At 40.1% G+C, this 72,089-nt stretch overlaps 1 protein-coding gene across 1 annotated transcript; it reads left to right on the top strand.

Annotated features, from left to right (window-relative positions):
• The first annotated feature begins 22,537 nt into the window (after positions 1 to 22,537).
• Positions 22,538 to 53,024, top strand: SLC5A7 (solute carrier family 5 member 7). Its single transcript, XM_074930468.1, has 9 exons — positions 22,538 to 22,716; positions 23,639 to 23,862; positions 30,541 to 30,654; positions 35,485 to 35,640; positions 40,200 to 40,348; positions 44,299 to 44,442; positions 46,327 to 46,480; positions 47,472 to 47,689; positions 48,440 to 53,024. The coding sequence occupies exons 2-9, from the start codon at positions 23,685 to 23,687 to the stop codon at positions 49,061 to 49,063; spliced, it is 1,737 nt and encodes a 578-aa protein (XP_074786569.1). The 5' UTR covers positions 22,538 to 22,716; positions 23,639 to 23,684; the 3' UTR covers positions 49,064 to 53,024.
• The last annotated feature ends 19,065 nt before the right edge of the window (positions 53,025 to 72,089 follow it).

Consider the following 72,089-nt stretch of genomic DNA (forward strand, 5'->3'; position numbering starts at 1 on the left):
ATAATAGTTATTGCAGGAGAGCAGCATGTCTAAAAACATGTAACAAATACCACAACATAGGAATTCTTGGACCAAAATTTGGCTCTTTGGCATGAATACAAGACAAAATAGACTGGACAATGGGGTATTTGTTCAGAAACAAATTTTTCTAAGAAACATGAACAAGTGAAACATTTTGCAAGGCTAGATACCATTGTCTTATTAGATAAGATTTCTGCTGGGGTGGGGGTGGGGGGAGAAAAATAAACATTCTAAACTAGGTTTGTCTTTCTGTGCCAAATAAAAGCTGAAAAATTCACCAGATGGTTACAAAAAAACTTAATTTTCCAGAAATTTTCAGAATTGTCAAAGCAGCTGAATTCTCCCTGTGAAGTTTGGAGAAGGTACCTACATTTAGCTGGCTGGGAACTAATCACAGCTCTTTTAGCAGCTTCCCACTGCCATCACCATAAAGCAGATACACAATCAGATCTGGCGTCACACACTAACCACTTAGGCTTCTCACCACCTCCAAGGTCTGAACCTCCATTAGAAAATAATTTTACGATACCGAGGCACTCATTCTCACCTGTGTTGAGCATTGCATGTCCCTAACAGAAAAGCAGTAAGGATTTTCAAGGGTACACTGCCGATGAGATCACACTTATTAACAGGCGCACAGCTCTCTAATGGGGTGTCAGTAAATAAAGTAACTTTGCAGCCTACTCAGGGAAGCAAGTGGTAGGAAAGGGATGGGAAGCTCTTGGGCTTGAGGTGAAGATGAGTGAAATGAGGCAAAGGCATCTCTGCCTGGGGAGGTGGGAGCCATGCCAAGGGCAGGGGGAAGCTGTCCCACTTGAGGCAGGAAAATAAAATAGGGAGCATATGGTCATAGAGACACAGGGAAGGAGTAACAGTGCCTGGAGCCGCAGGCGGACAGGGAAACAGCTCTCCCACCGAGCTCTCCTCTGCTCCTCCATCCCTCTGCTGCTGCACAGAGGTTTCCCAGACAATTCCTATTACCGCCTGGTGATTTATAGTCATCTCTCTCTCAGATGAACCAAAACACATGTCTCTTCTGATGGACTGTGTTCTGCAAAGCATGAGGTTTTACAACACAGCTGCTATGTGTTCTCCCACAAAGCAAATGTGGGAATATTTATATGTTTTTTTAATACAACAAATATATTTCCCCAGATGTTCTTGACTGAACATGTTGCTAATGGGAGTGTGTTCAGCCTTCCAGAATAAAATGCCTATAGAAAGACAGAAAATACTAAAAAGCTCAAGAATCAAAGGTGATTTTTAAAAAGTAAAACAAGCTTTCAACTGCATCTGTGACTATTTCTTCTCACAACTGCTCTAAAATCTACATTACAATATTGCTCATTAGCTTTTTCTTCTTAAACATAGCATTACCCAGAGGAGACGGGTCATATTAGCTGGGTAGGTTCAGCACAGCAAAGGAAAGCAAGCAATGACAGACCATGTGAGCAGGCATCTTGTATGCTAACGCCTGAATATAAGCCCCCCTCATGGGCTGGAAGCTGAGTCAAGTTCTAACATGCAGGTGTTGGATGAAAACTTTGCTCTATTTATTTCAAAGGTTATATAAGCATCCTCCTTAAATATCTGTAAGGCTGTTTCCTGTTGTACAGGTTGTTTACTGAGAAGTGTTAATAGATGCCAGAATTAATAATAGAAGTTAGTAGAAGTCAGACCATTTGCTGTGAAATGCATGTCCTTATAACGCTTTCTTTAAATTGGAATTAAACAGATTACCACTATCAGTTCCTGGACATATAGCTTGATGTATGTTCCTATTGATTCTCAGTCTCACTGAAATAAAGGAAGCATATTTCATTGTGAAGAATAAGATATCTCAAAGAATTTGAGAATCACCAAGTATATCTTAACCACTTCAGAGCAAATGCTTTCTTGACAGTTTGTTTTAGAAATTGGCTGCTTTCACATTTCTATGTGATAGAACAATTATAAGTTGTCAATTATTTTGCAATCCACAGTCACTTGAGCCTTCCTGCCACAATCACCAGGGTAGTTTTCATGACTGAGAAATGCTTATGATATTATGTTCTAAAGAGCTATTTTCAACACAGTTGGCAACTGCTATTATTAACATACCTTTACTGACCATCTTCAATAAGCTTATCTTTACCAGATGCCTTCTTTGTGTTTTGTCATATGTGTTATCAACATGCAGACTGCTTCTCTTCTGCTTCACACATCTGCTTTTATCACAGAATTTAATCTAAAAGACGCACATCCCTGCTCTTGCTCTCAGCCCACTAAATCCCCCTTCCACATTTTTTCTTCTAGAGAAGTGAGGCTACTCCTACTTCTTTTGAGATCTGTAATTTATTCAAGACTTAGAATGTATATCTAAAATAAAAATATCTAGCTACTAAATATAAATTAGTAGTTTTCTTTGGAATGTATATATATGCTACTAAAAACTGTCATTCTCAAGCGTTTAGTAGAAAGTGCAGTAAATATATATGTATGGTATTTTATGGCTGCTAACAAAGAATTTTAATTAGAAAAGAGCTTAAAAAAAGTTTCAGGGTAATGTTCCTATGATTAACTTCTCTGTTGAGCTATCTTGCAATAAATTCTAGGCTCCACTGAAAAGCATGGCAAAATTGACACTGAATTCAGTAGAGAAAATATATCAATCTTTTATTTTTAGCTGTATACACTGAGATACACAAAATACAAACAAAAAAAGGGAGAGAAAAAGAATGAACAACTGCAAGTCATATATTCAATACAGCTGCAAAAGGAAAAACATCATTCTGACAAATATTAAAACAAGATTACAGACACTGAGATACTGAAATAATCCACCCGATAAGACTCAGCTCTGATAACACTAACCTTACTAGAGTACTGCATTTTGCTTTAGGCACAAAATTTTAAGGAAAATAAGAACTCATTCAAGAGACAAAAGCAGAGAATGGCTGAAGACCATATGACTTTATTTATCAGGAAAACAAGCATCAATTAAAATAATTATAAAAGAAGAATGAGATGACCACATTACAGTACATAAAAAGTTATCTTAGGAAGAAAGAACCTCCTCTTCACCAGTGGGCAGCAATGTGCTTAAATAACAAAAATTAAGATTATGGTTAGACATTAGATAATAGATTCTAATAGTAAAGACAAGTCCTGATATAGATTGCCTGGAGACATTGTCAAATCATTGGCAGATCTTGGGCAGACATTGCCCAAATATTTTTCAGAGGAGATCTAGGTATAATTAATCCTACCTAGAAGAAAGTCATGGAGGTTTTTTTTTAATTTTGGCCACATTTTTTCTACGATTCTACATTCTTAATTTTAAACACAGTCTTAACATTTGCTAGCTTCAGAAGGTCTTCAGTTTTTACTAAAATGGTTTCCTAAACTGAGACAAACCTTGAAAGAGTGAATTCATTTTTAAATTTATGGATGACAGGCATTCAATATCAAAGAGCATTTTTGAAGATGTCCTAATCAACAGTTGTCAGATGGTACTAAAACAATTAGGTGACCGGCTGCTACTAATCTCAACAAAATCTGTGTATTGAACATTCTCTGAACAAACCAGATCTAAGAGATACTTAAACACATCTGAAGATTTTTTTGTTAAGAGAAATTCCTGCCAATTCTGAAGCTAAAGACTAAACCAGAATGGAAAACAGATTAACTGGCCTCTTGGAGTGCCTTCTTGTATAACCTTTACAAATAAGAATACACTATAATCTTTATATGCTTGCTTCTACTGCTGGCTGCTTGCTCCTGATATCTCCAAGTGCTGCAGGAAAGTTTGCATTTCCCAGGCTGTGTTCATATCTTGAAAATAGATAAGACTTTGTCTCCAATCTTTATTTTGGTATCTTCACCATCACTAAACTGTGTACAAAGAACACAAACTTCAGGTGATGTACGTCAACAAAGTACCGCGAATGCCATGGAAACATGGCAATTCAGAGAAGTAGAAGATCCAGTCTGAAACTGTAGCTGAATGGGGAAAAAGGGCTCTGCTCAGATTTACAAATCTTGCACAGAGGAATAGGATTACTATTTTTTTAGTATTTTAGTGTTTTATTGGCACAGATAGAAGTCCTTCTATGATAAAACTTATTTGATAAGAATAATCTTTTGATTAATATCTCCCCTACAAATTGATTTGCATCTCAGATTTTGAGAATGGTGTGTACACAGTCATTTGTGTTACTGCCACAGCCTCTGTTTGCTCAATTGATTCCCTTGTTATTGTTTTTCTGTCTGCTCATCTATACAAGTGAAATTATCTTGCCCTTTTCTCTTTTCTGTCTGTTTTCTCAGACCATTTAACAATGAGCTACACGTTCCATGTAGCCCTTTCAAAAGAAATGAAAAAGGGGAGAAGTATGGGGGGAGGGGCAGAAAACTGAAAAGTCACTGTCAGATCCATATGAAGTAATTTCCTTGCTGACTGATTTTGCTCAGTCTTTCAAAAAATCATTCTGTTTATTGTTACATGAATTTCATTGTCTCTATGGGGTCATACTTCAATGATTCATTACCGCAATTTAGTTTTATTTCAATCTAGAAATGCTGAGATAGTATTTCTCTCTGGAAAAAAAAAAATAAGATAAAGCAAAAAGATATTTTTATTGTAGCTACCATTAAAATGCACTGCAAATTACAAAAAGAGATTAAATCATTCAACTCCCACTTCTTTGACTTTTTTGGTTTTAATATGATTTGCAATAACATTGCCACCTTATTCCTGAATAACCACAACTGTGTGCAATAGACTGCAGAGAGAGCCTTCTTGAATTCTGCTGCTGGGTCTGTGCTGGATTGTATCCTAGACCACATGCCTGCCCAGGGGACAGTCACACTTTGGTATTCCCTCCATATGTCACAGGTTTGGATGCTGAGGACAGTGGTTGCTGATTGCCCCTCATACTGACCAAGAGAATGGTTAAGGGATTGGCATGTACCTGACACCAGCTATCCAGGAATGTTATTTTTGCTTTTTGTTGAGCTTGATAGCATATGGGAACAAAGCCAGAGCCAAAGTGGAAGGATGCCAGTCTGAGGAGGGATTCCTGTGCACCTGCCCTGACCCAAGGCAGCTTACATGCTCAGTCTGACACATGTGAGGCATGAGTTCCACAGACTTAAACAAATAATTAGTATTCAGTTCCCTGAGTGGTAACATTAGTCTAGTTTATCTATGACACAGAACTGTAAATGGTAACTGAACAGTACATTGTTCTGTGGGTAGTATTTAGAAAAATATAAACAGTTGATTTTTTTTAATACATGTCACCTACATAGTACACTGCTATAGGGTAGTATAATATCGCTTGATTCCTTTAAATCAGCTTCCAGTATTGCAGGGCCTTACACATAAAATAAGAATATTTCTGTGGTCTGTGACTCTTCCCTCTGAGCAAGTGAACTAGGAAAGAATAGAGTGAGGAACAAAGCAGGAGGGGGAATGGCCCCTCAGCACAGTCTGGTTATTAAAGAGTGGGATGCAGTCTAGACATGAAATAAGATTGTCACAATTCCCCCTGAAGCAGCATAGAACCAGGGCACCAAAATGTGGCCATTGCTTTTTCTTGATCAGCCGTTATTACAGCACAGCTATGCCCTACTCTGCAATGAGAGGAAATAATGTTGTTAGGAGGAGAATCACATAAAGGGGAGGGGAGGGGAGGGGAGGGGAGGGGAGGGGAGGGGAGGGGAAGGGAGGGGAGGCGAGGAGAGGAGAGGAGAGGCGAGGAGAGGAGAGGAGAGGAGAGGAGAGGAGAGGAGAGGAGAGGAGAGGAGAGGAGAGGAGAGGAGAGGAGAGGAGAGGAGAGGAGAGGAGAGGAGAGGAGAGGAGGGGAGGGGAGGGGAGGGGAGGGTACTGTATTTTCAGCCTTCACCTCTAGCCTTTATCATTCATCCACTTCATTGGGTGAGTTTAGATCATTCTCCCTATTTCCTGAAGCAGAACTGTTGCTTCAGGTTGTCTGCAGACTCAAGAGGGCAATCATTTTTTCTGCATTTGATTTTCATTGGACTAACAGGAAAAAAGGTTTTATTCAAAGCAAACCCAAAAGAGGGAGTTTTAAATGCTTTTTCTTTAATTACCTCTATCCTATAATGTAAATTTTATCTCTAACTTTTCACTTTTTTTTTTTGTCAACAGTACATACCTAAAAAAAAAAAAAAAGGTAGTTGTATTGAGACATATTTCTCAGCTTTCACTGTCTCTTGATTCATTTCATTTGTTTTGACTGAAATTTTTAGTGGGAGGGATGTTGAAAAATCAAATAAACTAGTGACATATAGCCGGCATCCAAGATAGTGAGGAGAATGTGAAGCTATATTAGTTATGGCCTCATATATAATACTTGTCAGAGACTTATATTTGATGTATAAAATGCATACAGAGGAGGTTTAATGTGTGGACTTTTGGTCGTATTTCAATATGAGTGGAAGTATTTGAACAAGTCAGATACTATCTGTCATCTGATGTCATATCCTCCAGGCAAGTGTGGGGTTCTGTGGGGCTTCCCAGCAGCCTCCCCACCCCTATATCCTCAATCCTCCCAGAAACACTGGCACTTCTAGATGCTTGCCCAGTTTCTTACATACTGCTTAATGTCGGTGTTCAAGGGGTCTGTCTGTATAAAAACAGGCATCTGCAGTGGATGTGTCTACTTCTGAAGCTGTTACCCCAGAGTCACATTTTAGCCAATGGAAAGAAGCAGAGTGCAGTTTGTCTTGTTCTTAGCAGATATCTTCAACAATTCAGGTGACCGGCAGCCTTCACTTCAGGTGAGCATACACTTCACTGACCTTGAAGGAAGTCTGGAGTGTCTAGCTCACAGGAAGATGTCTATGATGTTGGTGTCTGAAGTTAGATAAGAAGGCTTCTTTTTTTGTTAGGATTGTCCCTGATGAACCACAGACACTATCTACTGCCACCACAGTAACTGGTTTTGATACAGGCTTTCAACACACTTAATGGAAAATTTAATAATTTCCTAAGTCATTCTTGGATGGGAATCATGAGAAATTAATGTCATTGACAGGATTCTGGTATTGGTTTTGGTTTCGTTTTTCTTTAAATCGATGCAGTGTCACATGCCACATATGCATTGACATTCTGTTGAGTGGGAGTCTAGTCCACCTCCCAGTGAGACTGTCCAGTGTTGTTGTCCTCCACAGGAAGGGAGGAAGAGAACAAAATAGTCTGTTAATTTGACTAATGTTGTTGTCTGATGTTGCTCAGGAAATTTTGCAGTTCAGTCACCTAGTAGATATATAGTTCTTAATAATTTAATGGTTGTTACCTAACATTAGGGGGGTCATGACTAATATTACTTGCTCAGTCCATTATATTCAGAGGTGACTCCCTATCATATTTCAAGAGTATCTGCAATGTGCCACACATTGTCTAACAACCAAAGGAAAATACAGTCCTTGCTTCAAAGAGTTAGCAGTGTCAACGTAGTTTATTTAGCTGGTAAAGCATGATTTACTTCATTTTTTCATTGCAATATATATTCTGACATCTTGGAATTCATGAGAGCTTCATACGCTTGCTCCAACGCATGGGTTATTTGGGTGACTGAAACTGATCTACGATGCCAGTGATAGGCTCTGCTACAGGCTAAGATTTGTGCCAGGCAATTAGTCCTTTGGGGGACTTCAGGGAGGGGCAGGGCAGGTGCCCCCGGTGCCGGCCGAGCGCCGCCCGTCCCCGCGGTCTCTGTCCATGGTGCTGATCACCTCGGCCGCCTGCCGGCTTCCCCCTGCCGTCAGCTGCAACAGGAGGGAAAAAAAGTAAAAAGTATCGTTTCATTGGAAAGTCAATAAAAATATGGGGTTTAAAATGTATACATTAATTTAAATAATATATATTGATTATTAAATTAGAAATATAAGGACTAATAACTACCATGATGCTTAATAATAAAGATGGTAGTATAAATATTCACAATATTCCTTGTGTTCCAAGTTTACGTCTTGGAATTACATCATAAAACCAACCTACAAATTACAAAAAGAAGTTAAAAAATCAAGAAAGTTCATAAACAAAGGTGAATATGTGGCTTTCGGTTTTCATCCATATGCTGATATTTTTGAGAGGGAGAGATTGCATTTTGAATACTTACTTGCAAATGCATTTTAAACCAGTATATAACCATAAAGCACATATATTGAAGCACTTGGTCAGAGTCAGGAGGCAAGTGGGAAGGACTACTGAGGTTCAAAAGAGCCTTTCATTTCTTGAGATAAGTTTCATGAGTTTTGTATGTAAAAGCCTTCTTTTTATATTGTTTGAAAGTTACTTCAGGTTTGCTATCTTCTGCTAAAGCACACAAGGTCTTTTTCTTGTTCTCATTATGTCTAACAGCTGTAGGATGGATAGCCTGTATACCACAGAACATGTAATAGATAATGAATCACTTTGAAACATTGCTTTCATGGAAAGTCACATACAAATATGATGTTTACTTGCAATTTGTTTAAGTTATAAAAACACTAGCTGAAAGAGTGACTTCTCAATAAATCTGCTAGAGTACTGGGTAATGGAGCCTAGCTTCTTTTCTTTCCTTATTTTTTTTAATTTTTCACCTCAGCTAATTTATGAGCCCTTTCCAAAATTATGTTCCAAAGCACATTTTTAGCAAATTCCCCAAGTGAAATGCATCTATGAAATTGTCACCAAGTTCACTTAAATTTTTAATATCAGTTTTTCCCAGCTTCAACTTCAATGAACAACAAATCGTAGAAAAATACCAGCTTTCACGCTGTTTGCATTTGCTTCCCAAATGTATCAAGGCACTAATACCTCAAGGATTAGTTCACAAATGTGAGCTCAGTTATTTATATTTTTTCATAAATAAAGCAATAGAAGTAATTATTCTAATAAAAAACAGAATTAATCACAACAACTTTGTTCTGACAGTGTCAGTTGCACCACTGCTTTATTAACAATTGCATACTTTAAACTAGATACTTAAGCTTCTTACAGATCCACAAACAAGTTTAGCAAGGACATGCAAGCTTCCTTCTTTCTTGGTCTGCTATGGCCCAGGTCTGCAGGAACCACAGATCTTAAAAGGCCACCTGCTCCTTTCCTTGAGTACATCAAGATTAGCAACTGACAGAAATTATGACTATGAAATGTTATTTTTTTCACACACAGAGAACCCAGAATGCCTTGCAACATCATCAAGAGCCCAAGAAGATAAGTAGTTGTAGGTACAACATTGTCTGGCTAGCACTGGCCATTCCAGTCCCAAAGTCTTCTTTAAAAGTCCTTCCTGCTGTGATCAGATGCTCTTTTAGCACGTTTCTCTGTCTCATGACCTGGAATATTTTTTGTCATTTACACTCTGCTTTGCAGACCAAGACTCCTGTAATAAATCTATGGCATTTTGGGACTAAACTTTATTTCTCTAATTGAGCTATTTTTACATCCTGATCCAAATTTCACTTAAGTCAGTTACAGTAATTCTGCCAAGCACTGGAGCAGTCCCCTTAAACTGGGATTATGCACTTATTGATACATATAGGCTACAAGAGACATCGTTCAAAATTTTATCAAAACACATTTGTGTGCCAAATGGTTTCTGACTGCATTTAAAATACAGAAACAAATGTACTTTTTGGATGAAAGCTTTCTTACATGAAGGGAGCTAAAACATTTTAGTCCACAGCCAAGAACAGAATTACAGAATCATCTAGGCTGGAAAAGACCCTGAAGATCATCTAGTCCAACCACTAACCTAGCACTGACAGTTCCCAACTACACAATATCCGTCAGCACTATGTCAACACAGCTCTTAAACACCTACAGGAATGGGGACTCCACCACCTCCCTGGGCAGCCCATTCCAACGCCTCACAACCCATTCTGTAAAGAAATACTTCCTAATATCTAGTCTAAACCTTCCCTGGTGCAACTTGAGGCCATTACTTCTTGTCCTATTGCTTCTTACTTAGTTAAAGAGACTCATCCCCAGCTCTCTGCAACCTCCTTTCAGGTAGCTGTAGAGGGCGAAGTGGTCTCCCCTCAGCCTCCTCTTCTCCAGACTAAACACACCCAGTTCCCTCAGCCGCTCCCCGTACGACCTGTGCTCCAGACCCTGCACCAGCTTCGTTGCCCTTCTCTGGACACGCTCGAGTCATTCAATGTCCTTTTTGTAGTGAGGGGCCCAAAACCGAACACGGGAATCGAGGTGCGGCCTCACCAGTGCCGAGTACAGGGGTAAGATCCCTTCCCTGTCCCTGCTGGCCACGCTATTGCTGACACAAGCCAGGATGCCATTGGCCTTCTTGGCCACCTGGGCACACTGCTGGCTCCTGTTCAGCCGGCTGTCAATCAACACCCCCATGTCCCTCTCTGACTGGCAGCTCTCCAGCCACTCCTCCCCAAGCCTGTAGCGCTGCTGGGGGTTGTTGTGGCCCAAGGGAAGCCCCCGGCATTTGGCCTTATTGAAACTCCTCCAGTTGGCCTCAGCCCATGGCTCCAGCCTGTCCAGGTCTCTCTGCAGAGCCTCCCTACCCTCGAGCAGATCAACATTCCCACCCATCTGGGTGTCATCTGCAAAATGACTGAGGGTGCACTCGATCCCCTCATCCAGATCATCAATAAAGATGTTAAACAGGAGTGGCCCCAAAACCGAGCCCTGGGGGACACCACTCATGACCAGCCACCAACTGAATTTAACTCCATTCACCACAACCATTTGGGCCCGGCCATCCAGACAGTTTTTAACCCAGCAAAGAGTGTGCCCATCCAAGCCTTGAGCAGCCACTTTCGCCAGGAGAATGCTGGGGGAAATGAAGTCAAAGGCCTTGCTAAAGTCAAGGTAAACAACATCCACAGCCTTTCCCTCATCCAATAAGGTGACCTCACCCTGTTGTAGAGGAGATCAGGTTTGTCAGGCAGGACCTGCTTTTCATAAACCCATGCTGACCGGGCCAGAGCATCTGGTTGTCCCTCATGTGTTGTGTGATGGTGCTCAGGATAAGCTGTTCCATCAGCTTCCCGGGCACCAAAGTCAAGCTGACAGGCCTGGAATTTCCCGGATCATCCTTCTGACCCTTCTTATAGATGGGCGTCACATTGTCCAATTTCCAATCTGTCGTGACCTCTCCGGTCAGCCAGGACTGCTCGTAAATGATGGAAAGTGTCTTGGCGAGCACCCTAACCAGCTCCTTCAGCACCCTCGGGTGTTCCCATCTGGTCCCATAGACTTGTGGGTGTCTGTGTGATGCAGTAGGTCACTGACTGTCTATGACTGGATTGCAGGGGGGTCGTTCTCCCAGTCTTTGTCTTCTGGCTGAGGAGGCTGGATTTCCTCAGTACAACTAATCTTGTTATTAAAGACTGAGGCAAAGAAGGCATTAAGTACCTCAGCATTTTCCTCATCACTTGTTGCCATGTTTTCTTTTGTGTCTAGCAGGAGATGGAGGCTCTCCCTGGTCTTTCTTTAGCTACTGACATACTTACAGAAACATTTCTTGTTGTCCTTGATTGCTGAAGCCAGATTAATTTCCAGCTGGGCTTTAGACCTCCTGATTTCTGCCCTGCATAGCCTCACAGCCTCTTTATAATCACTATGAGTGGCTAGCCCTTTATTCCAAAGGATGTAAACTCTCTTTTTCTCCGAGTTGCAGCTAAAGCTCCCTGTTCAGCCAGGGTGGTCTTCTCCGGCGCCGGCTTCTCTTACAGCACGTGAGGACTTCCTGCTCCTGTGCCATTAAGACTTTCTTCTTAAAGAGCACCCATCCTTCCTGGACCCCTATACCCTTCAGGACCATCTCCCAAGGGATCCTGTCAAGCAGGTGCCTAAACAAGACAAAGTCAGCTCTTTGGAAGACCAGGATGTGAGTTCTGTTGCCCTCTCTCCTGGCCTCTCTAAGAATAGAGAACTCTATTATTTCACGATCGCTGTGCCCTAGTTGGCCTCCAACCACCACATCATCCATCAGTCCTTCTCTGTTCACAAAGAGGAGATCCAGCAGGACACCTTCTCTGGTCGGTTCACTCACCAGCTGTGTCAGGAAGTTGTCTCCCACTCATTCCAGGAATCTCCAGCACTGGTCCTGCTCTGCTGTGTTGTATTTCCAGCAGACAACTGGGAGTTAAAGTCTCCCACAAGAACAAGGGCAAGCAATTGTGAGATTTCTCCTAAGTGCCTCTAGAATATCTCATCCACCTCTCTGTTCTGGTTGGGTGGCCTGTAGTAGACTCCTACTACAACATCTGCCCTGTTGGGCTTCCACCTGATTCTAACACAAAGACACTTCACGCTGTCTTCACTATACTTGTGCTCAAAGCAATCATAACAGTCTCTAACAAACAGCACCACCCCACCACCTCTCCTCCCTTGTCTGTCCCTCCTAAAGAGCTTGTAGCCATCAGCTGGGGCACTCCAGTCATGGGAGACATCCCACCAAGTTTCTGTAACAGCCACTACATCACAGTTTTCCTGTTTCATCATGGCTTCAAGCTCCTCCTGCATTGGTATATATGCACTTCAGCTGGACTGATGCCCTCAGCACCTTTTTGCATTTAGAGGTCCTAAATCTGGCCTGACCTTTCACAGGTCTTACCACAGTTACTGATCCATCAATATCTCTTGCATCTTTGTTGTGCTGCATGTCTCCATCCCTTGCCTCCACTGGGATGGCAGGATGAGGATCATCGCTGGCACAACAGCCCACAAACTCTGATAATCTACCCTGGGGCTTATGTCTGGGAGTTCCAGTTTTGTCCTCTTCCCCCTGCAAATCTAGTTTAAAGCTCCCTCAATGAGTCCAGCTAACTCCTGCCCCAAGATCCTTTCCCCCCACTGCGGGACAGGTGCATCCCATCTGATGCCAAAAGGTCTTGCATCCTGAACATTTCACTGAAAGTACTTTTTAGCTTTGATTTATCAGTTTCAAGATCCTGTAAGTACTGATGTTCTAATTTAAAGAAGTTTGTAAACCTCTTAATGGAAGCACTGAAATCCACAGGATTAGACTGATTAGCAATTAGTTATCCGTGGAAGAACCTGAATTACTGAAAGCAGATCCCAGTCACTAAATATTGGCAATGGACATCAAAACACAGAAATAATATCTATTTTAAATAGATTTCATTACAGATATGGTAAACAAGATATTTGCATGTATACCTCAATGACTGAAACAAATCTGAAAGTGATAAACACAAAAGAAAGAACTATGTCTTGTGTCAAATACATCTGTGTACAAGGGCCTACAATAGCCAGATAGTGTCTAAGTTTTACTGAAGCCCTTGAACTGAGTTAAATATTTTTATAATGTATCTTTAAAAATGCCAAGGTTGTCATGTTAATCCAGTAGTCTTCCCATTCTGTTCCAAATCTTTTGAAATTACTGTGTGATTTCAAAAGGAAGACATTTTTCTTGCAGTTAGAGGTGCTTTTTTAATCCCATCAATTTCAACAAACTTGTTCTAAAACAAGCAGAAATACTCCAGTCAGCTTTGATCAAGTGTTATGGTATCATGTTAGTCAACATTTATGAATCTGTATTAGTAAATGAAAAAATACAAATAATGTACTTCTGTGAAGTGTAAGGTCACTCAGCAGTCATAAAATAATAACTTGTGACTGAAAATTACTGTCCTGGTGTAACTGGACAGTATTTCAGGCCAGAGGTGTTGTCTTTGTGAACCTTGTAATTAAATGTGCAGGTTTTCCAATTTTACATATTTAATTAAATTTAACTACTGTAGAGCTTGCAGTTAAACAGCATCTTTATAAACTCCTACTAAACTCTGTCTAAGATTATTAATAACTTCCCCCAAATCCCCACATTTCCTTCACATTCCTCCAAGGATATATCTACTGTGAAGTTGATGAGAAGAATTACTTCAAAGGGGATAAAATCAGAATCGTTTTACTGTTTCTTTTCATTTTGGCTGAAAATATTATTTTAAATTCTCTGTCTTAACAACAGTGAAATGATACATTTTCCATTTCTCAATTTCTCAATTTAGACAGATTATTTAATTTGAAAAGACCAAATTTCATTTCTCACAGATCTCTTACAAATTAGATCATAGAATTCAGAAAACAGCTCTGAATTGTGCCCTGATGGCTGTATGCAGCTTGTTGGCTGCTGAGAAGCTGACACTTTTTTTTAGTATAAGTGGCTTTTACAGTAAGGATTACTATTTTGCTTCTCCTCTGTTTGTACATGTACTTTGTCTTGTGTGTGCTTTTTAAGACATTAGTAAGTATATTCTTTAATTTTGCTGAAGGAATGGGGCAGTAGAATGAGTGAACCAATACGGATGTTTGAAGAGATACTGGGTTACTTTAAAGACAGAATAATTTTCAAACCTCTACAGAAGGCAGGTTTCATGTTTACTCTGAAAGTTTTAGAGGTGTGAACAAGCATGAAGACATCATGGTTTTAATGGGTTACTGCCTGTCAATGACTGACTATCTACATATGCCCCACTTTCATTGCCTCACTTTCATTGTGAAACAAAACATGATAGCTTAAATCACGTTTTGTGTGACTTTCACAACAGGGTAAGCAGGTACAGACTTCTTTAGATTTCTGTAACTACTACACGGGAGATCCATAAATTGTTCTGGTGAGGGTTCCATTAAAAACTAATTTAAAGCTGATACAAGTTTTTTCTCTCTCAATATTTTGAAACTGTCTGACACGAGTTTCAGCTCTGTCATTATTACAGACTATGCACATAGCAACAGATGAAATCATTGTCTAGATAGGGTCATCTGACGCTGTGTGGATATTGCAGCTATACTACTCAAAAACTACTGGTATTAGGAAAAAAAAAAAAAGATAAAAGAAAAAAAAAAGTTTGATTTATCTAATCCTAAAATCCTCACTCAATCCTATCAATATTTTCAGGTTTTCCTTCAAGAAATCATTAATTCATTAGCCAAGATATATGGACATGAGTGAAGAGAAATTCCAAACAACACCAGGTTTTGCTATATCAGTCTACCCAGTGCCACAGAAAAATTATTTTATATTGTTTAGGATTAGTTACTGGTAGTGATGCATGGAAGGCCAGTTTTTCACATTGCCCTCACTAGATGTTTCCAAGGAAATTCCCATGGTTAAATCTGAATGGCATTTTCTTCAACATTTTTGGCAATTTCTACTTGGTCAAAATTATGCACTGAAAACGATCAGAGGATTTATTTAAACATGTCTATAGTAAGAACATGAACACCATAGCTATTAATAATAGTAGCACTTAAAGTTTATACAGTATCTTCAGATCATAGTTAAAATACAATTTCTGTCTGGTTTCATTTAGTGCTTAACATATTTATTATATTTTTGCTTTTAATGCAGTTTGTTTTCTGATTTCTTAGTAGAAGGTGGCATCCATGGATCTATAAAAAATATATTGCTCATATGAAGTTCATAATGAGAAGAAATCAATCAGCGGAGTCTTTATCAAAACTTTTCACAAATTTCCTCTAAAGATTGCAGTCCTACTAGAGCAAAGATTGAAACGTCATGAAGCTGAGTGATTGGGCTATTTTGGTCAAGGTACAAAAGCACTTTTTTCTAAATTCTCCTAAAATTGCCTTTGTAAAGCTCTCCTCCATGTTATCCCCCCCCCTCCCCAAATCCTGCCTAAAGTAAATTTGAAAACTTAATATTCTTGAAATATTTTCTCAATTCCTACCTTTTTTTTTTTTTTTTTTCCCCCCAAGACAGCAACAGGAAATTTGCTAGTAAATAATGGACAACTTGAATTCAGACAGGTTAGCATAAAGCCCTCATGACTGGTACTGCAGGGCAAAGTAGCAGAGTGTAAACAACTGAGGGTGGCTTAAACTCATCTGCTAGTCCTTGTTTTTTCTTGTATCCCTTTCACTTCAAAGCCAAATTTAGGACTACAAGTCATCTTCAGCACGGGTTAAGAATACCCTGATAGTCACTAATAGCTCCAAAAGTGTTTCAGACACTGCTCTCCCTCCTTTGCTCTCTCTCTTTGCTGTGATATGGCACTTAATTGTCTTCAAGGTTTGCAAACAGATCTGTGGCCCACTTCTGCATCTGTTCACTCATGACTTTGTCACTTTATTTGCTGTGTTAAAGCTCTGGCACCCTTTATTCACTGCACTCATCTTCTCAGCTTTGGGTTTTGTTTGGTTTTTTGCTTCCTGTGTGGATGTGGAGTGCTGATATGGTTTCAAAACCATAATGCCCATGTGGGCACGCTCCTTGACTTCTTGGGTATGTGATTGGTCACTGACACACTGTAAGTCGTCACACAATGCAAATTATAAATGGCGGAAATGCTAGCCTAGCTGAGGGTGTTCCTATGCGAACTGTCCACAAGTTCAAAGGCCTTTTGCTGTAAGCTTGATAAATGGTAGGTCTCCATTCAGACAGATATATTGCTCAGGGATAGATTTCCCTAGATATCCATTAAAGCATTTCAATCTGCTTGATCTCTTTTAGTTGAAGGCACACCAAAGAAAGGTGGATCCTTGGTTTGTCCGTTCCCCTTTGTTGGTCCTAACTGGCTGTCTTTTTCAAAAATCAAAATAATGGCAAGCATTAATTCTGAATAGCTTGCCAAATAGCTATTTTGCATTATGTACTATATTAAGAATCACTAATTTGCATTATAGTTTTATTTTATTACGGTTATTTTATTTTGCTTACTACTCATGTTGTTCAGTGATGCTGATCAACAATGCAGAAAAGTCTAATGGAAAATACGTACTTTCTACGTCAGGTTCTTCACTTTACAATATGTTTGTATAGCACGTATTGCAATGGAGCTTTGGTGTGACTCCCTTCTGGGAACAACTGGCAATATCTATGTTAAATAATGATAATAATACACAACTTCCTCACTTGTTTCATTTTAATCATGCATTCAGTGTAGTTCAAATATAAAGTTCATCGTAAAACTGTGTATCTTGAATTTGATTCACTCTTATTTACACTAAAGTAAACCAGGAATAGTACAATACAGCTGGTGTCAGAGAATTAAAAGATTGAACATATTCTATTTTCTCTTTCAATCCTTAACTTCAATTATTTTATGACAGCTTTCTTACAACGGGTATTAAAAAACTAGTTCAGTTCATGTTGCCTGAAATTTCTCACAATAAAAGCCTTACTTTTAATTGCACACAACTTTGCCAGGCATCAGGCTACCAGCTGAAATTTTTCACACCAGATGTCTGGCTTAGATTGAATATTGATTTTCTTTTCTTCAGCATTTCAGCAAAAACAATATTAGTTGCTTTTGAGATTTGTATAAACATTGAATAATGTAGCAACAGAAATTCTCTTGAGTTATATTTCAAATATATATACAAAAAAATGTCACTTATTCCTTTAGTGTGCTCTGTAGATAAAATTATCCATGTTTGTGAAACACTAATACTCTGCAATGCAGAAACACTGGAGAAAACCACCGGTTTCATTTTCATTGCAAAGTCTGAAGAAAGAGTAATGCGTAAGGCCACATGATTAACGAGGAAGATAGATAGAAATAGTGAAGATTTACTCTTATTGAAAGAGACAGGCATCCCAGGGTATGTGAGTGTAGTATGTAGTATGTGATCATGATGTTAAAGGTTATTATAAAAAGTACACGGACAGGAAGACTGTGTTAAGACTTCACACACAGTCTTAACTCTGCTTTTCTTATGTTTTAAAGTACTAAACTTTACAGACTTACCATTCTTTACTGTTTTTTTTAATACTATAGACTGACAGAAACTATGACACATAGTATTAAACAATATGTCACGTGTAGTATTTGCCACATAGGAAAAAAAACCCTGTTTCTTTGTCATTTTAACCAGTTCACTATCAAAAGAGTCACATCAGTGATCTATGCTGTTTGGAATCCTGAAAGCTCAGTACTGCAGCTGTATCTGTATCTTCCCGCAAGGTAACTGGGGACTGTTAATACCTATCAAATATATCTTCCAAAAGAGTTCTCATCCAGGTGTTTTTTCTGAGCTGTTGAGCAAATGGATGGATAATTTCTTTGGGGGCTCCATGGTTAATAAAGAAATTGCAAAGGGAATTTAAGATGGATACTATCCCAAAAACCACAAACTGATCGAGAGGCCCTTTTTTAGAATAATTCTACCATAAACTTTTCTGTTGCATCTGTCTCAGGAAAGCTTTTATTACAGGCCTTAAACTAAGCTGTGGTAAAAGCTCTCTTACTAAGGGAACACTCATCAAAACTCTGTTGTTTGGGGTTTTTTTAAAGGAAGCAAGTGTTTTTGTAAGTAAACCTGTAATCCACTCTTATAATGCATAATTACACCATATATATTTTTAAAGCATAGACATCTATCAGAAAACTGAATTTCACCTCAAAGGCATATTTAACCAGATGATAGATATTTGTTCCTTCGACGTTTCACATTGTGACTTAAACCTGTGACTTCTCGAATACTGTGAATTACAGTCCTTAACACGGATGTTCGCTGGGGTTAGACTTCAGATTCTGTCACTCACATTTCTGATTGATCAGAGTCCTCTGAAAGAACAACTAGCAGGAAGCATTAAGGAAAAGAAACTGAGTGGCAGTTTAACCTAACTGGCCCTAAACAAATGTTTTACTTTTGATCACCACCATGAGTTGCATCCAGGGTGACCTTTTTTAAGCAAAGTCTCTGTGATGGATGTAAGTTTAAAACACAAAAATCTTTATTGTTACCAAGAGGGAGTTCAAATAACTATATGTATATTTGGAAACATTGTAACATCTTTGCTTTAAAAAATTACAGATATTGTACATGAAAGCCAACTTCCATTGTTTCCACAAAACATTCCTCAATAGATATGTAAAGGAATTAAGGAGGAAAGAGTACCAGATATAGCTGCATAGCGAGGTCTGGTCAGAAAAGTAAAAGCTCAAGTGAAGCCATCTAATTTGGGATGAAAAACTGTGTTCTGAAACAATCTGAATAGAGACCTGTACCTTTAGCCTTCTGCTCCTTTATAGGTATCCTGCCTCTGCACAAACACTCCACAATAATATTCAAGCGATTTGACTGTCATTGAAATAAACATTTGTTCTAGCATTTGAAAAATCACCACAAAAAAAGAAAGAGGACTCGAGGCCAGCTTCTGTTAGTAGAGTAAATCTCAGGTGCATTCAGGAACTTAGTTTGAACTGTTCCCCAGGTTTGCACTGTGGCTAATTAAAGTAAAACCTGCCCTTCATCAGTGTTTCATAAAGCCTATAAAGTAAAATTGAGAGCCAGACAGCCCAGTGCAGGATGAGCCCTTGGAAGCTTGTAGCAGGCAGGAGTGAGGATGCAGGGTTATTTGCAAAACTGTACTAAGGTACCGGTATTCATCAGATCACTCTTTGGTGCTTCGTACTGCTTCAGCTCACTTAACCTAAAAGGAAAGAGCAGTAAGGGATCTTCTGTTAACCCACCCTATCTGTCAACTTCAGACTGCCCCACTACGGGGTTTTTAAGTCTACTACTCTCACCGTTCAGAGCAAGACTTTTACAAGGGACTGAGGCAGCCCATGGTGATGGGCACCTATGAACAACCAAGGATAGAGAAACTTGCACATGACTCAAGGTGAATAAGTGCAGGCTTCTATTCCAACTTTCTTTAAACATGAAAGCTAAGTTTTAAGATTTCTTTTTTGAACAGCATGTTTCCAAGATATGTTCTTTAAAAAAAAACCCAAAAAACAAAACCAAAAACCAACAAAAAAAAAAAACGTTCAAAGGAAGAATAACTGTTTTAGAAGCCACAAACTGTCAATGGACTGCCTGTTTCCTGGAAAAGATGACCTCAGTTCTGAGCAGTTCCAATAGCAGAAGTAATCTCTTTGGAAATGTGTTCAGGTCTAGTATGGAATCTGCCTTGCAGTTGCAGTTAGTATCTCTGGCACCATAGTGCATCTTTTCCCAAGAGCCATAAAATTTACTGGTACTCATTTGTGCACACCCTCAGATACCATGAGAAATGACCTTTGTGTATGACTGTGGTTGATGGATGCTGTTGAGATGCAGCTGGAAGAATGAACACACAGATCCAGTGTAGCAGGGTCCTTTCCCAAGAGAAAGCACCAGAAAACTACCTGAAATAGTAATAGTGGATGAGCAAAGAAAGGATAGTAAATTATTAAATCAACTAGTGTTCACACCTTCCTAAAATTACTGTCTCGGTCTTCCCCAGTTACATCCAGGTGAAGGCAGCTTCAAAACACAAAGCCATATTAGCTCAAGGAACCTATAGCTTAAGTGAACATCTCATGAGAGAATGTATGATTTAACTTACTTGTGGTTAAGTAACTACAGGAGTAGATACTTGGAAGCTAGCAGCAGGCAGGAGTGAGGATGCAGGGTTATTTGCAAAACTGTTTTTACCAAGGTACCACTGTTGATCAGATTACTCCTTAGTGCTTCAGACTGATTCAGCTAGCAACCTAAAACGAAAGAGCAGTAAGGTAAAACTTGGCCAGCATAGTTGATTCATTGGGTGGAAGGTTGCAAACCATTCCTGAGTATCGAAGAGACAAAACTTCTCAAAAGAGGCTACACAAATCAAAAATAATAAATTTTCAGGATTCATTTTAATTCATTTCATTAAAATATAATCAATTTAGAATTAATTAATTTCCAGAAATTAAAAAAATCTCTTCCCCACCACAGTGCTATAAACAGGTGATAATTAGGCCCACTGAGGACAACAGGAATTTGTTATAGTCTTCATTATAACTGAAGTTGGGATTTAATCTAAGAAAGGATTTTTTTTTTTTTTCCATTGGTTAGCATTTTTTGAATTTGCCTAAGACAGTCTTTGGCTAACACTTTTTCCCAGAATTTTCCATACTTTGTGTTGTTTTGACTTCTTTCCCTGTATTAAGCTGGAGAAAAACAGACTAAAATGAAATTAAAACTTTCTGTGAATTTAATTTAACATCCATTTTAGCATCCAAACATTTTCGATCACATTTTAATTGCTGGAACTTGTTTGTCTATGCCTAATTGAAACACCCTCAACATTGTTTCCAAGGTGTCTGACCTCTACTTACTATTTATATTGTGTTTACTTATGACAGGATTTCTGGTTAGAAGGTGCCTTGATTCTCCTAGGTGTCTAAAATGTGTCTCTCTTTCCTTTTACTGGGAGGAGGTTTTTCCTGCAGACTCACAAAGCAAATGTTGCATCACTCAACAACCCATGAGATCGGCTGACAAAAATAGTAACATTTCTAACCTTTAATTCTTTGGCCATCTTTATTTGGGCTTCATCAGCCGAGCCCAGGGACTTGAAAGCAGTATTATGCACAAAATTTATGAGTATGCAATCGTAATTTATTGCACATAATGTACATAATAAATGGCTGGGGCTAACATGCTACTTGGCATGATATGCTCAGCAGTCTTCTGTGCGCAGGCAGCCAAAGCTGCTCTTCTGGCCAGGCAGTTGGCAAACAAATCAGGAAAGTGCCAGTCCTTGGGTCGTTCCTTGCAGTGAGCTGATCTTTGCTGATTTGTCACCACCTTCCTCCCTGGTTTTTACGTCTTCCCACATTGCGTTTTCCTCTTGAGTCTAGGGTGATTTTATAGTTTCTGCTTTAAATCGGTTCTTTTGCCAATCTCAGTTCTGTACTCCTGTTGGCTTTTTATTTCTACTTTTCTATCCTTCGTGAGCCAATGGCCCATGTTACTTGCCTCCCAAGAGCTGACAGTGACTGCTACAGCTCAGCATGATCTTCCATTTGTAAAAACTGGGGCAAGGGCACGTGTGGGTCCTCTTTGCAAGCGTACCCTTATTCTCAGCATGTAGAGGCTCATTGTCGAGCATCCTTTGGAGACAGAGAGCAAGAAAGAGTCCTTTCACGGGAAGCCTGATACTACCCTAGCAATGCAGGTGAGGCTTGTAAGAGGCATGGCAAAAAGGGAGACCCCCAAGAAGTAGCTGCCCTGCAACTGGGAAACACGGCTGCACGTTCAGGCAGGTTTGGAAGCGAGTTGTGGGGAAAGACGGTCCTGCCCAGCCCCACACAGCCATGCCTTGGCTTGGTGCTTGCCCAGTGTTAGGCCCAAGGGTGGTGCGGGCAGGGTGCCAGGGAGGGCAACCAGAGCACAGAGCTCACCTCCCCTCTCCCCACCTGAGCTCTCTCGGCTCCCTCCAGCCCTCCTTTCAGCGTGTCTCTTCTGATCAGCTCGATCTTTCCTTCCTTTCTCTTTCCTGTTGGTTTGGCACGATCCTGTTCCTTCCTTTCCGCCCTTCATTCCCTTCTGTTTTCTCACCCCAACTTCTCTTCCCAACCCTCATTCCCTGCCATGACACGACAATCACTCTCCCTTGAGTCAGCCTCACTTCCCCCCAACGTCCCCTAGCACTCTGACGTCTTTCCCCCTTCCTCCCCCCAGCTCTGACGGACACGGTCCTCTCACCCCACTCAACCCTCCCCCTTTATAAAGGGATTTTCCTCTTTTTAATCCACGAGCCCCCCGTCGCAGCCTCAGCACTCGGTGCACCGCCGCCACCGCGGGGGAAGAGACGATCCTGCCTTTGCGCCTTCGCCGCCCCCCTCCACACACCCCTCCCCGCACCCCGAGGCGGGACAACCCCGGGCGGGGGCAAAGCCCCCCGCGGCTCAGCCCGGCCACCGCCCCGCGGGATGGGCGGCCGTGCCCCGCGGGCTGCGGGGCAGCGCGGAGGCGGAGCGCAGGTGGGGCGCGGAGCGGCGGGCACGGGCTGTGTGGGGGGGGAGCCCTTCCGTGGGCGCGGGTTGTGCGCGGCCGCGCAGGGCGGTGCGGAGCCTTCGCGGAGCGCGGCGTGCGAAGCCCCCCCGGCAGGTAAGGGCTGGCTCCGCGGGCTGGCTCCGCGCAGGGCTCCCGCGGAGCCGTCGGGAGCGCGGCCGAGCGCTGGCGGCGCGGCGGGGCGAGGGCCGGGGGGGGCTGCGGGAAAGGCTGGGTGCGGGGCGCCTCTCGCCCGGGAGATTTTTTTCCCCCCCTGTAATTCCTCTGCCTCAAAATTTCTGCCCTTCGACAGCTTTTGAAGCTTTCCGTTTACTTCTCAAATTGTGAACGGGAATAGATCAGTACTTTCAGTGCTGGACAATTAAAGGTTGCGAAAAAGAAAGCGCAGATTTTAAATACGGGAGGTGATAGAAAGAGGAAAAGACGGCATTCCAACACAAAGGCTCAAAGTATGTGTTTTGCTGTTGTAGCTGTTACTTATCCGTAGTTCTCATACAACTTAAAGCAGTTTTGTGGGTTATATTCTAACTAGAGACTTTAATAGCCCATATGGCCAAGAGCTTCTACCCAATTCCATGTACCAAAGTACTTCTTGATCAAAGAGTTCCCCAGCACTGGGGACTTGGTGACACTGAAATAAATCTGTGCCTAGTAACTGATTTCTATGAATTGCGTAGCTTTCAGCCACACCATTCATTTCCCATTGTTACTGCAGGTTACTGTTGTTGGTTGTTGCTCCATGGGCATTTTAATTTCAGTTATATCTGAAATACTCATTTCCTAAATAATCTCTTCAATAAGCACCTGATTTTTTCTTTGTACACTGATTCTCAGAAGCATCTTACCAGGTTTGTTAAAAGCAGACTTATTGTATTATTGCATTCTCTCCAGAGGTCTTAATGAAATAGCAATCAAAGAAACAGCCAGAACTTCAGCAATGGCTTTCCATGTGGAGGGGCTGGTGGCCATAGTTGTGTTTTACCTGGCTATCCTGGCAGTTGGGATATGGGCTGCTTGGAAAACCAAGAACACTGGCAGTGAAGGAGATCGCAGTGAAGCTATTATAGTCGGTGGAAGAGACATTGGCTTGCTAGTTGGTGGATTTACAATGACCGGTATGTAAAAAAACACCTTTTATTTTCTCCTAACCAGTGTATAACCTATCGGGTTTTGATCTGAATGAAGAAGTGCAATCTGCATGTTGAATAATACAAATGGGGAAAATATATATACTTTTTTCCAACTGCTGCTAACATTGTTTAGTGAACAGCCAAAGGTAACCTCTATATAAAAGAACAAATAATTTAGACTCGCACAGAAAGAATACATTATCTTTCCTATTAATTTCTTTCATATTCATCTGTAGATTGGGACAGAAGCATAGAATTTATATAGATTAATAAGAAATCCAGTTTTTAAATAACTGTTATTATTGTTAAAACCATCCAAATTCGTGAGTTACTTTTGTTTAACCAGACTAAAAGTTTATATGGAAAGGGGGGGGGGGGGGGGAGGTGTCAATTAAGAATAAGTTTCTAAATGAAAATTGATATAAATTCAAACTTGTAATTCCACTGATTTCAGCAAACTTACTTTGTGAATTATTTTAGCTTCTTTTGCAGCGGTTTGACAAAATATTACTGTCAATAGTAGTACCAGTAGGAAAAGCTGGCGTGAAGGAAGAGTTCTTCATTAATTTTGGAAGCAGTGCTCTCTGACTTCCAGAGCCAGTCAAACCAAGTGTCTTACCTGGGCAAAGAAGATATTTACAACATGGTCTAAAATCTCAAGCTAACATATGGTACCAGAACAAAAATGCAATATGAGTGAATTGGCCTACCATTTTTAATTAAGCAATTTAACTTTTAAGCATGCTTCATTTGTTTTTTTTTTTTACTTTCCAAGTCCTAGTCAGACAAAGCCCTTTCAGTTGCCAAGTTAGATTTATCAAGTTATATTTATGTTTTGTTATTTTGCCCTGTTCTGGTTTCACAATCATCTATTAAGGAAGAGACACATAGAAATTTGGGCCAAAATTCTGTGTTCTTTAATGAAGAGAAATTCCCATCCCCTTGCAGGGGCATTTTGCTCATTCAAAGACTGAATATTTGGATATAGAGTAAAGAATGTTTGTACAAGTCAATAAGCTTGAATACAAGCAGATGTTCTACTTTTCGCACTTTGCTATAATTTACTGCATCACGTATCCATTGACTACTGAGGCATCAGATATGATGAGAATCTGCTCATAGGCAAGAGCTGGCTTGACTGCTTTCTGCTGAATGAAATGTTTTCAAGAGCACTGAAACCAGAATATTTTGCAGAGAGGCTGCCTGCCACAAAACTGTAATTGTTAAATCAGGGGAGTGCAGACAAAACAGACAATCCCTGCACAAGTGGTTATGACTAACAGCTTTGCCTGTGGAAGAAGACACAAATTTTGATCTTAATCCTAGTTTACAGGAATATTTTTCAAAACAGCTGAAGCAGAGATGAGACTTGAACTGGGGCTTCCTATATATCAGACAATTTCTATAACCACCACAATTCACACCCACACATGCTCATCCCGTTTCATGCAAGCTCTAGAGATGGTGTAATATATCATCTCTGCGGTAGAATATCAAACTGATCCTACAGCCTTTGTGCAGCTAAAACACTCATGGATTTTATACTGTCAGGATTTGCATACCTTCTCACCTCTGCCTTCCTTAAATATGGCAATTAAAGTTTGAGGTGGCAAGTAAATTACACTTTCAGTTTTGGGGAACCACGCCTGGCACACAAAAGTTCGGTGTGGGCACGTCTACTGAAGCAGGAGTTAGTCCGAATTTTGTCTCAGAGAGGGTGATTGGCATACTTAGTTTGTAAAGCCATAACGAAATAACTGCGAACATACGCTGATCAAAATCTGCAATAATTTTTAATAAATTGACACATTATTCAAGGGCATATTTTCTGCCTTAAAAATGATAGATGTAGATTTTACACCTCATAGCCGTGCCTCCAGAGATATATGGCTATTCCAACATAGTCTTTGTTTTTTACAGCTTTGTCTCAATATGAATTAAAAAGCAAAGTTTACCCCATAAAGTAAACCAAGAAATTTTTAAAGATCTCCAGAAAGGATATTGTTAGTATGGACATGAAGTACTTTGGGTTATAAGATAAGGCCTAATTCTGTCTTTCTTGCCCAAGGCAAATGCTACCATGTTCTTTGGGTATTGGCTCCAAAATGGCAGCAATTTCTAGGACTACTTGGTGGGGAGGATGACAAAATTCAGCAATAAATTTAAAATAAAATTCAGAGCATAAGCATTGTGACTTCATAGGGATAGACTCAAAATTCTTGAGTAATTATAGCTGATTTTCTAAATGTCATTGCAAAGCTTTAAAACAAGTGCACTCCCTTTGAATAAGGTCTGTGACATATTTGGGTGTATACTATGATCCTGAAGAAGCAGCTGTATCATCTAGCTACTGAAACACCTAAACACAAAACCTGTTGAATCCTGAATGTGAAAGACTGAGAAGCTTGAACTGGGAATGGATCACAGCAGCTCATATTAAAATGAGCTAGCATAGCACCGTGGTAGACACATCTTTAATTTGTGTATCATTTTCATATAGTTAAAATGTTTCATTAAATATTAGTGTTCCTTAATTTGTGATTGACATTCTTAAGAAGTGGTATCTGCACCAAACTTGAGTCTATTCTGGTTTTGGTGATTGAATTTAAACACCAAAGGAAATATTTGAAATTACATAATCAAACGCTTACAAACGTGACCAAAAAGGTCACGTATACAAAAATGTCACATATACAAAAATGTCATTTTTTTCATTTTAGTTGGATGGAGCTACATGTTATTCTACAAGGAAAAAAAAGATAAATATTACAAAATTCTATCTTTTTGTAATCCTTAGGTCAGGATTTTCATTTTACAGAACTCGATGAGTTGATTGAATAATTTGAGTGGTCAGACAAGGGATCATTCAAAAAGAAGTGCTAAAAAAAAGATTTTCTAATATCTATCTATAGAGAAAAGAATCTGAGATTAATTTCTGTGTTCCTCGTATGAACTAGGAGCAGAATTGTTCTCCGTATCCTCTGTTATTTGTCTGATCATTTTTTAAGTTGCATGTTTTAAATGGGTGTTGGTATTTGCTGCATTTTTTTGTTCCTTCAGACGGCAGGCAAAGAGAAGATTAAAATAGATTATCACATGAGTGTTTCCCTAGATTATTAGATTTTATATTACTTTTGTCTGATTTAGGAAAAAAAATAATTTTGCCAAAAAAGGTATTAAACTAACTTTAAATGGTGGCTTAGTAAACTGAGGATCAGAAAACTAATATCTAAGGTGGAAACCCCATGCTATCATATCCCATTATTTCTTTTCTAATGTATTTATTGATGTCAATGTACATGCTGACTACCCATTCACCCGCTCAGAAATCACCATATAGCACCTTCCTAGAGATCTGGAGTCCTTGGCAGATGTTCCAGTACAGTCATGTGCACACAAAAATTAATGAGAAGCTGTTTTTCAACTCCCAATACAGAAATCAAGAAATTAAATTGAAAATAAGTACTAAATCCTCCATGCCACCTTACCCAGCAATACTGGTCCGTGGGGCATTGTTCCCCTTCAGCCAAGGGAGGGCAGTGGCCCCTGCAGTGTTACACAGAAGTGAGGTGACCTGGGCCCCTCCAGAAAAAAGTAAGGGAGTTAGGCACAGCATCGAAGTGTCCCTTGGAGAACACCCACCACCTTAGTAGCAACCCCAGGCAAATCAATGCTAGATGAAGCGTTCTTGTGCCACAGCTGCAGCAGTGCTGGTCATCTGTCCTTGACTATGGGATATTGTTCCCCATCTGGAAGTGGGTATCGTTCATGTAGAATTCATGCTTGTGCTTTATCCAGCAAAGGAAACAAATACAATTCCTTTTCTAAATACTGACTTTTGTCATTGTGTGTAGGTGCTTACAACTTACTCCATAAATCTGTGCTGCTTGAAACGCAATAGCCAACATGCATTCCAGGTAGTCATGGACTCAACAGTCAATGGCTCAATGTCCAAGTGGGGATCAGTAACGAGTGGTGTCCCTGAGGATTCCATATTGGAACCAGTATAATTTAGCATTTTGGTCAGGGACATGGATAGTGGGATTGAGTGCACCCTCAGCAAGTTTGTGGATGACACCAAGCTGTGTGGTGCAGCCAACATGCTGGAGGGAAGGGATGCCATCCAGGGGGCCCTTGACAAGCTGGAGAATCGGGCCTGTGCAAACCTCATGAAGCTCAACAAGGCCAAGGGTGAAGACCTTCACCTGGGTCAGGGCAATCACAAACATGGATATTGGACAGGCAATAAGCAAATTGAGAGCAGCCCTGCAGAGAAAGGGTATTGGTGGGTGAAAAACTGAATATGAGCCAGCTATGTGTGCTCACAACCCAGAAAGTCCACCATATGCTGGACTGCATCAAGAGAAGAGTGACCAGCGGGTTGAGGGAGATGATTCTCCCCTTCTACTCTGCTCTTGTGAGACCCCACCTGGAGTACAGTGTCCAGCTTTGGGGCCCCCAGTATACGAAGTGCATGGACCTGCTTGAGTGGGTTCAGAGGAGGACCACAAGGATGATCAGGGGGCTGGAGCACCTCCCTTATGAGGACAGACAGAGACAGTTGGGGTTGTTCAGCCTGGAGAAGAGAAGGCTCTGGGGAGACCTTATAGTGGAACTTAAGTACTTCTAGTACTTAAAGGGGGCCTACAGGAAAGATGGGGAGGGACTCTGCATCAGGGAGTGTAGTGATAGGATGAAGAGTAATGGTTTTAAACTGAAGAGGGTAGATTTAGATTAGATATAAGGAAGAAATTCTTTGCTGTGAGGGTGGTGAGACACTGGCACAGGCTGCCCAGAGCAGCTGTGGCTGCCCCCTCCCTGGCAGTGTTCCAGGCCAAGTTGGACGGGGCTTTGAGCAGCCTGGTCTAGTGGAAGGTGGCCCACGGCAGGGGGGTTGGAACTAGATGGTCTTTAAGGTCCCTTCCAACCCAAAACATTCTATGATCCTATGATTCTATGATTCTAGGGCTCTAGTAATCAAAATATCATCTTCCCACCTAGCTTAATTCACGCAATTCACACTGTCAAGAGGCACAAAATCCCAAATGTCTGACAACTTTTTATGTAGACTTTATATTTCTGCTCTTCCATTCAAGGATCAGTGTTCACCCATCTTCTCCCTGTGGTCCCACATGAGCATCACTCACCTCTTGTCTTGTCTCTGTAGTGCATAATAGATCTCACTACTGAGAAGTCTATCAATAACAAGGTTCCTTGGGTCACTTTTTTTGTTCCAGACATTCTCTGAATGCACATCCCTCATACAAACCCATTATACTATTTCCAACAACATAATACTCCATTCCTATGCTTCAAGATGCTGAAAGGGGCACAACTGTAATGCTCCAGTTGCTGGACATCTTCTAGCATTGAGTTAAAAAAAAATAACCTCTGGTAGTATTTGAGAGATATCACAGTTAAGCGGAAAAGGGTAATCATTTAGATTTTCATGAAATTTCTTTAGGAAATTTTAATCAAATTTTAATTACATTTTCTTCATTTCTGCTTATCTCCAATTGTTTGTCTTAAACACAAAATCAAGTTTGATTGTACGATGTTAGATGCGGGGAAAATTCTGCAGAATGCTTAAGGAAAATAAATATCTTACAATTGTGAATTTTTACACAGAAAGCCTGAACTACTCTTACATGGAAAATCAAAACAGTGTTAAGAAAATCTAGTACTTGTAATGATCTGCCTGCCCTTCTTCAAACTACAGACCCAGAATCATAAAATGTACTCATTGTATATTAGAGAAAATCAAGAACTTTTTGCACGGAATCTGAAAACAGGAAGAGATAAACTTTATTACGTAATTTGCTATTAATTATTTTTGCAGATGTAATCCCAATACATTTCTGTGTTGGAGATATTCTTTCATACATCCTAAATTCTCAAGTGTAGAAACTTCCCTTCAAGGCAGTGAATCAATTCATTTAGGGTCTGAGGTTTGTATATTAAAAATACTGCTGTTTTTTAGAAAGATAAAATAAAAACTATTACAGATAGCACAGTTTACTTCTGGAACAAGTCTTCAGGAAGCACAAAAATAAATGAGTCAAAGTATCCAACTTAGAAAGCGACACAAAATCGTCACAGCCCTATATGGAAATATAGCATTTAGGAAAGTCAGAGTTTGCCAAATGTGCTTTGTGTAGCCAAAATTTAAAATTTATCAAGGTTTGAAGGGCAATTTTTGTCATGAAGGTCCTAGTAAATGATCCATTCATTAAACTCTTCTCCAATTTACATGTTTTGAGTTTTCCCAGCTGGGATGAGTTTGCCACTGTATGTTTATTGTTCTTCTTCAGATCCCCCTTACGTCTCTCCTTCATTTGGACTAACACAAAGAAAATGGTAGTGATGTGCTTCATTCATTGTAAACAAGTAGTGAGGGACTCAGCCATCACATCTTCACTGACTGCACAGCCACTTAGGCACCTTGATGATTGTCTCAGTCCATCTGACTTCTTTTTTTGTATGCTTAGGTTGTAAATTTTTCGAATTAGGACTATCTTTTATAGAAGGATGCCATGTCTGACACTAGTACAGTATATATAATAAAAAATATCAATATTAAAAGCCATAACAATTTAATTCTACAAGGTGGGATATTTTCTTTCTTTGTGCTCATTAAAGACTTTTCCACTTCTTCTTTTTCAGCCACATGGGTTGGAGGAGGTTACATCAATGGAACAGCAGAAGCTGTGTATGTCCCAGGCTATGGTCTAGCCTGGGCTCAGGCACCTATCGGATATTCCCTTAGCCTGGTTTTAGGTAAGCAAAGAACTAAAGCTAATAGTCTCTCATTTTAAACAGTTCTGATGACAAAGTGATCATTTGAAATGAAACAACTAAGATGTGATAAAAGGATACTGAGGTAAACTAGATCGCTTCTGCTAATAGGTTTGGCTATTAAAAAGAAAAATAGAAAATTGCTATAAATAGTTTGATATCTTAGGTCTCCTGAATGCCCTGGCAAGACCCATTTAATTATTACAACCATAATGTTCTATGGAGGTCACAATAAGAAAGGTTTTGTTGTGGGATTTTTTAAAATTTTAATTTAAAAAAAAATTATGTATACCGTTTTATACATTTTGGTTTTCTTTAAGTTAAGTTTTCTTTAAGCTTATATGATCTGGAATATGATAGTATCGGAGTACCTATAAATCTTGGAATTCAAGAATGGCAAATATCCTTTCAGGTATAAGCAGAAGGGCACATACCTTACAGATCTTCACCAAGCATCAAAGTAACTTGTTTAATTTTGTGTAGGAAGTCTGTCATAGAAGTGGTCTACTTCCTTAAAATTGGACCAAGCATCCTCATAAATGTGATACAAAACTCCAAATCACATGTCAGTATTTAAATACACAATCCTACTATATGCAGGTCAGACTGAAAAATACAGGCAGTATTATAATTTTTAATGCTGTGGTCTCTAATTCCTGAAATGTAGTCTAAGAACTTCCTTACTTTTCTTAAAAATAATAGCAATAAAAAATTTCTAACCATGTCTCAAGCACATGGAACAGCTTGCAACAGTATGGCCTTGTGAGCCATGATGAATATACCACACAATTGTCAGCTACATCCTCTCAGTTTGTGAACAGATCATGTCTCTAAGGCAACTGCTGATGCAACTGTTTAAAATGAATGTTTTTATAAAAAAGATCCTGTGTCCTTTATCCTTTATTAATGTGACTGATTGGCCTTTTTACTAGTACTTGACATCTTGGTCTATTTTGAGTCTTCTTTCATGATCCTCCGACCTAATCTGTCCCTTTGTTTCCTCCGGTTGCTTATCCAGGTTTTCTTGCCACTTTTGTTTCTTCCTGTGCAGCTCGATTGCCCTCCTGACTCTTTTTTACACTTGAAAATTCTTTCCTGTGGCATGTCCAGGTTCTTCTCTCTTCCCAGGCGGAAACCTTCCCCACTGTAGATGTTCCTCTCTGGCACATGAAGGCCAGCTCCAGTTCCAGTAGTAGTTCCTGTCCCTAAGAGCAGCTCTATTTCCTGTAAGGAAGATAATAACAGTAGATCACAGAATTACAGAATCGTCTAGGTTGGAAAAGACCTCGAAGATCATCCAGTCCAACCATTAACCTCACACTGACAGTTCCCAACTACACAATATCCGTCAGCACTATGTCAACACAGCTCTTAAACACCTACAGGAATGGGGACTCCACCACCACCCTGGGCAGCCCATTCCAACACCTCACAACCCCTTCTGTAAAGAAATGCTTCCCAATATCTAGTCTAAACATTCCCTGGCACAATTTGAGGCCATTCCCTCTTGTCCTATCGCTTGTTACTTGGTTAAAGAGACTCATCCCCAGCTCTCTGTACCCTCCTTTCAGGCAGCTGTAGAGGGTGATGAGGTCTCCCCTCAGCCTCCTCTTCTCCAGACTAAACACCCCCAGTTCCCTCAGCCGCTCCTCGTACGACCTGTGCTCCAGACCCTGCACCAGCTTCGTTGCCCTTCTCTGGACACGCTCGAGTCATTCAATGTCCTTTTTGGAGTGAGGGGCCCAAAACTGAACACAGGAATCGAGGTGCGGCCTCACCAGTGCCGAGTACAGGGGTAAGATCCCTTCCCTGTCCCTGCTGGCCACGCTATTGCTGACACAAGCCAGGATGCCATTGGCCTTCTTGGCCACCTGGGCACACTGCTGGCTCCTGTTCAGCCGGCTGTCAGTCAACCCCCCCAGGTCCCCCTCTGACTGGCAGCTCTCCAGCCACTCCTCCCCAAGCCTGTAGCGCTGCTGGGGGTTGTTGTGGCCCAAGGGCAGCCCCCGGCATTTGGCCTTATTGAAACTCCTCCAGTTGGGCTCAGCCCATGGCTCCAGCCTGTCCAGGTCTCTCTGCAGAGCCTCCCTACCCTCGAGCAGATCAACACTCCCACCCAGCTGGGTGTCACCTGCAAACTGACTGAGGGTGCACTCGATCCCCTCGTCTAGATCATCAATAAAGATGTTAAACAGGAGTGGCCCCAACACCGAGCCCTGGGGGACACCACTCGTGACCGGCCACCAACTGGATTTAACTCCATTAACCACCGTCTTTGGGCCTGGCCATCCAGCCAGTTTTTTACCCAGCGAAGCGTGTGATCATCCAAGCCACAAACAGTCAGTTTCACCAGGTAATCGCTGTGGGAAATGGTGTCAAAGGCCTTACTAAAGCCAAGGTAAACAACATCCACAGCCTTTCCCTCATCCAATAAGCAGGTCATGGAGATCAGGTTTGTTTAGCAGACCTGCCTTTCATAAACCCATGCTGACTGGGCCTGATCCCCTGGTTGACCATTATATGACTTTTAATGGCACCTGAGATGACCTGCTCCATGACCTTCCCTGGCACCGAGGTCAGACTGACAGGTCTATAGTTTCCCAGATTCTCCTTTCTGCCTCTCTTGTATATGGGTGTCACATTTGCCACCCTCCAATCCAATGGGACCTCCCCAGTTAGCCAAGATTTCAGGTAAACCATGGACGGCGGCTTGGCGAGCACATCTGCCAACTCTTTCAGCTCCTTTGGGTGTAACCCATCCGGTCCCACAGACTTGTGTGTGTCCAAGGGGTGCAGCAGGTCTCTGACCACCTCCTCTTCAACTGTGCTGACCTCAGTCTGCTTCCCCTCCCCATCTCCCAGCTCACGAGGCTGGGTGTCCAGGGAACAGCCAGTTCCACTGCTAAAGACTAAGTCCAAGTAGGTGTTGAGCACCTCAGCCTTTTCCTCATTCTTAGTTACCATGTTTCCCCCTACATCCAGTAAAGGAGGGAGATGTCTGCCTGGAGATCAGTTGATGTCATGATGAGGTCATGAAGGTCATCATCCGTTGATGTCATTAAGCGGTCATTAAGATCGTAGCCACAAGCATGCTCCTGACTCTTAGCCTCTGTAGAATTGACACAAATTAATAATAACCCTGAATGGGTTGAGTTAGCTTCTCCCCTCATTTCCGTCTGTTTTTAAAGATACCCAGTCTTTTTTCCAGGAAATTATAATGGCCACTGCAGGAAAAAGGAAGTCTGCATCATGTGACCATATATCTCTCTGCAGAGCACAGAGAGGAAAGCATTTTTGCAGCATGATCTGTACATAGACTTTTTTGGGGAGGAGTTGTTTATCCTTCTTTAAAAAAAAACCTAACCAAAATTATAAGTAAAAGGCTAGAGGACATATTACTGCTTCAGACTGGAAAGATTTAAGACTGATGTAATCTCTTCGTTAGTTCAATATTGTGCTGCAAACCACTTTTCCTAATTTTTCAAGCAATTTATTTTAATGGTTAGAATATCTATGATTTCCTTTGATAGATGCATGAACATACTAATAGATTGCAATACCAATGACACTTTTCTTATTCTTTTAGTTGTCTTTTGTAATGATGACATAACAAGTAGAATAGGAACAGGATCCATGACAAGTCCAAGAATAGTTTAAAAATGCTGTAGCTTCTGCTTCCAAACAACCTGCCTAAAGACAGCATTAACATAAGCAGTATAAATAAATTGTGATTGGTAAGGTGGTACCTTCCCTTCGGGGAACTTAATGAAATGAAGAAATACAAGCCATGTAAGGCAATACGTAGATATGTGGGAAATCTTCTGTACAGTACAATTAATACATTACATACCTTGTGATGAAGAACCTAACTGAGGATCACCAAATACTGAACAGTAGATTTTATTGGGAACTGACTCATTTTCCAGGGGTTTTTATTGTATTGCATATATTGCATTTCAGCAGTTTTGCTGCTAGAAGATCTAGCAGTAGTCTACTACTACTAGTCTAGAAGTCTACTTAGTTATAGTCATGTGCACATCTCAGCTACACAGGTTTCCGTATAAGGGCTCTTTCAGCTTTCCCGAGATGTGTTCTTTTTTTTTCCCCAACCAGAAAGAAGTTGAGGATTGTACATGAGAAAGGTGAGGCCTCTGCACATTTATGTACATACCCAGCCCATATGCCAGCCAGGCAGAGCACCGCTGTGATACATCAAAATTCCTGAACATTCATAAGTGAAATACATGTACAACAAATGCTCAGTGAGCATCTAACACCTGCAGAGCCCAGAAGGCATATGACCTACCCTGGTGTAGTAAGGTTGATTTAAGGATACATAAAAAATCTGAATTATCCTGAAAGAATCAGATTTGTTGCATGTGTACTAAATCATGTGTGAACTAATATTTCTGATCCAGGAATCCTAGAGAATTTTATTTTTAGAGTAGGACCATGTGAAAATTCATGCTGGAATCTGAACAGGAAAATTCCCTTAGGCTAATCCAAAATTAGACAAAACTTTGACAGCATCCATAACGGCAGATTAAATAAACTGAACCAGATGAAACAAGACAAACTTATTTTTCATTATCAGATCATAGATATTAATGGTGTCAATGTATTTATGTAACTCTGTAGACAGATATAAGGGTAAGAGTTCATAGAGGATATTTTAACTGTACTTATTTATTTTAAAAAACCCAAACAATAATACTGATATTTTTGTACCCTTAAGTGACAACCAATGGTTTACCCCTTAATGGCAATGCATTTTTCACTGCATCTGGTGTCTTATGCTACTTTTCTTTGTAGGTGGCCTTTTTTTTGCAAAACCTATGCGATCCAAAGGCTATGTGACAATGCTAGACCCTTTTCAGCAGCTTTATGGGAAAAGGATGGGAGGACTACTGTTTATTCCAGCTTTAATGGGAGAAATGTTTTGGGCTGCTGCCATCTTCTCTGCCTTAGGTAAGGAATAAGCAGTATAATTATTAATTTATCACAGGTGTAAGGGGTTAAGAAAATCAGAAATGCATTAAAATTCTGGCTTCAAATACTATCTTAGCAAAATTATTCAGTGTGACAGTTCTCAGACCCATGCTAACTAGTAATTAAAGCTGGTAATGGTACCCCATTTATTATTTTGGTACATTTAAGTTGTCCCTTTTCAAAGAGCATTAAAAGATTTAGCAACAAGTTTCCTTTAACTGTAATGGTGACATAAGTTATTGCAAGCATCCCTTTTGTGTCAAGGCTGGCCCAGTTTCTCTTTTACATTACTGAGATCACAGAAGCCAGTCAAAATTTCTCTTAAAGATGTGAATCGTTATTACCAATGCATCTAAACAAAATAATTCTTTGCATATAGGAGACCTACATATAGAGAACATTCCATAGCACAAATAATAGAAGTAAAACAGATTCTGATCAATAAATTTAAGTATTATTCAATTCTAAATGGCTTTCTACTTGACAAAATGAGGAAAATACTTAGGATTCAAGAAAGGATTCAGAGAATTAGTGGAACTGTGACTCAATAGAAAATACCCAACTACTCATCCAGTCATGAAAAAAAATCAGTTTCCAGGGTTTTTAATTATATTTCAGGCCTGAATTTAGCAATCCCTTCAAGAACTGAGAAAGCCCTTGAGTTGAAGCACCAGTAGTTGACTTTTACCAGCTAATCATACTCATAGTGCACATGCATGTGGTAATGCTTTCTAGCACAAGCTATTTTAAACAGAAAATAAACTTTGAAGGTACTCTCCAACTGTGCTCTGATGAACTGCAAAGCAATGGGGAGCTTGTTTACCACAATTTCATCACAAAACCCTTAAAGGACTAAGAACAAATTACATGCTGAGGTGATAGGAGTTGAATAACTTGAGGAACACTCTAAGTATTTGGAATATACTTTCTTTTTGATTGAGGACAAAGTAATCTGTGATATTTCAAAGCAAGTTGTGTGAATACCTTTCTAGTAGGTTTATATTAACAGCTGACAGTTAAAGACTGTCAGTGATTTACAAAGGTGATTTTGGTAAAGGTTTTGATTTTAACTATTCTGTGAATAATTTAGTTATATTATACCTCCTAATTTGCACACCTATCCCCACTGATGAATATTTAATCCCAGTACTCTTCACTGTTTGATCTTTCTCAAGACTCCTTGCTTGGCAGGGTTGTAGAGGGGTAAGATAGGGCTTCCAACTTGTGAAAGAGGTCTGACCTTGTAAACCTCAAGCACATGAACACTGAAGTCTCACTATACGGCAAAAAAACACCTGGCAGCTTCCAGCAGCTCTTATATGTCACACATCATGTTGTGTTCTACTGCCAGAACCCTTCCACCTATGTGGTCAAGAGTATCCATCTACAATACCTGCAAGGACTAAAAGTTATTGCAAGATGTTTAATTTAAATCATCCTAATTAGAAGAAGAGGACTTTTTAAAACAGGGGTTTAGAGCACTGCAATCATGTAAAATAGCTAATACATCTAAGGGAAATGTGTAACTATCCTCATAACTGCCAGAAGGGCAGTGCAGGAGTGCACAAGCAATTCAGGAGCTTTCTTCAGTGCACTGACAACAACTTCCTGATTCAAAATATCAGGGAGCTGATGAAGGGAGGTGCTCTGTTGAACCCATTACTTATAAACAAGGAAGAATTAGTTAGGGGTGTAAAGGTTGGAGGCAGACTTGGCTGCAGTGTTCATGAGATGATGGGGTTCAGGGTCCTGAGAGGAGGGAAGAAGACAAAAATCAGGACCACAACAATGGACTTCAGGAGTAGAGCTCAGCCTCTCAAGGGGTCTGCTTGGAGGAATCCCCTGGGGGACAGCCCTGGAGAGACGAGGAGACAGGGATCACCTCCTCCAAGCTCAAGAACAACCTGGAAAACAAGGAAAGTTGTCAGGAGACTTGCATAGAAGGAGCTCCTTAGACATAAAAAAGAAGCATTCAAGAGGTTGAAGCAGGGACAGGGGACCTTGAAGGAATAAAGAGACACTGTTCAAACATGCAGAGATAGGTTTAGAAAAGCCAGTGTCCACCTGATTTGAATTTGGCCATGAAGGACAGCAAGAAAGGTTCCTATGAGTGCATAAACTAGGGAAAATGTGGACTGCTGTTGAACGGGACAGGGCAAAGTGGCAAAGGATGTGGAAGAGGCTGAGGTACTCTGAGCCTTCTCTACTTCATTCTTTGCCGGTAAGACCAGCTTTCAGGAATCCCAGGACCCTGAGAATGCTAGGAAAGTCCAGAGCAAGGAAGGCTTGCTGGAGGAGGATCAGGTTAGGAAACATTTAAATAGACTGAACAGGCAGGATTCCATGGGACCTCAGGGTGCATCCTGCAAGTGCTGTGGGAGCTGACTGATAGCATTGCAAGGACATTCACAGTCATTTTCTGGACTGTGGTGATCACGGATGCTTCTGAAGACTGGAAAGAAAAAAAATGTCATTCCCATCTTCAGGAAGGGCAAGAAGGATGATATCAGAAACTAAAGCCTGGTCAGCCTGACCTCAATTCCCTGGAAGATGATGGAGCAAATATTCCTGGAAAGTACTTCCAAAGAAACAAAGGTCACAAAGGGGACTGGGAGGAGTCAGCATGGATTTATCGAAAGGAAATGATTCCTGACCAACCTGACATCTTCCATGATAAGCTGACTGGTTTGGTTCATGAAGGGAGAGCAGGGCACGTTGTGGATTTCAAAACGGGCTTTTTATACCATTTCAAAAACAGTCTCATAGACAAACCGATGAAGTACAGGCTAGATAAATGGACAACGAGGAGGATTGAAAACTGGCTGAACTTCTGAGCTCACAGGGCTTATGGACGCCACCGGGTGGCCAGTCACCAGTTGTGCACCCCAGAGGTCAATACTGAATCCTCTGTTGTTTAACAGTTGCGTCAGTGACCTGGCTGACCCGACCAAGTGCACCTTCAGCCAGTTTGCAGAGAGCAAAAACTGTGAGGAGCTGCTGATAGACCAGATGGTTGTACTGCCATTCAGAAGGACTTCAACAAGCTGCAGAAATTGGCCAATAGGAAGTTCATGAAGTTCAACAAAGGAAATACTAAATCCTGGCCTGATGTCCCAGTACAGGCTGGGGGCTGACCAGCTGGAAAGCAGGTTTGCAGAAAAGGACCTGGCAGCCTTAGAAGGCAATGAAGTTCACCATGATCCATCAATGTGTCCGTGTGGCAAAGAAAACCAATGGCATCCTGGGCTGCGTTAGAAGGACTGTTGCCAGCAGGTTGAGGGAGGGGATCCTTCCCCTCTACTCAGCTCTGGAGAGATACATGTGGAGTGCTGGATCCTGTGCTCCCCAATGCAAGAGATGTGGACATACTGGAGAAAGTCCAGTGAAGAGCCACAAAGATTTTTAAGGGTCAGGAGTATCTGGCATATAAGGAGAGACTGAGAGAGCTGGTACTGCTCAGCCTGGAGAAGGCTCAGGGGGATCTTATCCATCTGCATAAACACTTGATTTGGCAGTGGGGTGAGCAGAATAAAGAAGACAGAGCCAAGCGGATATCTGGGCTGCTCACTGACAGGACAAGAGGCAATGGGCACAAACAGAATTAAAGGAAATTTCAGGTGAACTTAAGAAAAAGCCTTTTTTTTTTTTTTTTTTTTACAGTGGGAGAGGGCAGACACTAGCACAGGTTGCCCAGGAAGGTTGTGGAGGCTCAATCCTTGCATCTAGTCAAGACACAACTGAACATGAACTTGAGAAACCTGCTCCAGCTGATACTGCTTAAGTGGGGGTTGGACTAGATAATCTCTAGAGGTGCCTTTCAGTGTCAGCAACTCTTTGATTCTATGAGCTGTTTTGTGGAGACTGACTGGTCAGCTCATCATTGTGGGTTTTTTTCTACAAATGAAATCTGCTTGATGGTGCTTGAGAAAATTCTTGGTTTATAGGTCCACAATGAAGGATGGATTCTCCAGTTTGCAAAGAAACTCACCTTTGTCTCATGTAAACAATTCAAAGGCACTTTAGAAGGATCAGTGGTCAATTGTCCCTATAGCTGATGCCTCCTCTACCATTCCTTCCTTGGTCAAAAGGGGCTTGCTCAGAGCCTAAGTGTGCTACGTTGCAGCAGACCTCTCCTAAACGCAGCCTTTACTCCAACGATACACTTGTTCCCATGTGGCTGCAGCTCATCCAGGAAAGCTTCATCTGTCTGTGCGTGGCTGCTTTTCTCTAGGCAGAAAGAGAGAGTGTAGTCCTTACACAGCTCAAGCAATGTAAGGAATGGCTGTTGGGACCCTTCCCTCCTCCATTTCTTAAGAATCTGTGAAATAAGAGATGCTAGACTTAGACGAACAGGATCCTTCATTTTCCCACTACCTCCAAAGTTGCAGAAGGGGTGTGCAGAAAATAGAGGGGGGAATATCTTCATGCTGTGGCTAAGTGCCAGAGTAGCACCTGTATATGCAATTTAACAAAGGTGACCAGTCTCGTCAGATGTACTGTGACATACACTAATACACAGTGCTTTGTTTTTCCCTTAGGTGCCACTATAAGTGTGATCGTTGACCTTAATGTCAACATTTCAGTCATTATTTCTGCCCTGATTGCAACTATGTACACACTTGTGGGTGGGCTTTATTCTGTGGCCTATACTGATGTAGTTCAGCTCTTTTGCATCTTCCTGGGACTGGTAAGTTTGGCTTTTTTTCTCTTCTTTGTTGAGAATTTTGCTCTGAGCATTATCATGACTGCTGAGACCTATTGCCCAGCTTTGGTTTTGGAACAGTGTCTTCACTGAAAGCATGGAGAAGCAGTATCTCCACTTACAGAACCCTGACTTTAAAGAGTGTATAGCACTCTTTAAAGAGTGTATAGCACCAGTGTATAGCCTGTGCTTTGACAGTAACACTGACTGAGAGGCCCAATTCTGTGGCTTTTTTCCAACCAGTCTGATAGTGCAAACACTCTTAATTTTCCTGCTGAGTATATATCTAACTCAGGACAGGACTGGAGGACTTTCTTTCCCTATCTGTCCATAGGACTGTGGCACAGGCGCTGGAAGGAGGCATCAGACATAGGAAGCAGTCAGTAGAGCAGTCCAGAAACACTGGCATTGGACCTGCAGAGCTGATACTCTCCTGCTTCTCTTTCCTCTAGCTGTCACTTATTCACACAGCTTAGTTAACCTCCTGCTTTAAATCACCCTTTTGATTTTTCCCTCAATTTCCCTCCACCATCCCTGGAGACCGTAGTATAGGAAGTCTCACCAGATGACCCTGCTGTTTGAATATGGTGGTATGAATATCCCCTCATCAGCTATCAGTGATATGCTAGTGGGCAGCCTTATCTTTTATTTACTCCTGTTCTTTAAGCCCTACTCCAAAAAGCATCAGTGAAACAGGGCTCAGATCACAGGGGTGCAATCAAAGAAAGAAGCTGCTGTCTTTGTTTGCTAGTGGTAGTAATAGATGGTCACAGGTGTGTAAGAGATCTAAAGCAAGCTGAAATAAATGGTGTGGCTCAAGGTGAAGGAACTGAATGGCACCTTGGGGACCCAGAGTTGTTTCTCTGCTTTCACTGGAGTTCTTGTGCAGCTCTAGGGAAATTGCTTCAGCCAGAGCTCACACAGGTGATCACTAACAACCCTGTGTGTGTCCTCAATCTGGGGCATCCTACTGTGAGGCCTATAGCCTTATTTGCAGAAGTGCTAAGCACTCCCTGTTGTAACTGACTTCATGGGAATGGTGCTAAATACCCTGAAAAAGCAAATCCAAGTTCCAGCTGGCCATCTCAAATGAGAAGTTATTCCAGATCTTCTTGTGTCATACCTTTGTTCTTCACCTGCACAGAAGGGAAAATACTGTCTCCTTCCCTAACATACATGTTCACTATTTGTGAATGATTCAGTTTTTACAGATGGTGTGCATTACAGAAATTCCCAAAGGTGTAGATAAATCAAAATACCGAAATGCTTTTCCAATGAGAGCAACTCATGCACTGCTAAAGACCCTGATCCCATGGGAATAACATGTGATCCTGTATTAAAGGCAGCATGTGTCTGACGGAGAGGAAAGAAAATGAAGGTTGTATAGCAGTCTTCTAAATGGTTGGATCTGTAGCTCTCATAGTTTTTTTTTTTAATTCAGATTGGGCTCTTTATGTAATTTTCCATTTAAAATAAACAGCAATGATGTCATGTAGAAGGAACTATATTCATAACCTCGAGAGCCATCAGTGGGGCATTAAGCCTCAGGTAGCATCTAAATGGTCACGCTCTAGGTGAGGCGGTTTTAGATGAGATGGGACACTTTTACAGTAGGTGTCATAGCAGATGTCACAGGCTCAGGTATCCCAGCTTTTCTCCAGCCTCAGGAGCAGTTCGCATTCCCACTGGCACAGAGCTTTACTGCTCATTCCTCTAATGTCTGTTCCCCTCCTGTTCCTCACCCAAGAGGAGATGCTTGTCCTAATCACTTCTGTTCACTACTGTGGCTCCTCACTTCAGCCACAGCTTCATCTGTAGGCTTCCATAACCTCTACTCTAGTGACTCCACATAATTCCCTGGTTTCTCATTACAATCCCATGTAGTCTTGTCCTTTCCTCCTCACTCTCCTGTACCCACATCTGCAGTTCTCAGCTCTTTGTCTTTATCTTGCCCACTGAGTCTTTACCTGATCCTGCACTGTATCCCCACTATTTACTGACTCTTCATCTCAGTTGTGTTATTAATTCCCCATTCTAAACTCTTTGCCACCATGTAGAAGTCCTTTTTTTTCCTGGTTTTTAACCACATGAGGTTCAGGTTCTTCTAGCTACTTGTTACTTCTATTCCCAGCATAAAGTCCCAGTTTCTGCTTCACTTATATGAGCCTTCATTTCATTTGTTTTCCATTCAAAACAGTGAATTTTCTACCCCCATTAGAAAAGGCTCAATGAATAGTCTATAATATGTCTATTACTAATCAAGTTAAACAGTGCCAAGGTGAAAACACAGGATCATCTGTAGTGCTTAATTGCTGACACAGTCCTGGCACTATTTTGGCCCATCCCAACTAGTATTTTCCCAGATAATTCCCAAGTACAGTTTAGGTCTGTCCTTTCTGGCAGAGAAAGGAGTCTAGATGTACAAATGTAAATGATGACATGACAGTGAACTGCAGGGCCAGAGAAATGTGTCTTGATTTGTTCTGTTTACTGACGTAGAGGTAGGCCTTGAGACCACAAAGATCTAGGTTACTGTCAGGAACTGGAATGGATTATAAAAGCTCATAATGCGTTTGCAATACATTACCTGTTAATTCCTGGGCCGTGGCATGCAGGTTGCAGATGGATATTTAGAAATTTACCATACTGAAAATCTCAGTGGAGCAGGGGCAAACTATAGCTCTTCAGAAGTTCATCACTTGGACATGTTTGAGAATCAAGGTTCAGAAACAAGAAAAAAAAAAAAAATCTGTTTGACATACTTGATCCCAGTGAATTTCTCCACAAGAAGGAGTATTAACATCCATCAGTTTTGACAATATGTTTATTTTTCCCTCAAAATGTCTTGGAGGGAGTTGAAACTTTTGCTAACCTTTCCCAGAAAAGCCCAAGCAGACAGTGAGAAGGGAATCTTTCTGCCCAAGTGCTTAAATTGACAAAGTTTAAGATGTGACTGAGAACAGAATACTATGGTATATGATAAACAGCCTGAATAACAAGCAGCACTGCAAAATATTCTTCACACATTATTGCAATAATTGTTCAACAAAATAGAGGAAGATGTTTGATTTCTCCCCTCCTTGCTCCTCTTACCCCATACACTAAAATCTGATTGGTGGGATTGTGGTAATCTGTGTGGTTTTGGACATCATTGAATCTTTAAGGATGCCATGCTTGTGATGGTCTATTCCATATAGCACAAAGCCTGTTTTTCATCTCAGTAGGAGCTGCTGAGGTTTTCCTCATAGTAAGTTTGTGAGTTACACCATTGCAAAATGTGGTGGCAAGTAAACGCACAAAAAGTCAGTTGGTGAGGGAAAAGAACCTTCTGGCAGAAACTGTCTCTGGGAACAGTTTCTCAACTGATTTTTTGGCCTAGATCATAAAAAGACTGAAAATAGTCAAGAGCCCTTCAAGGCAGACAAGTGCTGTAATGCTGGGATACTGTGCATTCTGGAGCAAGAGAGATGGGGGTTCTCTTGTCATGATATAGATTTGTGTTGAATTACAAACAAATTCCCAAGTCTTCGGTGTGTTTGCAATGTCTCATGCCTGTATACTGGCAAATCCTGATTCTATTGCATGTAAGTTTATACATAGATGTGTGTCTACAGTGTGATCCAGGGAAGTGTGTAAAGAATATATGTGAAGTTTAGGGAAAATAAAATGAAGACGTATAAATGTGTCTTTCTCATACTCACACTCTCCGGGGCAGAGGTAAGCTATCTGCTACCAAGCGTTACAAACCAAGCTCTCTGGACTTTGGAGATATTCCACCTGCACATAACCTGACTTTCCTGCAAGTCAGCTCAGCAATTTGGCATTAGATCTGTAGCATGCAAGAGGAAATAAAGCAGATCAGTGTTAATATTAAAATTTCACAGATTTAGAATGCCTTCTTTAGACCTGAACAAAGGGTTTCTCTTTGGTTACAGTGGATCAGTGTACCCTTTGCAATGTCCCATCCTGCAGTGACAGACATTGGGTTCACGGCCGTGCACCAGGTGCACCAAGAACCTTGGCTTGGATCTGTCAACTCACTTGACATTTACACATGGCTGGACAATTTCCTTTTACTGGTAAGTGATGGCTTGTACGAAGGAATGAAGTATTTAAGGACTCACACTGTGTTACCGTGACAGCTGAAAATAATAGTCTAGTTAAGAGTTTCCAGAAAACTGAAAACTTTTACCCTCCTGACTTCTGCTCAGTATTTCTGCACATTTGAATGATTTCAGTGAAAAATCAGTCGAATATTGTAGCACAGCTGTCAAAGTAAACATTGCCAGGAATGCAATTTAAATATCATCATATGAAAGGGTTGACTTATGCTAAAATTAATTAAAAGTGTGCAGCTAGTATTTAACTGATGTTATTGTTGGCAGAGGAATTTATATATTGCAGAAGGCAATAAATATGTTATACAAATGTTTAAATATGCCTTAGGTATAGGTGATGTAAAAAAAGCTTTGCAGGGATGGATGGATGGATGGATGGATGGATGGATGGATGGATGGATGAATTCATACATGCATGCATGCCAGAATGAATGGAGGGCTTTCGTTATTTAATACCTATGTATTACTCATGGGATTGGTGGTTATTAAGTACTTTCCATTAAAAGATCTAGCAACACATGCTAACATTTTCCATTCTCGTCCCTGAGCAACTCTACACTGTTTTTATAATCATGTTGTACTTTGGGATTCCTTTCACTGTTTTTTTAAATAATCTTAACCAAAAATCTTCAGAGCTTTCTGATAATTGGGCTATTAAAATATTGTTTATCCAGATTACATTTTTTAGGGATTCGCAGAGAACCAAAGCATGACATTAACTCAGGAGGCTGTATTCTGTCTAGTAAGCCTGAAGGTTTCATCTTTGCTGGTAAACAGAGGAAAGCTCTGAAGTTGCCTAATTGTGACACATTTTCTTTTCATCTTGTTTGTTTCACTATAGCTTAAGAAATTTACACATGCTTGGAAAGCTTTGTTAAAGGAACGTTATTAAGGCTAACAAGAAAAACAGTCATAAATAGCAAGTCAGAATCAGAGTTGCCTGTGAAACATTCATTTGGTCCCTGTGTGTGCATGAAACATGTATGGAACACCTGTATACACACTATTTGGTCCAAATGCCTCCTGCCTCATTTAGTGAGCAGAACTAGACTGTGCATATTTAGTGAGCAGTTTGCTTTATTTTCTTTCCATGGTGTTTAGTCATAGGCACTTAGTTACTTAGTGGAAACTATTCAAATCCTGCTCTCAGGACAGGATTGTTAGCACTTGCGGTTTTAGACTTTGATAATACCACTTTGTGTGATGTTTCGCAGACATAATTTTAAATACAGTCAGGATCTTCACTGTTATATACCCTAAACAAGAGAAGGGCTGCTATCACAAAATAAATTTTCTTTTACTGCTTTGTCTTTAATTTCTGTTGCTATCATGTTTGTTTAAGACAGTGGGAGAATAATTTTTCAGATTCTTGTGTTCAGTGTATACAGAACATGTTGCCTTGGTTAGATGGCCACATGTATTCATGAACGAAGATAAAATCCTGTCGGTGTCTAATCTAATTTTGGCAGGGGAAAGGTACTGGAGTCCAAATTCTTCAAATATGAAACACGACAATAGTATTTTATAACCTTTCTAAGACTTAAGTAATTATACAGCTTACAATACTTGGGGATTACAGAAACTATGCAAGTGCAAAGTGTTGTTAATTGTACAAAGGAATATCTTGTCTAAAAGAATGGGATTTAGGTGGATTTACAAAGGTTTGACATACCTGTGAGAATGAAAGTTACAGCTATTACTGACTGACATATTCAATAAATAAATGAAGGAGCAGCAACACATCATTCAGCATTCAAGTGATGGGTCTGTTTGCTCTCTATATGACAATAGCAAAAAAATCCAGTTTGGCCCCCAATGACAGGATGCTGCCCATTGTGTTTGCAGACATTAGGAGGAATCCCATGGCAAGCGTATTTCCAGCGAGTTCTTTCCTCATCTTCTGCCACATATGCTCAAGTTCTGTCATTTCTAGCTGCTTTTGGCTGTCTTGTGATGGCTCTTCCTGCAGTTCTCATTGGTGCAATTGGAGCATCCACAGGTAAGTGATTAAAAATTAATAGTACAATGGATATGTGAAAACCCTACAAAGCTTATGTTAGATATAATCTAGCCAGGTGACATCATTAAGCAACTCATGACTTCTTTAACAGAAGAGTACACTGAAAAATAATATTATAGAATATTTCTCCCAGGGGAAATTGCTCCTACCCCAGTGGATGAGATTAACTCATTGTGAACATTCTAGGTATCTACAGATGTAAAATTTCTATTTAATATTTGAGTTAGATTCTGGTACTTTTGTTTGGTTCTAACAGTAATAATGAGGAGTGACTGAGGGAACTGGGGTTGTTTAGCTTGGAGAAAAAAGGGTAAGGGGAGACCTTAGCGCTCTCTACAAAGAGGTTGTAGTGAGGTGGCTGTCGGTCTCCCAGGTAACAAATGATAGGACAAGAGGCAATGCCCTCAAGTTGCACCAGGGGAGGTTTAGATTGGATATTAGGAAATAATTCTTCACTGAAAGTGTAGTCAGGCACAGGACCAGGCTGCCCAGGGAAGTGGTTAAGTCACCATCCCTGGAGGTATTTAAAAGATGTGTAGATGTGGTGCTTAGGGACATGGTTTAGTGGTGGACTTGACAGTGCTAATGGTTGGACTCAATGATCTTGGAGGTCTTTGCCAACCTAGATATGGACAAACAAATATGGATCTCAGACTTGTTTTATTGAGGAAAATTACATTTATGAGCAATGCAAAGTTTTAATATTAAACTTACTACTGGATGATCAGAGGGTGTGGTCAGATGTAGTTTAGAGATAAGGAAAAATGCTGAAAGGAATTAAATCTGCCTAACAGAAACCAGTGGGACACTGCTTTTCTGAAACACCATCAGTCTGGCCCTAGTAACAGTTTGGTCATTGAATGTGAATGAAAATGTGGCAATATGAATAGCTCACTACACATGAAATCAAGAGATGCTGTAGCTGATGACTGTTAATGTTACTAATAACATACCGGTGTCCATATTGCAGCCTGGAATGAGACTGGGTATGGAGTCCCTGACCCTATGTCTAACAAAGAAGCAGATATGATTTTACCAATTGTGCTCCAGTACCTTTGCCCAGTCTATATCTCGTTCTTTGGCCTCGGCGCTGTTTCTGCTGCTGTGATGTCATCAGCTGACTCATCAATTTTATCAGCAAGCTCTATGTTTGCTCGGAACATTTACCAGCTTTCCTTCCGGCAAAATGTGAGTTTACATTCTCATTTTTACTTTTAGAGAAAATTTTAGATGAGACCTTAACTAGGTAATGCATAGACGGTAATTTCATAATGAAACACCTCTTTCACATTCCTGCCTATGACTAGAAAAAGTATAGCATTTCATTCCTAACAGTATATTGAATAAACTGAAAGTCATAAAAATACTTATGGTTGTGACTGACAGCAGAGATGAAAAAGCTGGCTCAGGGGAGTCAGCTTTCATGAGTTTTCATGACACTGCAGTTTATCCAAACAGCTCCTAATTATGTTTGCAACAATAATTTTTTCTTGAATCTTTACAAAATGAGGCATCTTTCTGAATTATTGATTTATTAGGAAGTCATTTGACAACAGAATCAGCTAGTGAGTCAGAGTTTTTCTTAGGAAATGACAAAGAAGAAATTCTGATGCTGACAGTTTTTTCTGGTTGAGCCATATTGTGCTTATATCTAAAAGTTATTTGTAACACTGCTGCTGTTTTCTTCTTTGACATCTTATCAAATTTTTCCTTATGCTCAAAGTTTAACAACTTTGGGAATAGCAACCATGACCTTTGGTTTTTTTTTTCTCTGTGCTTGGGATGGAGATAGAGACAGAGATATTTGTTTGTAAATAGTATTAAATGTCACACAAAATTTCCTTTTACAATGCAGTATTTTATATTGACTATGTGCATAAATGTAGGCATACATATATTTCCACAAAAAACCCACCTAACTCTGCCCTTTTTTTGCAGGCTTCAGACAGGGAAATCGTGTGGGTTATGAGAATCACTGTTTTTCTGTTTGGAGCATCAGCAACAGCAATGGCACTGCTAGCTTCATCAGTGTATGGCCTGTGGTACCTCAGCTCTGACCTTGTTTATATCATCATATTCCCCCAGCTCCTGTGTGTGTTATTTGTTAAAGGAACCAACACCTATGGTGCCATTGCAGGATACTTATTTGGCCTTGTTCTCAGAATAACTGGAGGAGAACCGTACCTCTACCTTCAGCCCTTGATCTACTATCCTGGCTGCTATCCTGATGAAAATAATATCTATACCCAGCGATTCCCATTTAAAACACTTGCTATGCTTACCTCCTTCTTTACTAACATTATAGTGTCCTACTTAGCCAAATACTTATTTGAGAGTGGGATTTTGCCACCAAAGCTGGATTTCCTTGATGCTGTTGTTGCCAGGTACAGTAGAGAACACATGGACAAAGCAACTCTTGTAAAAAGTGACAATATTGTATTAAACGAACTTGCACCTGTGAATCCACGTCACAGTCTAACTTTGAGCTCAACTTTCACAAACAAGGAAGCCTTCAATTATGTTGATTCGAGTCCAGAGCTGTCCAACACTGAAGATAATTAAAAAATCTGTTAGCCACAGGCAAAGCAATGTGAATCAGGATATTCTACAAAGAACAGTAAGAGGAATTTTATCAGAAGAAAAGCAAAAACTGGAAATAAAATGCCACTGCACAATTCTTTAATTTGTTTCTAGGAGCAGGAGCATCCCATGGGAGGAACTCTTTTCTGTTATTATCTAACGTTGGATTAGATCATAGAGTGTTTACCAAAAGATACACTCAGATCGCATTCTTTCCACCCAGGACTGTATACTGTGTAATTAAAAAAGTATTTACAATTGAAAATATATGTAGCAGAAAAAGTGCAGCAGTTATTTAGCTAGGACATCATATGAGGAGATTATAATACAGTCACTCTGAAATACTATCAGTCAACATTTTATTGGCATTAAGTGAAAATATATTGTCACAGCTAAAAGTGATTTATTACTAAAGAGCTAGTTGCTTGAGCAAAGACAGATAGATAACTTCCCTGGGGTTTTGGTCTGGTCATTTTTTTCCTCATAAAGAAATTCAAATAATACAATACAGTATTTTATTATTTGAAATGCACAAACAGTAATAAATTCCTTGTAGGAGTGCTAAACATCATATACTAATTTAAAAAGTTAAAATGAAGTCACAGTTTAAAATTATGTTATACCTAACGCAAGACAACCTTAGAAGTATGTTACTATAGGTGTTCTTTTTTTCCTGTGGTTAGTGGCTGTCACCAATGGAGGATAACAAAATTTTTAAAGCAATAATTGGAGTTGAAACTCAGATTGTGAATAATTACAGAACTCTTCTAAATAGAACTTTTCAACATTGAGAAAAGAACCCTTATCTTGACTTAACATCAAAATGAACACTGAGCAAAGAAGTCTGACACAAATCAGCTTGCAGCAATGGAACAAATACTAAAAAATAAGGAGAGTCAAGAAGGCTTGAAAAAACAGATGAGAGGGTTTTCCATGGGGAAAATTCCCATTTTTCACTTAAAAAAATTATTCTCAAAGACATCAAGCAGTCTTTTGGGTTGATCTTGCTGGGATTACTATGGAAAGTGTAGATTTTCCATGGAAAATCACATTTTCTCAAAAATTGGATTTCCCGTGGGAAAAACAGGCTTGCTGGGCAGCTTTCCAAATCTGTAACTGTCTACCTCCAAAAGCAGCAGCAGCTTGGAGGAGAAAGGAAGGCCGAACCCACATGCTTAGTGAAAGGCACAGCAGTGTCTTCCACTACATACTGCACTTTGTCATTAACAGCCATACTCCTGGGTGGTCACGGTGACTCTGCAGAGCACCAGCAGTGGCCAGGCGCAGACGAGACTTCACTCATGAATGGCAACGCTGGCCAGAAGAACCAAATCAGGGAGATGAGGCCTCTTCTGACTTTGTCCTGGCCAGCAGGGAACATGCAACGTTGTTTCCATTTGCCCATGGCCGAGATGATTGTGTCTGTCCCCATTGGTACGTGCCTTTCACAGTGGGAGATCTAATAGCTAGACTTCGGTACAATTAAGAGTTATGCTCCGATAATTCTTTTCAATATCTACACATGACACAAAACATTCAGCTGAAATCCAGATATCCTCCTGTTGTTGGTCACTGGTGAAATTTCTTCTTTAACATTCACAGCACGAGGAGCTATACTGGAGGATAGGAGATGTAAGAATAGGTTTTGCTGCTAAAGGAAGAAGCCATCAACTTGTGCACTCAATGTTGACAGAAACTTTCACAAGGTTGAATCCTTAGATATGTTTTTGCTCCTTTTGTGGAGTTTTAACAGCATATATCTATTTTATACATAGGGAAAATTAATTTTAGAGATGTTCGGGGTTTTTTTCTCCATACACTGTGTTTAAAAATAACACTGCATCTCAGTTCTGAATATGCATTGTGAACTACGATACTACTGTGCTAACAAATATTGAGTGTGCTCTGGGTGGAGGGAATCAAATTCAGGATCAGCACTAAAAACACAGAAAGGCCAATATAACAAAGAAATTAAAAATTCCTACGGGGTGAATGAACGAGCCACCAATGAAATTTAGGGTGCCAAGATCTCACAAACTAACTGGATGTAAGCCCTGCGGTATCCATTCCCTCATGATCCATGGAAAAGAGAATAGGAAAGAGACATGGAAGAGGGGAGAACAGAGCCACTGCTGAATTGTTATACAGTTCTGGCCCAAATCCAATAGCCTGAATCCTTTCTTATGACAAAATATCAAGGCACGGTTTGGCCTGCTTACAGAACCAACACCTTACACTGCAGTTCCAAACTACGTTACAGGATTTACAGCCACCTGTAGGACTTCTGAAAATTTTCACTTCAGTTTTGTCTAGGAATTGCTAGAATTTCACTATGAGAAGCTGCATAGTGGCCAGATGCTTTGAATACAGCAGCATTTCTATATTTATTTCAAAATTCCCAATACTGGGAGGAGAAGGAAAGGAGAAACAGATTAATCTGAAACAGTTTAAGAAATTTTGATTGAAAAATAAAAATCTTTCCTTTTCCGTTGTATTCTCTTGTTGGCATAAAAACATAAAGGCTTTTAAAATGCTCAAAATGAAAAAGTTAAGTGAAAAATTAAAATACGTTAGACAAAAAATTTCAAGCCAGATGCTTTCAACATTATCAGAATATTTTATACTGTTTATCCTATCAAATATTTTTGTGAAATCACTGTGATTTCACAGAGTGTTCCTGTTTAGATGGAACTATGCATTCTCTGGTGGAAAATGGTTCTAACAAAGTTTTCCAGTCCTCTCTGCAGAGACTGTAAGGTTATTACACTTTTACAAGTTGCACACCATGGAAGCTTTACCATGCAAAGGAGAGAAGCGGCACTGAAGACTGTTCATTGTGCAACCGTAACTCTGCTTTCCACGTATCAAGCCTCTGTGCATGTCTGCTTGAGTCCAACAGTGGCTGTAGTGGTTGCAGTTGTGGGCTGAGTATTGGACAGGATGACACCAAAAGTCAAACCAAACAGCCCCATGTAAAATCTGTTTACAAGATTATTGCCTTAGTTCAGCTATACTACCATTAGATTTATGCAGAGCTGGTCATAAAACCAAAGGCCATATCTCTGATTGATAACTGGGGAAAAAAACAAACAAACAAAAAAAAAACCCAACAAAAACCAAAATACCATCAACTTACTTCCACAAGCAAAATGCCAACAGGATGTTATTCTTGAAGTAGACTTTATTTTCATCATCTGATCATCAGATGCTCCTCCTCCACTTTTGCAATTTGTAGACAGTAGTACTGTGCACTAAACTGGATCTATAATCAGTGAAGCAAACAGCTCGTTTTTCAGACACTAAGGTTATTGTTTCTGAGCCTATGATTTCCAGATAAAATATTCATATCACAATCATACATTTTACTTTCATATTCTTAACATTTGTGAATAACATTTATTTGACAGGGTTTTTTACCTCCTTTGCATGAGATGTGTTCATAATATCAAGGTTAATAACATAGCTAAGATGTCAAAAAAAGTTACGATTTCATCTATATTTGTCCATATGGGATGATGTATGTATTATAAATAAAACATACTTTTGTGAACCTGAACTGAATGTAAACATTAAGTGGATCAAATAAAGTAAAGCAAAAGATTTAGTCTTTTATTTTCATATAGTACAACAACTTAGGATTTCAAATGTAAGTAAGGAAAAAACCTATTATTAATTTTTCCTTCTGCCCTTCAAGTGTATTTGATCAAGTATCATGTGCAGTTAGACAGTAAATTATTATGTCTGCTATTAATCAGGGCAATATTTGTGGTTGTTGTTAAAGAAAAAAAGTATATTTTTGTCTGTGTCAGAAATGTTATATTAAGACTATACCTAATGAAGCAGATAGGAAGCATAATATAGATATATATGTTTTAACTTCATTTGTATTGTATTCTATAGTGCCCATGAAATTCAGGAAAATACTGTCTGGTTTTGGGTCTGTTTTGTCCATCTATTAAAAATAAAGACGTTTATTTTATTATCACTCAAGCATCATGTGATGTTTTGTGTCATGGGCATAGCCCTGCAGAGGCGAGATGGCCCCAGCAGAGCAGGAGCTGACCCTTGCCCAGGGCATCAGTGGGGCCACCCCATGGCTACAGACCTGCCCCAGAAACAAAGCTCTCACTTCAGTCATCTCTTCTTTGTCCTTACAGCCACAAAGAAGAGCAGAAGCCCCTGAGCTCCAAGGAGATCTACATCCAGTATGCAGAGCCTTTGCCAGGGACCTTTCTCTTGTGGGTGTTGTACTGGGAGGACGGGACTGAACAGGGGATGTACTTTGGACTGTAGAGTTGTCAAGAAGCAGAGAATGTGCTACAGGAGCAGGCATGCGCGTGCCTAGAGACTGCAGCTGGGTTCCACCTTTCATGCGTGAGGACTGGAACAAGGGTTTGGTAATGTTTCACATAGTGGAAGAGCCCTTTGTAGTGGGTCATGAAGTCATTCTGGGCATTGCATGCGTGTTAAAAATACAACTATTCAGAAATCAAAATTTTAGATGACTGAAAACTAAATCTGTGCTTTTATTCTCCTGGTAAGAGTTTGATCTAATGTGCATTGAAGTCAAAGGAAAGATATAAATGGGTGTCTATCCAAGTTCTACTATAATGACATATGCCAAATATACAGTGTATTTACTCCCCAGATGCTTTGCAAAAGTATGTGGACAATACTGTCCACTCATGGATGGGGAAAATAAGGCACACTGACTTGTTTTCCCAGGCACTGAGGGGCTCACTCATGGGGTGAAGCACAGTCCAGGATTTTCAAGCAATGTCAAATTGTGTAGACATTTCCTTGAGGCTATAACGTTCTGGTCTCTCTTGCAATTTGGGAGTTTGATCCCCATCTGTACCTTTGAAAAACTAAAGCATGTTTTAAGACAAGAGCCCTGATATCTTGTAGCTTGTATCTCAGAATGAAAGCAAGTCCATAATCCTGCAGATTTAAAAAGTCAAGAAAAAGCAGAAGGTAAAGGTGTGCTGATGACTGTTCATGTGAAAGCATTAATAAACTGTTTTGCCACGTGACATCATAAGTAAAATGCCATATGCAGGACAGATGTGGCCAAAACCACAGCAAAACCCTACTTAGGAGACTATTTAGGAATCACTTGAAACTCTTGTTTGGTTGGTTGTTATTTTTTTTTTAACAATAGCTTATTTCTGGTAAAGAATAATTTAGAGCAATTTTTTCCATATTTTTCTGTCAAATTCACAAAAGGGACAGTGGGTATAAAAACAAACAGTGGAGAATTAAATGGGTAGATAAAGAAGTTAAGGTCTTTGATGTAAGCATTTTTAATCAATATTGAATTTTGAACAAATCACTTTCCACCACAGCCACATAAGGACTGATGGCAGGTGAATACCAAGCAATTACATGAAATGTATGAAGCCTCCCTCTCTTTAAATTACATTTAGTTGCCAAACACAGTTTAAAAGCCACAAAAAGGACTGAAAAGACCACAAATACTGAGTAGTTTTCCACTTGAAAAGAGTGAACCTGGGTAGACCCAAATGCTATGACATCTCCCCAGCTGCAACAGTATCAGACTGCCCCAGAAAGATTGGAGAACAATTACACCAGGCTTGGGAGACACTACAAGAAACTTTAAAGAAGTCCATTTTAATACAGGAAAGAATGACCAGAATTGCTCCCAGGCCATTACGGTGGTCTCCAGACTGCTTTTGGCTTGAGTCAAATGTCACTCTTCCAAACAGGCACCCAGCTTGGGGGCTGGACTGCTCCAAGGGCTGCAGAGGGCCTTTCCCAAGAGGAGTTCTGCAAGCAGCCTCCCCTTTGAAAGGCTGACAGACATTACTAGTGTAGCCTCCCACCAGATGTGTTCAGTGCCCAGAAACATGCCTGAGCATCTTCAATTTAGTGGTGAGGATACAGCCTCAAAGATGAACAAAGAAGTTCTTCACTCCTGACCTGGCCTTTTTGTTTGCCTTTGGGGTCCAAGGAGAAAAACTGACACTTAGCAAACATGACTAATCTCACCTAACGCACACATTACCGTGAAATGCGTCACACCATAGAAATGCCCATACAGATGTTTAAAAATCAGCAAGATGTGGCTCACTTCTTTCTCTTCCTACTTGAGAACAAGATTGAAGCCATGAACATGATCCCACCAAACAGATAGCTGGCAAATTCATCCTAGGAGGGGGAATTTGGGAAGCATTCACAAAAAAGCTTAGTTCTCAGGGAAAAGTTTGCACCTGGCTGTCTGGAGCACTGACCTTCTGCAACCAAGACTACAAAGACAGACAAAGGAAAACATCAATCTAGGTTGCAAGGGATGTGTTGTGACTGGGGGAGACATATGCTATCTCCATAAATGTTAATAAGTAACAGGTGAAAAACAGTGCAAATGAGGCAGTAGTCAGGAATAAGGCTATGCTAGAGAATAAGGTAGTGGTGGGGAAAAAAAAAAAAAAAAAAAGTAGTTCTTCAGATGAAAGAATTGGTCAGTTTGGCTATATTTAACTGATTTAGGAAACATTGTGAGGTCAGAAGTAAACAATGAGGCTGTTTGTGGACTAATGCAGGAAACCTGAGTAATAAGGTGGAAGAACTAGTACTACCAAAGCAAGATGTGAAAAACTCTAGTACAGAATAGGGGAAAGATGATAGAATAGTTCTCAAGATGAAAAAGGATTTGAAAAGAGCATTTGATGAGGTTATATATTGGGTTATACAGGCCTAAAGAATTTAACTTGAATGTGGAATGACACACTTTTAATATTATGACCATTGAATAAATTGAAATCTGGTAAAGACTGGGAAAAAAGGCTGTTGTATTAGCAGAAAACAAGTAGTTTAGTCTTATGGGTAATAGATTACTTTCTCAGGCAATGTGCAGACAAGAAAGGGTGCTATTTCAACTTTGAGCTTAGTGTGTAATACAGCATTAGAAAGTAGTGATAGAAAATAATCTTGTATTGAAAACTAAGAGTAATTAGACAATTTTCATATACAAAAAGCAGCAAGAGGAGATATTTGAGCTGAAAATCAATTCAAAGACCAATGAGTATACAATACCATAGAAGAGATTTGGAAAAAGAATTAGAGGCAAATTCCTCATCACACGATTGAATTTCTGAAATAGTTGAAATATTGTAGACAAAAAGCAGAAGTAGTGCTAAAATAGATCCTGTGAATGAAACAGCAATGATGGTCAGGCCCTGGATGTGTCATACTTGTACATCCCCTGTTGCTCCTGATCCTAATACACATCATCCTAGGAGTCTAAGCACACTTGAAGTAATTTTAAGTTACATCCTTCAATGTAAAATGGCAGTAATAAACCAATTCTTGTTAATTCTTCCAACTAAGAGTTTTCCATGGTTCTGACTGAAGCTCTAAAATTCATTTACTTATTTGGAAATGGACAAGGCCATTTTTTTGCTGAGCTACTCTTGTATTTCACTTCAAGGAAAAGGAATTAAATATATCCTGCCAATTCACTAATGGAATATAATCATCTGCTTATTAATAACGGAGATTAGAGTGCTGCACTGCACTTTGTGTTACTCAGCAGTTCACATCCATCAAAGCATTGGACACAATTTTCAAACGGACTTAAAGGGAAAGATGATCCCAAAAATGATGGGTCACTGGGAGCATGCCATTCAAGGACTGGGGCAGCTTCTCATGATTTCAACATGACTGGGTAAGACACAGATTATCTTTTATTGATGATATTTCGATGACAGAGATACCCACTTTATATTAGCTATGCCAATAACCACTGCAGAGACATGACTGTGAAAGGCTTGTCTTCCTTTGAGGTTGGGCAGGAGCATGGTCATGGTGAAAGGAGTTAAAAGATGCCTGCTGACCACCAGCCTCTAGGTCTTGCCCCTGTCTCTCCCTTCTTTGGTGCTTGTGTTGTTCTGGTCTATGGTCAAGCATAGTGATTAAGTCTGCCCCCAGCACCACAGTGGGTTGTCTGGGTATGAACTTGCATATAGCCTACATACCAACAGTCAGTCAATAATGGGAGAGAGCCATCTTTAAAAGATCATACCATCCCACAGAATCACAAAAAAAGCAGTGAAGTTCTGCTTGGTTTAATTGCATGCTATACTGAGCAGTTCCAGAAGCTATCCTTTTAAGAAATTTTAAACTTTTTTTCTGTCCTATATATGTGTACATCTGAAATCCAGGGTGTCTCCATTTGCCTTCCTCCACAGTGAGGTTTTCCCACTCCAGTAATGATCAACAGCTACTGTTGCCATCACACAAATTGCAAGCCTAGTTCCTCAGCATGTAGGAAGAATATAAGTAGTTAGCAATAAAAAAGATTTCTAGCCTCTACAATTTGTTTCTTACACACAAAGATGAGGTGACGGAAATATGCAGAGAAGTAAACTGAAGACTTTTATATACCAACGTGTATATAAATACAAATTATATACTAAAGGTAATATAATTGTTCAGGACTAGCATACCAGAGAGCGATGTAAACTTTCTTATTCCGTGCTACTGCAAAAAAATATTATGTTCCAGCAAACCAATGAACCAATAAATTCTTCTGTTTCATTCTTGTTTCCTGCCCACCAGGAAAGTAATATATGAAGAGATTATGTTCTTTCATATCAGTTATCTGTTCTGCAGCATATTGTGAATGTACACTTCAATTATTCTCTCAAAACCATATGCTAATTGCAGATTAGTGATAAAGTTCAGTAACTCAATGTAAGACAGCCAACCTAAACAGGACAACTATTCCTTAAGTTTTAAGGTAGGCTGTTAAAATGAATTCTTCCATCTGTATAAAGCTACACAGAACACAAGGTTCTGGCTTATGGTAACAGAAAGAAAAATAACAGTGAAACCTAGTTCAGGTGGGAAATTTTTGTACTTTAAATAACTGCCAATAAAAATGCAAATGTCTGGAAAGCCATCTTATGCAGCCTCTGGATTGTAGCCAAGAGAATATGAATATCCTTCCTGGTATCACACATGTGAAACATGCTGGCAAGTAGCATCAGCTGTGCATGTGGAGGCAGAAGTTGTAGAAACACTCGTGTCAGGAGACAAGGAAAGAGAGATTTGGACCCAACGAGTTAAAACTCTAGTCATCCAGAGATGATGTAGTGGTTACTGCTAAAGGCTGATTGGTATTCTTCTAGTGCATAAATCAGTATGATATTTGCACAGTGTCTGATATTTGTTTATGCATTCACTACAGCAGCTATCCATGTAATGAGTCCACGTTGAAGAGCAAGCACAGTTATGCAGTTTTAGGTTCAAAAAATTACTTTATATTTTCCATCTGTCTAAAATCCATTGTACTACTTCTGGTGAAGTGTCCTCAAGGATTACACTTGATCGAAAAAGCTCATAACATAATGGAAATTTTTTTTTAGTAGCATAACATAATGTTTGAAAAAGAAAATAAATAAGATATATTTTCATAAGCTTATTTCCCTGATAAAAAGGAAAGATGGAGTCTTCATTCCTGAACAGGACCTCTCACAGGATTTCAATGTTAACATTTTAAGGGCACGTCATTTTTAAAAAGTGTTGAACATTAGCTGCTTGAATACTAAATCTGCTTAAGATACTTCAAAGCAGAAACACAAACTTAAGAGAATCTGTGCTGTACAAACAGTTCAGTTCTATGCCCAGTGAACTGACTACAGTGTATGCTTAACTCATCTCACATGAATGATTGCATCAAAACTTGGGATATTTGGCACTGCCTGTTTATAACTAATTTTCATTCACAAGCAGTTTCTATTCAGATACACTATGAGAAAAATAGGTGCACCATTGGCAAGGCAAAACCAAATATGAGGTAAGTCTTGTAGCCCACGTGTTAGAAAGAAAGGCTTTGTCTGAGGGATTTCTTATGTCATTCCCATTTACCTAAGCTAGTAAAGCATTTACAGTTACACCACTCACCCATTTCCCTCTCAACATGTCATCTCCTTTAGATTTATGTTGCTTTCCAAGAACCTAAGGAATACTGAAAAGGTTTTTAATGAGACTAGAGAAACTGTCAGTAAACAGATTTATTTCACAACATTGTCATTTAAAAATAGCACAAAAAAAATGCAGAGGTCTCATAGCAATTACAGTATCTGCAGTTACAAGCAGAGATGTCAGAGAAAATAGGCATTTGGCAATATGATGCTGAATGGCAATATCAGGACAATGCTGAGTGTTTCCATTACTCAGTTTAGTAATGAAGGTTAATGGTCCTGACTCTGCTGTCACTGTATACCAGAGCAGTCCTGAAAACAAATAGTGAGGATACAACTAAAGAGGTAAAAACTGTAATTGAATATTCAAAAATAAAAGTCACATTAGTAATAGATTCTTATCAATCACACAATAAGTCCTTGTGACAGATGTTAGTGCAGGACATCTGGTTTACCGACCCATTTGACATGCATGGTCTGGGATGGTTTTCAGTCCTGCAGAATGTTGTAGGTCGACAAATGCCTGTATCAAGAGCAAACAGAAATATTGTGCCTTATGAAACAATATATATCTGGAGACTTTGAGCAAGGAGAAAATAATAAATGGAAGCATATGGCTTCTTTCAAGTCCCCACAGAGCCTCTATCCCATCTTTGTCCTGCCAAGCTGTCACTAAGGACAGGAGATAGTGAAAGAATTTGGATCACATATATTTATTTGTTCTACTGTAATGAAGTTTTGCACTAGACTATTGTTCTAGTGTTTTTGTCTCATTTCTGTAGTTTATATAATTTCTCCTTATACTTTTATGTTGATTTTTACAATTATTGCAAAGGCCAAATGGCTGCAGTTTCACTGTGCTCAAGAACACAAAATATGTAGGGAGACACAGTCCCTGCTCTGCAGAGTTACTCACATACAGCCAAATAAGAGAATATACATAAACCTTTAAGGGATAAAATGGGAAGACAAGGGCAAATACTCATAAAAACTAGCTAAGTACACAACTTCTGACATTCACCTTATATTTTTGCTTTTAACAATAAAATAATAAATGACAATTTAAGCTACATGCCTCTTAAGTATCCTGTCTTATAGACCTAACAGGAGCAGTAGAACCAAGAAAGGAATGTCATTGTCTGCATTACAAGGGAAGAGGACAGGTGTCATCTCCATCCAAAATTATCTTCTTGGGTGTCTTAGACCATCTTGGGCACTTTCAAAAAATGGATGTTTGATGCTACTGTTACTGTTTTAGTTCAGGCCAGCTGGGCAAGCAGCCAAAGCAGGAGCAGGTGAAGGTCAGGGAACACAAGGGGAATGGACATGACCTGTCCTCCTATCACTCACTTGTTGCCTGGCCAGAAATAAGTCAATCCATCTCTCTTTTCCTCATCTTGTCTATCTTGTTTTGATTTAATCTAAGACAACATCTCTTCCTGTGTCTGCAATGTGCCTAAGGAGGCCTAAATTTGTCTATAATGCCTACATACTGTTGTAATATAAATAATAATAGAAATAATTAATACATCCCTAGCTTTCTGCTGCGACAGCCATTTCCCCAGTACAATTCTATTAGCAATATTAATTCAAAAGCTGGCTGTTCTTTGGCTCTCATTTGTTCTGAGTAATGTCTGGCAGGTTTTGTATAACCTTGTGAATGCAATGCATTGTTAACAATTCAACATGCAAAAGTATTTCCTGTAGTAGAGGATTTATAAAACTGTCATGTTGCTGTGCAAAGACCAGTCAAATGCTGTATTTGGCACATATTTACCACTAAATTAGCAATTGCTAATTGGTTATGATAATATTTTTATTTAAAGAGGCATTTCATTTCACATGAGCTGCCTACCCTTTTCCAGCATTCCTGTATTTGATAGGGAAATTAGAAACATCTTAGAGGCTTATAAATTCAGTGCTCTGCCTCAATGCCTGAAATGATCCCCTCTTTAATGAAATGTGAATCCTGTAGGATTAGCAAGTAATGAACTTTGTAGTTGTTCATTTCTCCAGCCTGTTTTTAAGGTCTGCACTATTGCTTTTATAATTTATCTGTGTTTTCATTATCTGAGACTGTGTACACCTGATCTGGTAGATATTTAAGTTCTATTGCTGGCACTTTCAGAATAAAGAACTGTCCTCTCTCTCAAATACCGAAATATGTCTTTGAAGCCAATTATTAAAGAAAACCTGGTGTAACAGCACATGTCCTAGACAGCCTGTCAAATATATGCTGCCAATATCATACATTAATACTAATCCTGTAACAGAAAACGATGATTCCTTGGATTTCATAATGCATAACTTCAGTGTTCGTTAGATTTTTCATATGTATATAAGTAATTTTCTGAAGGGCTTTAAACTGTAAGCTCTTTAAACCAGGACTTATGTTTATACTTGTCTCCTGGTTTTGGCCAAGTATTTTTACAAAAAAAATCAACTAAATATAGTAGCATTTTTCACATGGTTCCCAGATCAGTTACCCAAGTCACTAAGATTTCATGTCTTCTCTTTGTACACCTTGGCTTGACTTTTGCAGATGGATGGCAATATAATGCCTAGAACACTGAAGCAAGTCAAAGAGCAGTGCAGAGAGAGTAGTAAATTAATTGTATACATACATGTATACATGTAAGAAAAACAACTTAGAGCAATTAAACATATATTTTAAGTCACTTTTTAAAAGACTTGAAACATGGAAGCTTGAAATATATGATAAAATATATTATAAAAAATATATTATTGAAATATATATTATAAAAATATATAAAAACTGAAGAAAAATAATTCATTCATAGCCTTCCCATGACGTATTTTCTTGTCTTGTAGATTTTTAAAATTATCTAAAGAGCAATAAGTGTAAGTGAAATGTCAGAGGGACCTTCACAACAACTATCAGGAATTCCATAGCAAATATACTGTGTGTAAATATACACACAATTAAAATATTTTATTTCATTGCTGCAATAGTATGGATGCTACTCTTCTTACAGCAAAAACTCTTACAGCAAAAGCTTAGAGCAAAAGCTCCCAGAGAGTGATTATTTGTTTTCACTCCTCAAGACCCAGCTGAAGAAGAAATACTTTTCAAGTCAATCATTTTGTGTGGACATCAAAGTGAAATCAAGAGAGAGAGTGAAGTGTAAATCACCACCATCAATTCTGATCCTGTTGCAGTCAAAACCTCCAATGCAAGGCCAATGCAGGGGGAAAGGAAAAAATTAAAAGCTTTAGATGCTGAAGGTCTTGCTTCCAATAAATAAAATTCCCAGATGCATATTAGTTCCTTTCTACTTTTACTTGAAATTATTGGCATATTACATTGCTGCCACCAGCAGTCCCTGAAGGGTTTTGAAGAGCATTAGTTTAGTTTCTGCAGTGTTTTTTTCTGACCATACTAATATTAACCAGCTCTACCAAACCCTAACATCTCAGGCAGGTCTAAGTTAAGCTTGTCTCTGCAGAAAAATTACAAAAAAAAATCTGAGCAAATCAGTGGCACTTAAAATAGATCAGAAGGAAATTAAAACAATTCAGCAATCTTATGTTTAATGAAGATGGAAATGTCTATTTGAATAAAGCATTAAGGAGAGGTGAAGCCATGTTACTGCTCTGGAGCTGCCCTGAGTGAATGTGTAAAGAGAATGGAAGCTTTCAGGGTTAAGGCCTGGCATGACACAGGTATCATATCACCCTGTACCCTTAGAGGTCATAGATTATACAATTACTGTAATGTCAGTATTTATGTAGGACAACAAAACAGATAAAAGATCACATCATATTCATGTGACTAAGTAGTAAGAAATCATGAGAGAACAAAACAAGAGTTGGCATAGCCACTTAAGATTTTCCCAGCCTACAGCTACCAGTATATTTTAAAGTTCTTTTTCTTATTCTATCAAAAGAAGAAATCACCGATGCTGCTAAAATTTTGCCATTGGCCAGGCTGGTTGATCCAAGATACACTAAGCTATGACAGCTTCTCAGCAGACACCACAAACGAGTTGTTAGCTTAAGCTGGAAGGAGATTTAATATCTGATTTTTTTAAAGTACTAGCAAGCCCCTGAGTTGCTGAGACAATATGCCCAGATATCAGTACACAGAAGAAATAAAGCAATTTATAGGTCCATCCTACTTTACATACTCTCCCATTTAGATAACTTGCACAGACATTTCACAGAATCACAGAATCATCCATTGGAAAGGACCCTGGAGATCATCTAGTCCAACCATTCGCCTAGCACAGTTCCCACCTACAGCATATCCTTAAGCTCTAAATCGACCCGACTCCTGAACACCTCCAGGGATGGGGACTCCACCACCTCCCTGGGCAGCCCATTCCAACGCCTCACAACCTGTTCTGTAAAGAAATCCTTCCTAATATCTAGCCTAAACCTTCCCTGGTGCAACTTGAGGCCATTCCCTCTTGTCCTGTCGCTTTCTACTAGGCTAAAGAGACTCATCCCCAGCTCTCTGCAACCTCCTTTCAGGTAGCTGTAGAGGGTGATGAGGTCTCCCCTCAGCCTCCTCTTCTCCAGACTAAACACCCCCAGTTCCCTCAGCCGCTCCTCGTACGACCTGTGCTCCAGACCCTGCACCAGCTTCGTTGCCCTTCTCTGGACACGCTCGAGTCATTCAATGTCCTTTTTGTAGTGAGGGGCCCAAAACTGAACACAGGAATCGAGGGGCGGCCTCACCAGTGCCGAGTACAGGGGTCAGATCCCTTCCCTGTCCCTGCTGGCCACGCTATTGCTGACACAAGCCAGGATGCCATTGGCCTTCTTGGCCACCTGGGCACACTGCTGGCTCCTGCTCAGCCGGCTGTCAATCAACCCCCCCAGGTCCCTCTCTGACTGGCAGCTCTCCAGCCACTCCTCCCCAAGCCTGTAGCGCTGCTGGGGGTTGTTGTGGCCCAAGGGCAGCCCCCGTCATTTGGCCTTATTGAAACTCCTCCAGTTGGCCTCAGCCCATGGCTCCAGCCTGTCCAGGTCTCTCTGCAGAGCCTCCCTACCCTCGAGCAGATCAACACTCCCACCCAACTGGGTGTCATCTGCAAACTGACTGAGGGTGCACTCGATCCCCTCGTCTAGATCATCAATAAAGATGTTAAACAGGAGTGGCCCCAACACCGAGCTCTGGGGGACACCACTCGTGACCGGCCATCAGCTGGATTTAACTCCGTTCACCACAACTCTCTGGGCCCAGTCGTCCATCCAGTTTTTTACCCAGTGAAGTGTGCGATTGTCCAAACCTCGAGCAGTCATTTTTGCCAGGAGAACGCTGTGGGAAATGGTGTCAAAGGCCTTGCTAAAGTCAAGGTAGACAACATCCACAGCCTTTCCCTCATCCAATGAGCAGGTCGCCCTGTTGTAGAAGGAGATCAGGTTTGTCAGGCAGGACCTGCCTTTCATAAACCCATGCTGACTGGGCCTGAGCATCTGGTTGTCCCACATGTGTTGTGTGATGGTGCTCAGGATGAGCTGCTCCATCAGCTTCCCAGGCACCGAAGTCAAGCTGAAAGGCCTGTAATTTCCTGGATCATCCTTCTGACCCTTCTTATAGATGGGCATCACATTGGCCAATTTCCAATCTTTCGGGACCTCCCCGGTCAGCCAGGACTGCTGGGAAATGATAGAAAGTGGCTTGGCGAGCACCCCAGCCAGCTCCTTCAGCACTCTCAGGTGTATCCCATCCGGTCCCATAGATTTGTGTGTGTCTGTGTGATGCAGCAGGTCACTGACTGTCTCCTGGATTGCGGGGGGGTCATTCTCCCAGTCTCTGTATTCTGGCTGTGGAGGCTGGATTTCATCAATACAACTAACCTTGCTATTAAAGACTGAGGCAAAGAAGGCATTAAGCACCTCAGCCTTCTCACAGATCTTATCACAGATCTGAAAAAAGGCTTCTGAAAGAGTCACTAAAATTAGACAGAGAGCAATATGAACAGTAGAGCTCTGTTTCAAAATATCCACTTGTCATGCAAAATGGGATGGAATGATTTCATCAGTTCACCATATGCAGAGCTGCAAAAGCGAGGTGTTAGAAATCTCGATGGAGATGCTCTGAAGCACATCTGCAGAACTGCAAAACATGATATTGAGAATGTATGGTATCAGATATTCAGTTCTAAGATGTGGGTTGTCATGTTGCATAGAAAAGTTATTTGTGGCATGTACTTGAGGCCTTTGGTTTCGGCACAGGTAAATACTGCAGCTTACATTTCCCAATCAATGGATGTTACTAGAGGAACCTGCATACAGGCCAGTCCTTTAGGGAGCAAGGGTAGGCTGCCTAAATCTTTAAGATGGCCATTTTAATGCTAGCTAAGTGCTTCACTCACGTCCAGGGGAAAGTTACACTCTCACAACCTTCTTTATTACAGGTCCCTGTATCTGCATCATCTGGCTCTCTACAAGCCTATATATATTGCTCACTTTAAACAGTTGCTCTGTTCCAAGTCTCTGGTGGGATGCTTTCAAATCCCTTAACATAAAAAGTCCTGGACACATACTGTACTATTAATAATAGGAAGATGAAATGCTTCTTGTATAAAGTTGGGATTTTTTCAGTTATCTTTCTGTCTGTTTCTTAGGAAAATGTGTATTCTCCAGCTGAAAATATCTGATACAGGAGACTGCACTAATCAGGGAGTTTAATTATCAAAATGCAATACCATGAGACAGATATACTTGGCATTTATAGGTCTTGTGCACTAGTTTAAAATGATTGCAGAATTGTGTCCAGAACTTCTATTGCAGCCAAAAGCTATCTGGGTTTTCTTCTAAAAATTTTCTTGCCAAGGGCTTGTGTTGCATGCATTTTCCAAGATGGTTTCTGATTTTGGTTATTTTATTCTCATGGGTCCAATTTTCTAAGTCACTGTTCATCCCTCCTTACAACTGCTATTCATGGGTGATCTGCACATACAAACACTAGATTCAGCATGCCTTTGACTCGCAAGCAAATTTCACAAATGGACAACAAAAAGAACAATTTTGCTAAAGGAAATAAACCTTCATGCAACCAAAAGTGTTTATATTGTAATCGTTAGTTTGATTTCCAAAGCTGATTCATTAGCAAACATTAACAATCCATGTGAAGATGTGTGTGTTATAAATCCAAGCTATTGATACTATGCTGATAGCTGAATGAGGACATCGCAACAAAATTTGCAGTTACAGACTTTAAATACAGAATGGCAAACAGACAAATGTCTCCCTGAGAGGCTTTTAAGAAACAGAAATTTTAATGAGCTCATCACTTATAAAACCTGAATACCTGCCTGGGGACAGACAATGTGAATGGTAAAGGAATTCAAGCTCAGAATCCAGCTAAGCTCATCTGATGTTTGCTGTCACACAATGCAACATGCACCAAAGCAAAACTGAGCAAGACAGAGGATATATTAACCCGAAGTGACTTTTTTTTTTCCTAGTCATTCCTGTAAAAGATAAGAATGTGAACTCTTCAAACAAAGTAGGTTTTCTACTTCCTTTGCGGTTGTTTCTTCCATTTGGTCTTTAACCACAAATACGGCTTTTAAAAATCTCAGGGTGCTTCTGCAGGAGCTAAGCAAGTGGGTAGTGTTTGGTCTGAAAAATTTAATCATGACTGGTCAGAAGTACAACATCCACTAAACCACTGACTTGTATCACATCTCAAGCCCTATAAATGCACAATATTATCATTTTGGAACTCGATCCTTCCTGTGGAAGAGAACATATCAAACACAGATTTGTGGGTTTTATTGGCTTCTGGGAAGTATTTATAAGCACTTAAACATATAAAACTAAAAATCTGCACATGTGTCTCTGTTAAAGAACTCAATGTCTGTGACAAAAACTATTTTAATCTGGAATATTTCAGATGTCCTCAAGTTCTCCTTACAAATCCAGTTATCTTCACAAATGGGATATGTTCTAAAGCTTGTTATTTCAAGGACAAAGTTCCTCCAAGGGCCAGTTTAGCCTATATGACGTGAGTTGGTTTTGTTTTCTTTTCTTTTTAATTTCTGCTCAGCAATTCAGGAACTCAGTGAGTCACTTGCTCCATGAGATATTCAGGATGGTGCATTAAGCCTGGGTAATTGTTAAATTGAGACATGGGGAAAGACTCTTTTCTTCCTAGTAAATGAATTTAGGAAAGGAAAGACTGTCTGCTACCAGCGATGGTCTTGGGCCTTCAATGCAAAAACCCAGCTGTGTGGAGCCTTTAGACTAGAGCGGGAAACAGGATTCACCCTTGCCCAAGATGCTATGCATTGAGGAAAGAAATGTGACTGCCCATAATATGTCTTTGACAACACCTCTTCTGGTCAGCAGCATCGTAAAATTGTAGCCTAAGTGTACACCTGGCTCTTTTTCTTCTTCAGCATCATTTATCTGTGTATAATGCAGCAAAGCCAGGACAAACCCACAGCTCAGGATTCAGAAACTGGAATCCTTTTTCTTTTATCTTCATGCTACACATTCTTCTGCTGTCTACTGGCCTCTTATCACAGTAAAGTCCCCATTAAACATCTCACCAAGCTCAGCCTTGCTGTGTGATACCTACACTACTCGGGGGCTGCCATCAGCCAAAAAAGCAGGTGTCTCACCTCCTTACTGAATCACCATACAGTCAGCATTGAACAGGCACTTCAGGCACCTAGGAGCAAGAAGATGGTCACTGCCTCCCCAGTTTCATGATACAGGAGCACTGTGGAGATGGCTAGGCTATAGTCTGTAGGTATGGTCAAGTGTACTGCCGAGAGCTAAAACATACTTTGGTTTTCACAATATTGCTGTAGGTTGTATAGTATAATTTCTAACTAGGCTCTGTCTACAAAGAGAATCAAGACAGATGATTAAAAAAAAAAAAAAGATAGAGAGAAAGAAATACATGAGAGGGGGCAGTCTACCAAACAGGCACATGAACACCAATGTAGACACAAACATGCATTTCAGAGAGAAAAAATACCAAGAGAACAGAAGTGTTGTTTTACAGTAGCGCTGTTGCCTCTGTTTCAGCTGACTTCTTTGTGACTTCTTGGATTTCCAGCCATACTGCATGTAGAAACATTTTATTTTTTTTACAGCCGCCTTTCCCACTCTTTTAGTTTTCAAACTCCTTTTGTGACCATCTCAATTATGTGCTCCAGCTGGAGACCTGAGGTATCAATGACTAACAACTGTGGGAGAAGAATTCACATAAACTAGGCAAAAGTCCAGCATGTGGCTTAGAAGTAGTCATTCTGCCAGAGTTTGTGACCTGGAGGAGCTCACTGTGGCTCTGCTACTTGTACCTATAGCTCTTCAGTCATTACAGGGCTGTACTCCAGTACAGGGCAAATCGGCTGCAGCTTGTCTCCCTTAATCCTGCTTAGAGCTAAATGGGATAAACCAGTACAGCAGGAGTAAATGAGCCATGGCAAAACTGATCTTAACCTCCACCCCCCCGATTTGGCAGCCAGGCACCAGGGTAGGAGACAAGATAATTCCTGTCAGCTCCAGTGGGCTCTGTAATGCAATTTGACAAATCGAATAGATAGCTCTTATTAACGTAACTAAATGAATTATTGCAAATGGGAGAGGTGGACATTGATCTGTCTTCATGTATGCATTCTGGTTTGGAGGAGGGGAGATTGGCTTTAAATTCAAGCTGCTGCTGCCTGAGGTAGGAAGTAATTGTAATGAATTAGTTTTGCAGTTTCAATATCCCCAAACAACCCATTTAACACCAATATCAGTAAAGATAAAAAGGAATTACAGAAGAGCACTATGGATACAGAGCTATCAATGTTCATACCTGGACATTCAAGTGAATATTCAGGGCCAGTTTTTCCTAACTATGAATGCCTGCTTTGCTTTTCTGGTGATGGAACAGGACTAATAAAGTTACGTATATGTCATCTACTTTGTGAATGTTATGATTGCAATGAAAGACGAGGATACCCTGATTACATTCCTCAATAATAGCACTTCTACATAAACTGCTTAAATAATATATTTCAGAGCACATAGGGTGCAAATACACAGATAGCTTCCCCAGTGTAAGCAACTAAATCCAGGTCTCTAAAATCAGGTACACAAATTCAGAGCTTAAAGGAACATTAACATTGCTGTCATGTTATCAGGCCTCTGACACAGGAACACCCAAGTGTCAAACCTGGATATTTGATTTGAAAATGTGCTTTCTTATGTCTTCATACTCTCACAGGCTAGGTCTGAGAAAGCTAGCTGGTAGTTCATGTTCTCCCTCTCCTCTCTTGTCTGTATCCAGAGCCAAAAATCCCACCATGCAGATACCAAGCATACCTATGTTGGCTGATGCATAGCAGGGAAGACCTTCCTGTAATGGAAAAATTAAGCCAAATAATATAAGCAGATTGAAGACTGATTTATCATGCAGTAGAGTAAGTCTTCTTGGAACCACCTAATGTGATGGGCTTCTGGGAAAGGAGAATAAGCAAGTCTTGGCTTCATATATCATTTTCAAGATCAGACTAGCAACATTTATTACTGAGCCATTGTGCTGAACACATGAGATTCTCCCTAGTGGTTCAGCTAGGATGGTTCAGCTTTCTGCTGGTGTATTTTCTTTTGTCTCCACCCAATAAAACACTTCTGCTGTTCAGTGGTGCAAAAATATCGTTGAGGGGTTTTTTATTTGTACCAAAACAGGGAAGTTTAGTTTTATTTCTGTATTTCTTTCGATTTAGTTATTTTGGCTAACAATGAGTCACTGATTTAAAGTAATTATGGAAATTTTTGTAGTATTTATTCAAGGGTTTTTTTAAATCATTCTTCTAACATCACAGTGGAAGAGTGTTAGTGCAGATTTAATGTATGCCATGTACAAATGAGATTCATGTCTCACAAGTATTCAGGAAAAAGTGTGACTGGGAGTGCAATATTAGCTTAGATTTTTTTTTTTACTAAAGGTGTTCGATTGATGGTATCACACGCCTCAGCTCATTGTTATAAGGAAGACTATCTGTACATCAGAACAGAAACCCACTCTTTCACCAGTTTTGAAAGTTCTGGAATACAGTAGTGCACCTAAAGATCTTCCCCTCATTTTCCCTAAGTGCCCCTTTGGCAGAAGTCCTGGCTGCAGAGACAGGGGACACCAGAGCCATCACAAAAGCACATCCTCTCAGTGCAAAGAGACCTCTGCTACTACTGACAGTCTCCATCAATCTGCTGGTCTCAGGTAATTTCAGCAGGAAGCTATGCAAGAACCATAAGCAGCAGATAACTCTGAGAAGAAAGCATTAGTTTCCCTCTCTCTTCTTCTTCTGCCTTTCTGTGGAAGGATATTACAGTGACCACTGAAATAAAGATATTCTCAGGATTATAGTGGGAGAGAAATCCCAGCTTCTCAAAGCTCAAGCCTTAGGGTTGTCCTGCTTCCCTCCTGTTTTTCATTTCTGATACAGGGATAACAGTTCTGTTACCTAGGCAAAGGTACATACCTCTCCCAATTTTGAGAAAAATGTGAGCATTACCTTTACAATCCCAGCTATCTTTTACAGAATGAATTATTGATATCTGTTTGCTGATCCAATATACCGTGCTATAATACACCAGGGGCCTTGGATTACTTCTGACTTCATCTCTGCTTTATGTTCTATAGAGATGCCTGTTCCGTCAACAACCAGTGCTAACAGACCTTCCTAAAATATTGCTGGGCAAATTGCATGGCCTCCTGAATTTAATTAACTGTTCAAGTCAGCATATCTCAAATTAGTTTCTAATGTGGACCTGGTGCAAACACTGGAGCAGATGAATGACAGTGTTGCTTTCTGCAGTAAGTTATCAGTGCATACAGCTCAAACAATCCCTGCTCAGGCTGATGGTAAGGTAGAAATTCACTGTTCCTAGGGAGAGCACGAAGGGAAAATAAGAAAAAAGATATCAGAATGTAGCCTCCATTTCAGAAAGTCCCTGCACCACTAACAGTGGTGTGGGCAGGCTATGGCAGAGGAAGGATCTCTATGCCTCTTTCATCTCAACGTGCATCAGTCCTCTGTTTACCATTGTCAGAAACAGATCTCCCTTTAAGTACTCCGCATGTGTGTGTTTGTGTATGTGCATACATGTATACATGTACATATATGTATCTGTATATATTTTAGTCTGGAAGAAAAGAACCTAACAGGTCTGACTTGGGTTAAGAAACACTGTTGGGAAAAAAAAAAAAAAAAGGTCTACAATGCAAGAAGCTCCAGAGGGCTTGGAAGAGTCCTGAAGATTAAATTCTCTTTCCTCTTAAAGAAGACAAATCAGCTGAGACATCAGTACCCACACCTATAGTGGAGGAGGTTAAGAACAGCAATTATTATCTCCCCTCATAAATCAAGTCCCCAAAACCCAGTCTCTTGCTTTGCATAATTTCCTTGCATTTTCTGCTTCTTTTCTTTGGGTGACAGGGTAAGTTAATTTTTCCAAATACTTTCAGTTTTAATTAAATTGAAATATATACTGTCGACCATTTTTTCATCTTGTAACCCCACAATTTCCAGATTACCTGAGAAAATGAAATCCTGCCATGGTAGCTGAAAACCAGTAAGAAGACAGACACATATGAGCCCTTCTGTTTCTGCCTATCAGTTTTTGTTGCTGTCTGAGAAATAAAGGTATGAAAGTAGCACACAGTAAATTTCAGGCAAGGTTAGACTAACAAAGCCTAGAGACTCTGTCTTCTTGCTGGTCTTATCTGAGTGTTTGCTCAAATGTTTATTTTTCCTAAAACTTTAGTAAATCGTGGCATCTTCTCTCCATACAGACTAACACCATTCAGAGTTTTTACTTCTCTTTTCTGAATTTGTAAACCAAGCCTCTACAGAATGGACATGATCAGTTCTCAATGATTGGTTAGTCCTAAATATCTCAGCGTCCTATTCTTGTCTTTCTGTTGCATTCTTCAGCTGGTCTCCCCTCTCACTTTGTCCATCCCTCCCTTGATTTTGCCACATGGGATCATTTGACCAGTGCTCTTGCATATGGACTTTGCATTTCAAAGACTGTGTTTATTCAAAGAAGAATGACCTGTCCACAGCTGAGTCTACTTCATCCTT

Source organism: Athene noctua, chromosome 1 (assembly GCF_965140245.1).
Source record: "Athene noctua chromosome 1, bAthNoc1.hap1.1, whole genome shotgun sequence".
NCBI lineage: Eukaryota > Metazoa > Chordata > Aves > Strigiformes > Strigidae > Athene > Athene noctua.

Excerpts from the sequence above, each read along its gene's own strand:
- SLC5A7 (XM_074930468.1), top strand. The coding sequence starts at position 23,685 with ATGGCTTTCCATGTGGAGGGGCTGGTGGCCATAGTTGTGTTTTACCTG. Across the intron at positions 30,655-35,484 it reads TTCCCTTAGCCTGGTTTTAG|GTGGCCTTTTTTTTGCAAAA; the intron begins GTAAGCAAAGAA and ends TTTTCTTTGTAG. Across the intron at positions 46,481-47,471 it reads TGCAATTGGAGCATCCACAG|CCTGGAATGAGACTGGGTAT; the intron begins GTAAGTGATTAA and ends TCCATATTGCAG.